This window comes from Pleurodeles waltl, chromosome 11 (genome assembly GCF_031143425.1).
Source record: "Pleurodeles waltl isolate 20211129_DDA chromosome 11, aPleWal1.hap1.20221129, whole genome shotgun sequence".
Taxonomy (NCBI): domain Eukaryota; kingdom Metazoa; phylum Chordata; class Amphibia; order Caudata; family Salamandridae; genus Pleurodeles; species Pleurodeles waltl.
This window is the reverse complement of record NC_090450.1, coordinates 49,982,020-50,054,108: the sequence shown is the minus strand read 5'-3', so window position 1 is coordinate 50,054,108 and position 72,089 is coordinate 49,982,020. Positions and strand designations below refer to the sequence as shown.

Genomic DNA, 72,089 nt, shown 5'->3' with positions numbered 1-72,089 from the left:
CAGTGGGCAACCCACCCACTGTAGAGACTTGAGAGACTGTGGCTTTGCACTCCCCAGGATTGAACAGTGGGCAGCCCACCCACTGTAGAGACTTGAGAGACTGTGGCTTTGCACTCCCCAGGATGGAACAGTGGGTAACCCACCCACTGTAGTGACTTGAGAGACTGTGGCTTTGCACTCCCCAGGATTGAACAGTGGGCAACCCACCCACTGTAGAGACTTGAGAGACTGTGGCTTTGCACTCCCCAGGATTGAACAGTGGGCATGTGGCCCTCTCGTGGATTTGGCGTCGTGCACTCAACCGGCTGAGGTGCCCCCCCTTTCCCTCCCCGTGAGGTGCCTGTTTTCTTGCTCTCTGATGCCCCTGCAGTGTTCTCTCCGTCATGGTCGGGGATCTTGTGTGGGCCTCGCCCATACCGTGTGGGCCCAGTGTTCCACTGACTTAATTGGAGCACTACCTGGACTACTATGCTTGGTGTATATTTTGTTTATGGTGTATATATATATTTTTTTGCCTACTTGATTTTAATATATTACAATGGTTACACTCATTTCCTTTTGTCTTTGCATTCTTCCGGGCGGGTTGGGGGGTGTAACTATCATGTATAAATATGTATTAGTGTGTGTGTTGTAGTGGGTGAGGGTGGGGGTGTTGCGTGTGTGTCCCCCTGTTTTTTCCCCTCCCCCCTCCCCTGTAGGTGCAGTACTCACCGTGGTCTTTGCCACCGGCGTTCGTGGTCCTGGTAGAGGAGCAGGAAGATTAACGCAGGGAGAATTTGGAGTTCCCGCTCCATGGTGTCCTAGTTCCTCGTGGGGTGCGTGGAGGTGAGCGTTTTCCCTTCGGAATCCTGTTTCCGCCGTGTTTTTTATCCGCAGTGAATCCGCCCCGGAAAAGGTGGCGGATTGGCCTGTTGTGATACTGTGGGCGGTACTTTGTCCTCCGCCTGTCTGTTGGCGTTGTCCGCCACACTGTTTGTTTGTACCACCGTGGCGGTCGGAGTGTTAAAGTGGCTATCTTTGTTGGCGGTTTCCGCCACGGTCGTAATTGCAAATTTTTTACCGCCGGCCTGTTGACAGTCTTACCGCCGCTTTAACACCGACCGCCATGGTTGTAATGAGGGCCTTTGTGTTTTTATCAAATTTTGATGAAATAATTTTGTGATAAACCCAATTGTTTTACATTATTTTGTTTAATGTAAGCGATCATTTTAATGTAAATTATATATCCTGTATATCACAGATAAGACCAAGGGGGATACTTTTCATTACCTTTACATCATGGCATTTTACATCACAGTTAAGTAATGTTTTAAATGTTAAGTGTGAGTGTTTATATCTAATGTTATCACACTCGAAAAAGGGCTATAATGTATTTTCAGAGATTGGTAATGCTAAGGCTTAGTGAGGATTTTTAGGGTTCAGGATGGGTAGTGTATAGAAGTAGTAATGGATGCTTAGGGCTTAAATGAGACTAGTGTAGAGGGCTATTAAGAGGATTTTAAGGACTTGGTTGGGTAGTGTATGGGATAATAAGGTGTTTTTAGAGTTCAGGGTAGGTAGGGTAAGAGGTAATAGGGGGTTTTATGGTTCAGGAAAGGGTAGTGTATAGAGGTAGGAATGGTTTTTAGGGTGCTGGGCTGTGAATGTATTGGAGTAGTAAGAGTTTTAAGGGCTTAGAGAGGAGTATGCATATGATTAGTAAGAGTTTTCTAGTTTTCAGGGTTGGGTTTAGACTGTTGTAATAAAATTTAAATAAAATGTTAACATATATATATTTTGTTATATTAAAAAGATGGTATAGCGGTTTACCTCCCACATAAATGTGTATATTCAGATACACATTATAGGGGGTTGGACTCATATATATATATATATATATATATACATATATATATATATATAAGTCTAACTCCCTATAAGCACCCAACCTTGCACTGTGCACGGTCTTTGCTCATGCACAGCGGGGTTGCCGGCAAGACCTGGCCAGAAGCCAGACCCTGCAGCCAACTTACATAGCCACCCAACCCCACGCTGTGCACAGCCCTTTTTGGCTATGTACAGCGGGAGTTGGCCGCTGCATTTCTGGATGTTGGAATAGGCGTGAGAGGGTGTATCTGAGTGAGAGAGTGGCTGTAAGTGTGTCTGTCTAGGTGTGAGAGTGCAAACATCTGTTGGTACCTGAGTGTGTGCGAGGGTCTGTCAGTGGGTGCATGAGGGTGTCAGTGGGTCTCTAAGTGGGTGCATAAGTATCTGAGTGGCTGTGTGAGTGTGAGAAATTGACTGAAAGGGAGACAGACACAGAGAGAGAAAGAAAGTGAGGAGGACAGAGATAGAGAGTATATTAGGCTTTGATTTATGATATTCTTAGAATTAGATATTTCTGTACATGTTTCAATAAAATGTATCTGTCATTTTTTAAATTAAATTAATTTGTACTTTAAAAAAAACAAAAGAGAGAAGCAAGTCCGGCTGGACTCGAATCTTGAGTGTTCAGAGTGAAGGTCTGTGACCACACTGAACTTAAGCATCTTTAACAGATTTTTTTTTTTTTTTAGTCCTTTATGGGCTATCTGCAGCCGCGAGGGAGCCTTCAAGGGCTCTCCCTTGGTCCCTCGATATTTATTTATTTAAATATTTTTTTATTATACAAAAATGCCCTTACTGGCTATCCAACACCACGTAGAAAGCCTTATGGCTTCCCTCACGGTGCCATTGCTTCAACAAGCATGGAGCTGCTTTAAAAGCAGCTCCATGCTTGCTGAAGGTTTACATCCCTGCCCCCTGCATGCATGCCGGGAACAGAGATGAAAGCTCGGTTTTTGACAGCCGGACCTCTTTGACAGGTCCCGCTGTCAAAAACCAAAGAGTTTGCTGTGGCTTGGCTAAAGCTGAAAAGCTGCAGCTAAGCCGCAACAAACAGCTATGTGGGCACCATGGGCATAGCAGTAGCCAACCCTGGGGGGTGGGGGGCCCCAGGGTCATCTGTTGCTTCACGAAGGAGGCCACGGAGCCACCTTCCAACAATCATAGCCCCGGGTAGGTGGTGATCCCCAGGGCTAAAAGGGGTCTGAAATGGACCCCCTTCACTTTTTGTTTATATGTGTCCCAGGAGTTGGTGATCCCCGGGCCAGCGGGGGGAACTAGGCCCCCTTGAACTAAATTCTAATGAATCCCCCGGATGTGGTGGTCCCCTGGGCTGGGTGCCCCCCTTATTTATTTTACATGGACCCGAAGATGTGGTGATCCCACGGGGCAGTTGGGGGTGCCAGATGGCCCCCTCTTCTTTACTAATAGAAACCCCGGGGAGGTGGTGATCCCCGGGGTGCAAGAGCCATGCACATAATTTTCATTTCACCCCAGGGAGGTGGTGGTCCCTCAGGGACCCCAACACCAGAGCTAAGGGGTCAGGGTGTCTCTACTTTTCTTTTCTTTTTACATTTTGTTCTGGGACCTCCTGGTTGAAGTGTTGACAGCCAATCAGATCTCTGCACAAGATCTTGAGTGGTCTCAAATCCATTGTGTCCCTATATATACAAATGTGTTTCCCCCTTAATTTCTCAAAAACTACTGAAAAGAATTACACCTAAACAAAAAAGGTAGATTTCTGGGGCAGGACCTACCTTCCTGCCAAATTTGGTGTAAATCGGTCAAGTAGTTTTGGCGCTATCGCTGTTCAAAGTTCCTATGCAAAAATGAATAGGGAAAATGTGTTTTGGGACCCTCCTTTTTGGATAGATCACCCTGAAACTTTCCAGATAGCGGCTGACATGACAGGCAGATGTTTTTGGAAAGTTTTGTGAAGATTTGTCAAGCATCTAGATGGTGAAGTTAAAACATTTTATTTAAAGGTATTCTGGCATGTCCAAATTGGTCTATCTCAAGAAAGGAAATATACAAGCACACAATCTTTCCTCCATGTTTGTACATATTGATGTCACATGACACATATACCCCGTTGTAAAGAAAACCATATCATCGTACTTGGTTTATATTATTGTATTATCCTGAAAAAACAATTAATAGTATTGTTCTTTGATCCATGGCTAGCTTTCACCATATTCATAAGGATACAGCCACTGTGCTAACAATGCTAGTGGTGACTTCATCATCAAATGTGCCACTCATATGGAACTCTTTGCTGTTGTACATTACTATGTCATGGTTTCGTGAAAACTCATTATGAACAAGTGGGCTAATTTTCTATACTGCTCACCCCCAACGTTGGGCCTAATTTAGAGTTAGGTGGATATGTTACCCCGTCCGGTGTATTACAAGTGCCATTGTATACAGTGTACTTGTAACACAGCAGACAAGATATCTGTCATGTTTGTGGTGGAGTAATCCATCCACGAAAATCTAAATAAGGCCCATTGTTTCAAACCATAAAATATCCTTCTCCACTGGGATAGGACCTCAATGGTAATCTAGGGAATCAGTCTAATGAAACAGCTCTTATGGTTGCATATCCATCCAATAGTAACAATTTTGCCTGTTTTGCCTAGGTGGGCACTAATGTTGCGCAGGCACACTGTACATAATCAGTAATGTCTTCGGTGTCATCACATATCGCTCAGGAAGACGTTTGTGTCATTCCTTAATTCCATATATTTCACCATGCCTTGTCCTGCAACAAACACAGAAAAAAAAAGGTGCAAGGTTAAACTTACATTGAATATAATACACAATATTTACAGTTTATAGTATGGAAAGCAAACTCATTTCAGTTTGTGTTTCTATAATGGATCAACATGGACTTCTTCGTGGGTATTCAATACATATGGCTGCTGGCTATCAAGGATTAGGATACAGTATCAGGTTTTCTCAGTTTCATCTTTCTATCCACCTCTCTCCTGCTTTTCATCCATGTCAACACCAAAGTTCATGAGCTTGTTACAATCACTATTGTGATGTTTACTTAAAGTGCATGGCACTCCGAAAGGTACAATTGAGTTCACAAGTGAGAGAAATTATTAAATTGAATTATGAACCTCGTCTACTCTCTTTTATTAGCAAATTGCGACTCTGGAATAAACCCCCGATTAGCATTATGAAGGTTCTCCCCAAATTCTTCTACTTTGGGCTTTTCCTCTTCGGGTCCCTAATTTATTTTTTAAGCATTTGGAAAGCGCTATTGGTAGTTTTATTTGGGGATACAGGCAAGCCAGACGTGCTATTATGTGTTTCAAGCTTTCTTATGGACAGGGTGGGCTGCAATCACCAGATTTTAAACTCTATTTCTGGGCAGCATTTGCAGGTCATCTGTGCATCTGTGCAAGTTGTTAACCCTAGCCAAGCCAGAATCTTCAGGATTGGGTTGCCAACTGGCACTGGGCTTGGGTATAGATTATTTTTACATAGATTTAGGAACCCCAATAATTTTTTAAGTGTGTCAGGTTTAAGGTCAAGTATTGAGGGATTTGAATCATATTCCTCCCTCTGATTCACCCACATACTCCATTATGGGATTAACCGGCGTTTCCACCAATTTTCCATGACGCTGTGGGTAAAGCCATGCGATGACTTGGACTGGCGATGGTAGGAAATCTCTATGACATCAATGGGTTGCGTACTTTCGCAGGGCTTCAGGATGCTTTTGATCTGTCTCATGTTTTCTTTAAATATTGACAGATAAGGGACTTTTTTATCTCTCAATGTCAGCTCACTAAATTAGGCACTTCAGCGTTACTTAATGCTTTTTAAAGGCCACCTAGGAAGTCATCAATTAGTAGGATTTATAAGGGATACTGTCAGCATGAGGCTGATGACAGCTCAGAGCTGGAAGTCAAATGGAGCCGGGTTCTGGCTGAGGATATTACTGCAGCGGAGAATACTCAGGCCCTAGAGATTATTGATGACTCATCCCATTCTGGTAATCTCAAACTACAATCTTCATGATGTATCACACCCTGGGAAGGATCGCTGAGTGCGGTGGGAATTCAGCTGGCGATAAGACGAAGAGCCCTAAATGTGGGATTTATAAAGCAGATTTAACAGATATATTTGCCATTTTCCCAAGGCTGTGCGACTTTCGGGTAGGAGTGACACAACGACTTACATATTTCTTGGGAAGTCATATGCAACTGTCAGTTAAGGAGATTATGCTTGGCTTTAAGAAGGAATTTAATATTGGGCTGCACCGGCTGTTGGCAATTAGCATTGTCGCAGGTTGATTGTGTATTGCGAGAACATGGATTTTCCTTACGCCCCGTAGGGATGTGGAGTGACTGGCCGCCATTAGGCACATTTTTAAGTTAGAGCTCGCCCTGACTAAGGCTAGAGGGCTCACTCTATTATTAGATTAGAACGAAAATGGGCGCGCTTTAAGTGGGACTAATTGGGTCCAGTAAATTTTATAAGATGTTAATGTATATGAGAGGGTCTCAGATAAAAGTTTTCACCTAAATCTAGGCCAACCAACGGGCTGGGGAATTTGGGACGTTTCATCTTTTCAAAATGATGGTGGATTCGTTATGTTTCTGATGGACTATCCCATTGTTCGTATGTTGATCGATTGAGTGCCTTAGTATCTTTGCAGCTATGCTTATTATGTATGCTCGTTTCCTCTTTTAGTGAGTTTATTTTTTGGTGATCTATTGACCACAAAAACAAAAAAAAGTGCATGGCAATTGGGTACCTAGTGTCCTCCATTGCAATAGCTCTTCTATGCTCAAAGATTATTTTATTTTCTTTGTGAGGAAGATGGCACTCCCTATGTACAATTTTGGACATGGACTCGCAATAAAACACTGTGTAAGATATGTTGCCACTGATATTTTTTTGATTGTAAAACCTTCTGTATAACTTGATCTCAAAAGACATTACTCTTGCTCTATAGTTCAGACATCGAAAATATCCTAGTTGTATCTTGCCCAGCCATGTGTTTAGGCGTGATTGCATAAAGACTGTTTTCCAATATGTGTTTCAGGATCTTGCTTTCTTTTTGTAAACAAGGGGTTTCCTCCAATTTTCTAAGTTAGAGTTTCTTCACATTTTAAGGTGTTCCAATTTATTTCCAGCATATTATGGACCTGTGTTGACCTTGAGTTCTTACTCACGATTATAAATAGAACTATCTTAAGTGCATTGCTTCAGTATCCTTATTCCCCTTGTTACAGGCATTGTGCACTGCAAAGTTATACATCCTGGTTCAAACAGCTGTAAACTGTAGTTATCCATTTCCTGAGGAATGACTACCTTGCAACATAACGTGTCAAACTAAATTACGTACCTTACTGGAAAGGAAAGTCGTTTTTGGTGCTGGAAACCTTTGCATTCCCGGAAGGGGTCATCACATGAATAGGGATAACTCCCTTTCCCAACAAACTTGGCAGGGCCAAGGAGGACTTGGTCAAAATTGGAAACAAGTGTACTTCCCTTTATATACATCTCTGAGTTGTTAATGGCATGTATGTGACAAAAAGCCACAAAAACAACTGAATCGCATCATAGAGAACATTATTGTTTACTTTAGGACCTGTTAGATATATATCATATTCCTGGCAGTAATATGGTCATAGGGGTTCATTTGCCTGTGGAATAGTCCTGTGAATTGCCACTAGAACACGTATGAATTGCACCATGATTTTCCAGCATCAACCCCGTACATATATAAGGCAGTCACTCATGTTTTTGCTCATTCCTGCTCTTCTTGCATCTCAATAGAAAATCGGAAACAAGCATTGTCAACGCCGATGAGCCTGCATCTATGCAGACATGCAGAGTAAAACATTTAAAGGTGTCATAACCATACTTAAATCAAACTACCTACAGAAATATAGCAGAGAGATCAACAAATATACATGCACCCAGTCACTCTGAACTGGAGCATTCCTTCTAGTTTGGAGTTGCACAAACCTGCAACTTCATTTAGGACAAAGAACCAGGGCTAAGATTTACAAAGATTTTGTGTTAAGTTTATGTCACTCTTTTATGCAGACCTGACTCAAAATCCATGTGGCATTTACAAACTGATCAAATTACTGTTTACATTTGGCTTGTAACAAAAAGTAATGCAGCGCAGAGCAATGCACTGCTGTGCCAGAAGTTCCATCAAGATTTGTTGCACGGGTAGTGCATAGGCATTCCCTGGAACCCACCCCTTGGATTCAATGAAAATCCATCACTGCAATCAATTGTAAAAATGGATTTGTGCCAAAATGCTGCACCTTCCTAAAGCTGGTGCAATGGGGAAAGCTATTTATATTTCCCATTACTTTTTTTCCTCCTTGTATGTGTGCTGCATTCTGAAATTGCATAAAAGCATAGTTTTTACAAACTGCACAAAAACTATGCTGACCACAACTCAGACCCCCTTGGAATATGACGCAAGGGTGCCTGAGTGGCACACAGCTGTGAAAGATAGCCAGTGCAGGGAGAGAGCACAACTGCCCCACTACTTGTAGATGTGGCGCAGTTCTGATTTCGTCAGTTCATACAACAGAGTACAGATTTTGTAGTGTGTTTATTAGGAATTCAATGGTACTACCAGAGTATTAACACAATGCTATTTACAAACCTCTTCTGTCTTTTCTGTGGGAATGTCCTTACACATGTAATTTTACTACTTCATACTTATTTACTTCAATACCAATACTAGCTACTTATTCTGCTTGTCTTTCGGGTGCCCAGTTAAATGATGGTTTATTTTTCCTAATCTTTTAAAACTTACTGTTATAAGGTGTTTAAGTTACATTATAAATGTTTGGCAGCCTGCAAGCAGTGATTTATTCTTGTCTACTTCTGAGATAATAATAATAATAATAATATTAATAATAAATGACACAATAGAAAAACTTAGTATTTAAAAAAAACATTATTAAAGGGTCAAGAAAGTGTTTTTTTTTTTATTCTAAACATTTGGCACCCATGTTTTGCTGGCTGCATGTTTTCATTTTCTTTCTATTTATTTCTGTGGCATATGCTTACAAAAAATGCTGTTGGAAAATGGCCCTTTCTGAAGGGTCACCCCCAACCGTTTTGCCTTCCTTCTCTTCTTTTTCCAACCATCTTTTTGTTAGCCTTATGACTCTGATACTTTACCTGACCAGTGCCAAAGTGCATGTGCTTCTCCTGCAAATACTGTAACATTGGTGTATATGCAATTAGACTATTTAATGTACTTGTAAGTCCCTTGTAAAGTGGTATACCATATACCCAGGGCCTGTAAATTAAATGCTAGTACTGAGCCTGCAGCACTGATTGTGCCACCTACACCAGTAGTAGCCCTTCAAACATGTCTCAGGCCTGCCATTGCAGTGCTTGTGTGTGTTATTAACTGCTGCTTCAACCTGGTATTTTAAACTATTTGCCATGCCTTAAACTCCCTTCTTATTACACAAAAGCCATTCCTTGTGTAGCCCCCAATCCCCCTAAGTGCAGGTTGCTCTGTTAAAGGTAGGCCATGTATTTTTAACTTTTACATGTCTTGGTAGTGAAAAATTCCCAATGTTATTTTTCACTACTGTGAGGACTACTCCTCTCATTGGCTAGCATTGGGAATTTCTTAATACACTTTTATGTTATAATTCCTGATTAGAAAGGAGTGGCTGCATTATGGGCCAGATGTAGCAAGGTCCAAATCGCAAATTCGGATGCAGAACGGTGTCTCAAACACCGTCTGAGACTCGCTATGGGGTCGCAAAGACCCACCTCATAAATATTAACCCCTTAGCTGCTGGGCCTTTTCCCCCCAGTGCTGAGCCCTTTTTTGGCTATTTGGGGTAGCTCGCGCTTAGGGCTTCATAACGTTTTGTCTACATAAGCTAACCACGCCAAATTTGCGTCCTTTTTTTCCAACATCCTAGGGATTCTAATGGTACCCAGAGTTGGTGGTTTCCCCTGGAGGAGACCAAGAAAATAGCCAAAATACAGTGAAAATTTTGTTTTTTCCAAAAAAATGGGAAAAAAGGGCTGCCGAAGAAGGCTTGTGTTTTTTCCCCTGAAAATGCCATCAACAAAGGGTTTCTGGTGCTGAAATCACTATCTTCCCACCTTTCAGGAACGGGCAGACTTGAATCAGAAAACCAAATTTTTCAACACAAATTTGGCATTTTACTGGGACATACCCCATTTCTACTATATGTGGTGCTTTCAGCCTCCTTCCAGTTAGTGACAGGAATGGGTGTGAAACCAATGCTGGATCCCGGAATGCTAAACATTTCTGAAAACTAGACAAAATTCTGAATTCAGCAAGGGGTCATTTGTGTAGATCCTACAAGGTTTTCCTACAGAAAATAACAGCTGAAATAAAAAAATATTGAAATTGAGCTGAAAACAACAGCCATTTTTCTTTATGTTTTACTCTGTAACTTTTTCCTGCGATGTCAGATTTCTGGAAGCAATATACCGTTTTGTCTGCTGGACTCTTCTGGTTGCAGGGATATAAAGGGCTTGTAGGTTCATCAAGAACCCTAGGTACCCAGAGCCAATAAATGAGCTGCACCCTGCAGTTGGTTTTCATTCTATACTGGGTATACAGCAATTCATTTTCTGAAATATGAAGAGTGAAAAAGAGGTATCAAGAAAACATTTGCATTTCCAAAATGAGCACAAGATAAGGTTTTGAGGAGCAGTGGTTATTTGCACATCGCTGAATTCCGAGGTGCCCATACTAGCATGTGAATTGCAGGGCATTTCTCAAATAGACGTCTTTTTTACACACTCTCTTATATTTGGAAGGAAAAAATGTAGAGAAAGATAAGGGGCAATAACACTTGTTTTGCTATTCTATGTTCCCCCAAGTCTCCCGATAAAAATGATACCTCACTTGTGTGGGTAGGCCTAGTGCCCGCGACAGGAAATGCCCCAAAACACAACATGGACACATCCTATTTTTTTTATAGAAAACACAGCTGTTTTTTCCAAAGTGCCTACCTGTAGATTTTGGCCTCTAGCTCAGCCGGCACCTAGGGAAACCTACCAAACCTGTGCATTTCTGAAAACTAGAGACCTAGGGGAATCCAAGGAGGGGTGACTTGCGGGGCTCGGACCAGGTTATGTTACCCAGAATCCTTTGCAAACCTCAAAAAGTGGCTAAAAAAACAAGTTTTCCTAACATTTCGGTGACAGAAAGTTCTGGAATCTGAGAGGATCCTCAAATTTCCTTCCACCCAGCGGTCCCCCAAGTCTCACGATAAAAATGATACCTCACTTGTGTGGGTAGGCCTAGCGCCCGCGACAGGAAACGCCCCAAAGCGCAACGTTGACACATCCAAATTTTTTGAAGAAAACAGAGGTGTTTTTTGCGAAGTGCCTACCTGTAGATTTTGGCCTCTAGCTCAGCCTGCACCTAGGGAATCCTACCAAAACTGTGCATTTCTGAAAACTAGAGACCTAGGGGAATCCAAGGAGGGGTGACTTGTGGGGCTCGGACCAGGTTCTGTTACCCAGAATCCTTTGCAAACCTCAAAAAGTGGCTAAAAAAACAAGTTTTCCTCACATTTCGGTGACAGAAAGTTCTGGAATCTGAGAGGAGCCACAAATTTCCTTCCACCCGGCGTTCCCCCAAGTCTCCCGATAAAAATGATACCTCACTTGTGTGGGTAGGCCTAGCGCCCGCGACAGGAAACGCCCCAAAGCGCAACGTTGACACATCCAAATTTTGGGAAGAAAACAGAGGTGTTTTTTGCGAAGTGCCTACCTGTAGATTTTGGCCTCTAGCTCAGCCGGCACCTAGGGAAACCTACCAAAACTGTGCATTTCTGAAAACTAGAGACCTAGGGGAATCCAAGGAGGGGTGACTTGCGGGGCTCGGACCAGGTTCTGTTACCCAGAATCCTTTGCAAACCTCAAAAAGTGGCTAAAAAAACAAGTTTTCCTCACATTTCGGTGACAGAAAGTTCTGGAATCTGAGAGGAGCCACAAATTTCCTTCCACCAGGCGTTCCCCCAAGTCTCCCGATAAAAATGATACCTCACTTGTGTGGGTAGGCCTAGCGCCCGCGACAGGAAACGCCCCAAAGCGCAACGTGGACACATCCAAATTTTTGGAAGAAAACAGAGGTGTTTTTTGAGAAGTGCCTACCTGTAGATTTTGGCCTCTAGCTCAGCCGGCACCTAGGGAAACCTACCAAACCTGTGCATTTCTGAAAACTAGAGACCTAGGGGAATCCAAGGAGGGGTGACTTGCGGGGCTCGGACCAGGTTCTGTTACCCAGAATCCTTTGCAAACCTCAAAAAGTGGCTAAAAAAACAAGTTTTCCTCACATTTTGGTGACAGAAAGTTCTGGAATCTGAGAGGAGCCACAAATTTCCTTCCACCCGGCGTTCCCCCAAGTCTCCCGATAAAAATGATACCTCACTTGTGTGGGTTGGCCTAGCGCCTGCGACAGGAAACGCCCCAAAGCGCAACGTGGACACATCCAAATTTTTGGAAGAAAACAGAGGTGTTTTTTGAGAAGTGCCTACCTGTAGATTTTGGCCTCTAGCTCAGCCGGCACCTAGGGCAACCTACCAAAACTGTGCATTTCTGAAAACTAGAGACCTAGGGGAATCCAAGGAGGGGTGACTTGCGGGGCTCGGACCAGGTTCTGTTACCCAGAATCCTTTGCAAACCTCAAAAAGTGGCTAAAAAAACAAGTTTTCCTCACATTTCGGTGACAGAAAGTTCTGGAATCTGAGAGGAGCCACAAATTTCCTTCCACCCGGCGTTCCCCCAAGTCTCCCGATAAAAATGATACCTCACTTGTGTGGGTAGGCCTAGCGCCCGCGACAGGAAACGCCCCAAAGCGCAACGTGGACACATCCAAATGTTTGGAAGAAAACAGAGGTGTTTTTTGAGAAGTGCCTACCTGTAGATTTTGGCCTCTAGCTCAGCCGGCACCTAGGGAAACCTACCAAACCTGTGCATTTCTGAAAACTAGAGACCTAGGGGAATCCAAGGAGGGGTGACTTGCGGGGCTCGGACCAGGTTCTGTTACCCAGAATCCTTTGCAAACCTCAAAAAGTGGCTAAAAAAACAAGTTTTCCTCACATTTCGGTGACAGTAAGTTCTGGAATCTGAGAGGAGCCACAAATTTCCTTCCACCCGGCGTTCCCCCAAGTCTCCTGATAAAAATGATACCTCACTTGTGTGGGTAGGCCTAGCGCCTGCGACAGGAAACGCCCCAAAGCGCAACGTGGACACATCCAAATTTTTGGAAGAAAACAGAGGTGTTTTTTGAGAAGTGCCTACCTGTAGATTTTGGCCTCTAGCTCAGCCGGCACCTAGGGAAACCTACCAATACTGTGCATTTCTGAAAACTAGAGACCTAGGGGAATCCAAGGAGGGGTGACTTGCGGGGCTCGGACCAGGTTCTGTTACCCAGAATCCTTTGCAAACCTCAAAAAGTGGCTAAAAAAACAAGTTTTCCTCACATTTCGGTGACAGTAAGTTCTGGAATCTGAGAGGAGCCACAAATTTCCTTCCACCCGGCGTTCCCCCAAGTCTCCTGATAAAAATGATACCTCACTTGTGTGGGTAGGCCTAGCGCCTGCGACAGGAAACGCCCCAAAGCGCAACGTGGACACATCCACATTTTTGGAAGAAAACAGAGGTGTTTTTTGAGAAGTGCCTACCTGTAGATTTTGGCCTCTAGCTCAGCCGGCACCTAGGGCAACCTACCAAAACTGTGCATTTCTGAAAACTAGAGACCTAGGGGAATCCAAGGAGGGGTGACTTGCGGGGCTCGGACCAGGTTCTGTTACCCAGAATCCTTTGCAAACCTCAAAAAGTGGCTAAAAAAACAAGTTTTCCTCACATTTCGGTGACAGAAAGTTCTGGAATCTGAGAGGAGCCACAAATTTCCTTCCACCCGGCGTTCCCCCAAGTCTCCCGATAAAAATGATACCTCACTTGTGTGGGTAGGCCTAGCGCCCGCGACAGGAAACGCCCCAAAGCGCAACGTGGACACATCCAAATTTTTGGAAGAAAACAGAGGTGTTTTTTGAGAAGTGCCTACCTGTAGATTTTGGCCTCTAGCTCAGCCGGCACCTAGGGAAACCTACCAAACCTGTGCATTTCTGAAAACTAGAGACCTAGGGGAATCCAAGGAGGGGTGACTTGCGGGGCTCGGACCAGGTTCTGTTACCCAGAATCCTTTGCAAACCTCAAAAAGTGGCTAAAAAAACAAGTTTTCCTCACATTTCGGTGACAGTAAGTTCTGGAATCTGAGAGGAGCCACAAATTTCCTTCCACCCGGCGTTCCCCCAAGTCTCCTGATAAAAATGATACCTCACTTGTGTGGGTAGGCCTAGCGCCTGCGACAGGAAACGCCCCAAAGCGCAACGTGGACACATCCACATTTTTGGAAGAAAACAGAGGTGTTTTTTGAGAAGTGCCTACCTGTAGATTTTGGCCTCTAGCTCAGCCGGCACCTAGGGAAACCTACCAATACTGTGCATTTCTGAAAACTAGAGACCTAGGGGAATCCAAGGAGGGGTGACTTGCGGGGCTCGGACCAGGTTCTGTTACCCAGAATCCTTTGCAAACCTCAAAAAGTGGCTAAAAAAACAAGTTTTCCTCACATTTCGGTGACAGAAAGTTCTGGAATCTGAGAGGAGCCACAAATTTCCTTCCACCCGGTGTTCCCCCAAGTCTCCCGATAAAAATGATACCTCACTTGTGTGGGTAGGCCTAGCGCCCGCGACAGGAAATGCCCCAAAAGAGAACGTGGACACATCACATTTTTTCATAGAAAACAGTGCCTACCTGTGGATTTTGGCCTCTAGCTCAGCCGGCACCTGGGGAAACCTAGCAAACCAGCACATTTTTGAAAACTAGAAACCCAGGGGAATCCAAGATGAGGTGACTTGTGGGGCTCGGACCAGGTTCTGTTACCCAGAATCCTTTGCAAACCTCAAAATGTGGCTAAAATAACACGTTTTCCTCACATTTCGGTGACAGAAAGTTCTGGAATCTGAGAGGAGCCACAAATTTCCTTCCACCCAGCGTTCCCCCAAGTCTCCCGATAAATATGATACCTCACTTGTGTGGTTAGGCCTGGTGCCTGCAACAGGAATAGACCACACAACGGTCAATGTTGGTCCTTACGTGAGGCAGCTGTTGACCCTGGGGTGATCCATTCCTGACACAGGCACTAGGTGTAGGCACTCAAGTGGGGTAGTGTTTTTATCAGGACAGGTGAGGAGTCACTGGGTGGTAGGAATGTTGTGGATCCCAGCATATTCCTGTAGTTTGTGTGACAGAAATGCGAGAAAAATAGAGTTTTTTTTCAACATTTCAGCTTTGCAGGGTATTCTGGGTAAGAAAACTTTGGGGAATCCACACAAGTCACACCTCTGTGGACTCCCCCGAATGTCTAGTTTCCAGAAATGTTTGGGTTTAGTGTGTTTCTCTATATGGCCGCCGAATCCAGGACCAAAAACACAGGTGCCTTCCTTACAAAACCAGTTTGTTTTGCCAGAGACAATTTTGATGTCTCCACAATATGATTTGGGTGGTGGAATTTGGGGCTGAACTAAATTGGTGAGCTCCCAAGCGAGCACTCTCTCTCTGCTTGCTGCCGCATTCACCTGCTCTCTGGGTTGGCCTAACCCACTATTACCCAGTTGCACGAACAGCTTGCTAAGGGACAGCAGGACTGTCCTCATCACCTCCCTCATAATGTACTGGAAGAGGAGTTTTCGAATGGGACTCCTCTGACTGAAAAATCACTCCCAGAGTCTGCGCCATTGTCCTATCCCTCAGATGCTGTCTCAGTATCTGATGTCTCAGTCTCTGATCCTATGTCAGAGCGGTCCTCTATAACCCGAGTGCAGGCAGCAGTCATCCATCAAAATGCCATCTCTGCTATTGGCTAAACTGTTGCTCTAAAACACTAGCCTACGTAGACAGTCACAAAATCGTTGGTGTGTGTGAGATACGTGCAACAGTAGAGGCCACCTTACCTGCGCTTCTTCCCTCAATCAGCACGTACTTTCAAGAAACTCAAAAAACACCTTGTCACATACCATTCGTCACAGTCTTTAGCACCTCCTGCGCCCAGTCCAACAATCATTATTGGTGCTCCCACTCCCTCCTCCTCGGATTCCCTCATTACCACCAAGCAAAAGTGCCCTTCATCTCTCCATAGACTTTACTAATGTAGTCAGCTATTTACATAAAATACAGATGTGCTCTTTGCAGTAGGCATATAAACCTTCTGCGCTTCTTTATGGCACTAAAACTGCCACTAGACAAGTCGGACCCTTCTCCCCCCAGGGAAACCACACACACATATTGACAAAAGTGATATATATATGACAGCCAACCACCTGAAACTCAACTCAAGCAAAACCGAAATAATACTCTTTGGCCCACACACAAACACCTGGGACCCCCCATGGTGGCCCACCACGCTAGGCCCTGCACCCACCCCTGCCAACCACGCACGCAACCTCAGCATCATCCTAGACTCCTCCCTCTCGATGACCCAACAAATCAACGCTCTTACCTCCTCATGCTTCAACAAACTCCGTATACTGAAAAACATTCAAATGGATCCCCATAGAGACCAGGAAAACTGTCACTCACGCACTCATCAGCAGCAGGCTTGATTACGGAAACGCCCTCTACGCCGGCACCACTCTAAAACTCAAGCGCAAACTACACGCATCCAGAACTCAGCAGCACGACTCATCCTCGACCTCCGCCGACACGAACACATCTCTCCACACCTCAAATCCCTCCACTGGCTCCCCATTGACAAAGGGATCACCTTCAAGATCCTCATCCTCGCACACAAATCACTCCACAACACAGGCCCTGCCTACCTCAACGAGAGTCACCTTCCACACCCCCACACGAAACGTCCGCTCAGCTGACCTCTCTCTCGCCTCTGTCCCCCGCATCAAACACACCACCACCGGGGGCAGATCCTTCTCCTAGCTTGCACCCAAAACCTGGAACGCACTCACAACCCACCTTCGCAAGACCCAAAACCTACTTCTTTTCAGGAAGGGCCTCAAAACCTGGCTTTTTGAACAGTGAACCTCCCAGCCCCTTTCCCTCCCCCCGTCGCCCCCCCCCAGCGCCTTGAGACCCTCACAGGTGAGTAGCGCGCTTTATAAATCTCTTTGATACAGATCTACCTATATATATATATATATATATATCTACATAGATATATCTATAGATATATCCATGTACCTAGATATATCTATCTACATAGATATATATAGATATATACATATATTTTTTTTTAGTTGTTGTATGGTTTCCTTGGGGGCCAAAATGGCCCCCTGGGAAACCCTACAACATCTAAAAAAAACATTGCCCCCACAGGGGGTCACCCTGCCCACGGGCGACCCCCTGTCATTTCATTTTTTATTGTATTTTTTCATTTTTTTTTTTTTTTTTTTTTTTAAATCCCCTGGGGGGGCATCTACCTTTTTTTTCACCAAAAAATTATGCCGGGGGGGGGCGGCCCGTTTTCCGGGGGGGCCGCCCCCCAAAAGTGAAATCCCTGGTGTCTAGTGGGGTTTCCTGGCCCCCGATCGCAGCTGTGCTGCGATCGGGGGCCAGGAAACCGTTTCAGAAGGCCTCGTAAGAAAGGGGAGAGTCTCCCCTTTCTTACGAGGCCTTTTCAAAGTGTTTCCTGGCCCCCCCGATCGCAGCTGTGCTGCGATCGGGGGGGCTAGGAAACCTGAAAGTGTTTCCTGGCCCCCGATCGCAGCACAGCTGCGACCGGGGGCCCGGAAACACTTTCAGGAAGACCTCGTAAGAAAGGGGAGACTCTCCCCTTTCTTACGAGGCCTTCCCGAACGTGGAAAAGGCCGTTTTCCCCATCAAAGCAGGAAGCGGCCGCAAGGCTGCTTCCTGCTTTGATGGGGAAAACACCTTTGCAACGTCAGCGCGCCTCGCGGCGCGCTGACGTCACAAAGGGGCGGGTGGGGGTTGGGGGGAGACACAGTAGCTTCCGTGTCTCCCCAGGGAAGTAAAAAAAAAAAAAAAAATCCTCGGGTGCGACGCACCCGAGGATTTATTAATGCCCTTCCTGGTGTCGGCCACTGGTCGTGACCCGCACCAGGGAGGGTGTGTGGGCGTCGGCCAGTGCCTGACGCCCGCACCTAAGCGGTTAATGACGTGGGTCGCATTTTGCAACCCCATAGCGAGTCCCTGCACTCACAGGGATGGTGGCCTGCTGAAGTCAGCAGACCTCCATGTCGGTGACTGCTTTTTCAATAAAGCAGTTTTTTTTATTTATTTGGCAGCCCGTTTTCCTTAAAGGAAAACGAGTTGCAAAATAAAAAAAATAACGAAACCATTTGGTTTCGTTTTTTCAGTGTAGGCAGTGGTCCATTGGACCACTGCCTGCTCTGAAAAACCCTTTTTGCCCACATTCACAAAAGGGAAGGGGTCCCATCGGTACCCCTTCCCTTTTGCGAATGAGTTACCACCAGTGTGACACTGGTGGTAACTGCGAATTGCTTTGCGACCGCATTCGCTGTCACAAAGCAATTCTGCATTGCGATGCGAGGCGCAAATAGGAAGGGAACACCCCTTCCTATTTGCGAGTTGCATTCACAATTTGCGAGTCAGTACCGACTCGCAAATTGTGAATGTGCATCGCAGAAGGCTGTTTGCATGGCGCAAACTGCGATTTTCGCAGTTTGCACCATGCAAACGGCTTCCTACATCTGGCCCTATGTTTCCTATCTTTGGAATTGTAATAATAAATCCTCTTTAATGGTGAAGTTGGATTTAACATGACTATTTTAGCAATGCCGCTTTTAGAAAATGAGCATTTCTCTGCTCTTACTGCTCTGTCTGCCTTTCATCCTGCCTCCCTCTAATACACATATGGGGTAGGTGACAACTACACTTTGTGCATTCCCTCTGGACAGTCACTAACACAGCAAGGCTGGTTGTGACAGGGAACTCATCTGCCTTCATCTGCATTCTGATATTTCTTTCCTGGCAGGAACGGGGGAGGTGACACTTACACCTGAATAGAGGGTGCCTGTCGGCACACAGAGGGCTGATTACCCTCTACTGACAGTCTGGAGCCAGGGCTAGAAAGTAAGGATCTCTGTGTACTTCAAACCCCCTTTTTTTAAGTCACCTCCAACTTCAAAGGCACTTTTGGGTATACGTATTGGGCTTCTGACCCTATCAAGAAAGTGCACTATTGGACATGTGAAGGACTCTGCTAGGAGCAAGGACTGCTGTATTACAAATAGTAAATTAACACACTTAGGGGCAACCCAGTATTCCCCTATGAACTGGGTAAAGACAATGTATCACTTGAAAATGCTCCTTGGATTTGTTATACATTTTGTGAACTTCCTGAGTCCTATTGAGTAATATATTGAATTTTAACAGTACAGAGTTGTCTTATTCATAAATTGAAGACTTGATCAAATGTACACAAACTATATCTAAACAATTCCTCCAGGAGCATTTTTAAGTGAGACAGTGCAACAAATAGTGGCACTCTGCTGGACTGCTTTCCAAGAAGGACAGCTCTCTGCTTCGATGAGTTACCCTGTTGCCTGATCTTTGCTCAGCTGAGGAAGGAATGGACCACTCCCAACTGAACCCAGAGTGGCTCCAAGGGCTTGTTGGCTTGTCCCCTGTTCTCCTGCAGTCTTAGGAACATCAAAGTCTGCCTTTAACCAGCACCCAGAGCCTGTCTGCTGTGAGTCCTGCTCTGCCAAGTAGTACCAACCCAGTCCTGGGCTCTTGAAAGTAGTATCTGTGCTGCAACTCAAGAAAACCAATGCATCTATGACAACATTGCACTAATCAGCACCATCACATTTCCACTCAACACTGACGAGTTGCTGCTGTTGCTTGAGCCACGGACACTGCATCGCTGACTTCACAACACATCGTCGGCGGACTCCGACTCATCATTGACTCTGCACGGCTTGGCACCAATGCATTCCTCCAATGCAGCGGTTCAACGATGGCACATTGCCTTGGTGCCCAGCACTACCTGATCTTTAATGCGTCCTTAATGCTGCAAAGCTTGGAACTGACACATCATCTACATCCCCTCGATCGACAGCCACGTATCTCCTCCTCTGCTGCACGCATCCAGTCCTTGACGTCAGTGCTTCTTCCACCCAAAGTATTTCCTCAGCGGACCCTCCGTGGCTTCTATAGCCAGTCCACCCTCCATCGTAGTTGGCCTGAGCTTTGGATTTACCACAGTCTAGCATGACCTTATGTAACATTTTAGCTCTATTGTCTTATAAGTCTTATTTGTGGTTCTTTAAAACTTCATAACTCGACTTTTAATGATTGGATTTTTGTCATTTTGGTCTTGTTTTAGTCATAAACATATAATCCATTTTTCTAACCCTGTTCAGGGTACTTTTTGTGGTGTTTTCGTTGTGTTACTGTGTGTGTGTTGCACAAATACTTTACACAATGTCTCTTTAGATCAGCCTGAGTAGTCTGTGCCCATTTACCGGAGGGTAAGCATAGGTTATCTCTAAGTGTGCATCTAGCTTACCCTGACTAGAGTTGTTGTTTCTCCTTGTACAAGGTGCATACTCTGACAACCAGAAATCCCAGTTCCCAGAAGTAGTGTTCTTTACTTCTGTGATGCCACTTGGAGAAGCGCTCTTTTGATGCATCTTCTGCGGCTCGGCTGGGTCTTGATAATTTCTGGTGAATCAACAGAATGAAGGCTCATAGTCAAACATGTCCTGTGGTCTCCACTGATTCTACTGGGTCACCCAGTAATAAAAGAGGTGGGGAAATAAGGATGGCGATGTGTTTCATCAGCGCAAACTCATGGTTGACAGGGAAGTACTCTCCCCATGCCGAGGGGATCCAAGTGACATTATAGGCAAATGAAAGGAAAGTTATAAATAAAGCACTGCATATTTAAACGGGAGAATGGTAGAACTGAATTACTTCATATCATCTGCACAAGCAAGTGAGAAGGTATTCCTATCCAAAACTACATAACAATATGTTAAGCTATCAATTATGCTAAAAATTGAAAATTTGGCTAGCAAGTGGAAAATATGTATATAAATTGAGAAAACAAAGACTAAAAATGTTAAGTAGATGAGAACATATCATGCACTTCAGTTCCTATTGTATTGTGCTTAATTAGCATGGCAGCACTTTCAGAGATCTGTCATAAATTAACACACTAAAATATGTTTATATATATTTCCAACAAATCCCCCCAAATTACATTAAAATTGTCAATTTCATTTCACATTTTGTACATTAATGACTTTATCACTAAAAGCTGAAACATGGTGATAAGCCACCATTTTACTTTTCAATATGATGTTGATTTCCAGAGTACAAGTGATCATTTTCTACGATCATTAGGCATGGTATTCCACATTTTTGCTGTTTTCCACCATCCATTCCTTGCATGGTTTTGTTAATTCGTTGGATTAACGATGTCTATCGTAATTTCTCAGATATAGCATCCCACCATGACGAATAATCTATACATTCAACAGTGTGCCTTCACACTTTCGGTTACCAGCCTTCCAGACTCTTAGGAATGAATAAAGTTTCCTTTATGAACCTCCTAAATCATGCAACAAAGCTTTTCTTCTTTATTGCAGATAAAGAGGCCTTGCCAACATGGAAGCACCCTTTGACTGTAATTAACTCCTTTGATAAACTTGAGGTCCATTCCGTTAATTTGCGGACCGATTAAGTTTTTGACCAGGGTCGACAGTATTTTGACATATGTATCCTAATGGTTTATCAATTTTACAATGCATCTGTTTCTTTTGTCATTTTTTTTTAATCTGAATTATTAATATGCAGAGGTTTAATGGATATCCTCTTATGGAAGCAACAGTTTCCATACTCGTTTTGCACTAGGTATTGGAATTAAGTTAAAACTCTAACTGAATTTGTTTAATGAATTCTATCATTTTATAATGCATGGGTACTCGCAAAGATTTTCCAAAGGGCCAACATTTTGGTCTGTAATGTGACCAAGGGCCATACTGATGCCAACAGAGTGGTGGTCATGGTTGTGGGGGTTAGTTAGGGGGTGTTGTAGGTGAATTGGGTTTAGGGGAAGTGAAGCATATACATCTATTGGATGAATTGCACAATGTGAAACTAGAAAACATGGGATTCCCGGGTTCCCCACTTTACCAAATTGTTACAAAATGAAACACTTTTTTTTAAAAACAACCGCTTCTCAATGCACTGATGTAATCTGATTTACTAAGGCAAAATGGCTCTACATGCTAATTAAATACACTTTTTTAATTCTGAAGAGACGTTATCATATTTTTCCACTTTTGCTAAAAGATGTCTTTACAAATGAAAGTGTTTCTGAAGTTAAATGGTGCAAGACAACCTTGTTACATCCTTTCTTAACTCAATTAACTTGAAAGGCTGATGAAGGGCAGGAGGGCATCTGATACACTAATGAATGAACCACTGCTTAGGTGTTGGGTGCATGGTCTACTGTATAGCTTTATAATACAAATTAAGAAAGTCCAAAATATGTAAGTCTTTTATTGGGTGAAACATTATGGAATTTGAACTCCACCTCTTCTTCTGCATAAGGTTGAGGATGTGTAAAGGACCCTAGCTGACCACGGTTCCGTGGCCCTGTCCGTTGATGTCCACATTCTCTTTTTCAGTAATTCATATGGAAGATTACCTCATAATTCAACTGGTAATTTTTCAGCTGGCTCTACTTTCATGAGTGATAAATTGAAATCTAACCTCCCATATGTATGGCTAGTGTTTGTTCCATCTGTATACCTCTTCTAACTGACATTGCTTCCATCACACTTATCCTCTCTCCACCCCCAAATGCAGATTCAAAGACGGAACCAACAGCAACATCATTCATTTTGGAGCAGCTAGGGTGGAGAGGTTTCTCCTTCTATTCTATGTTGTATTTTTACTGGTGGGGGATGTATCATAAGAGGCAACTAACGGCCATTATATATACTGGCTCACCTTTACTTTCTCTACAAAAATGCAGACCATTGCCTCGATTCTTCAACTGCAAACTGAGGCAATCGCTCATAAGGTTCTTTTTTTTTTTTACCTGAAGAAGCTCGTGAAGCTCAGTCATCTGTCAAGCCCTGTGTTCTGTTTCTTATATTTCCTCTAGCTTCATGTGTAAGGGTGCAGTGTAGGGTGACTGATGGGATGTGTGTGGTGCGTGGTGAGGTATGAACGCTTGTGGTGTGTGTGTGTGTGTGTGTGTGTCTGGTCGTTATGTGTGTTTTGTATTGGTAGCGCAGTTGTGTTGTGTGCAGAGTAAGATGTGTATATGTGCCTATGGTGTAATGGTGCTATATGAGTGTATTTACCTGCTCTCTGTGTTTGTGTAAATCGATTTTGTAGCAAAGGATTGGGGGTCGTGTGGGGGTGTGTTAGATAGTGCAGTGAGTAGGTGTGTCTTGGGTGTGTATGTGTGTAAGGTATGGGTTATTCAAACTGCCCAATGTGGTGTTGTGTTCTGACAATAGTGGGTTCTAAGTCCGGCGGTTCGCACGCCAATGGTTTTCCACCGTGAAAGAACCGCTGTGGTGATTTGTGTCTCATAATTTGGTGGGTGGAACCGTGTTGGACTGGAGGTGCTGGTGGTGCAACCGCCTCTTTTCTGCCCTCCTGTTGGTGACGGATTTGTAGCTTTTTTTTGGCAGTCTTCACAGTGTGAGTTGTAATAGAGGGGTCGGACTACTGCCAACTTGGTGGTCTTTTGGCAGCCGCGGCAGTCTTCCAAAAAGATCGCCAAAGTCGTAATGAAGGGCTATGTTTTGTACATGAGCACACTGATACACAAGCAGCCCTGCCTCATCAACTGCATTTCCAAAAGTTACATTGTGGACTAGGACTCCATATTACTTAGCAATGAGGAAGGGTGACCATTCCGTTTGGAGCTGAGAGAAAGTCTTATCTGGTAGGTATGGCTATGGCCTGACTTGAGTTCCATGATGGGAAGGGAAGATGGGTGAGTGAGAGTGTTTAGTCTGAGGGAAAGTGAAGGATATGGGATCTGATGGGTTCCTTTTAATGTCAGAATTCAATAAGAATTATTTTACTCAAAACTTAAAAAGTAATTGACAGATAAACTGTACAGCCAATGAACAACCATAGTATAAAAAGGAGAAGTGAAAACATGAGTATATTTCGGGTTGGTAATGACAATTAGTAAATATGCAGAGAATGTTATGTTTCTGAAGTTATCAAAGAGCTGCACAACACCGGGGAAGCAAGAAAAGGGCTTGCCAGTCCATCTATAGGTGATCTCAGCTTATCTAATAAAAAATGCTTTATAATTTATCTCCTATAGTTTAAACTGTACCCCTGTAGTCTATTGGTTCCCTATATAGAAGTCTTTGTAACACCATACTTGCCCTCTACCTCAATCTTTTAGAAACAGCTTTCCTATTGCACTGTGTTTTTCTTACACTCTGCTTCTCATTTTTATTAGCCCTCCATTCTTTCTAAATCACATATTTCCTCAATCTAGTCCCTGTCTTTTTGCTAAAAAACATATATTTGCAATCCTTTCTATTCATTGCTGCCGGACGACTACACCTTTTTCACTCTGTTATTCATTTCTCCTCTTAATTTTTATTCTTTGAACTATAAGTCCTCCTGTATGCTACCTTTCTTGAAACGGAACTGTTAACAACCTAAGGCCCTGGTTTATACTTTTTGGTGCAAAACTGCATCAAAAAGTTAAGCACCAGCTTGCACCATTTCTGTGCACCAGCTGAGCAACATATTTATGGAATGGTGCAAGCCGGTGCAAAGGGTAGGCTAGAGTAAAAAAAAAAATGATGTTAGTCGGGTGGGGCTAGCGGGATGGAAGAAGGGGATTTTGCACCAAAAAATGATGTTAGGCAGGTTAGAGTGAAAATAAATGACTCTAACCTGCCTAGAGTCATTTTCTAACCCAAAACCATCCATACCACTTGACTCCTGACTTAGAAGAGACAGGAGTCATGCCCACGACTCCACTGGCCGGCACAGGGGACAAGGGTCCCCTGGGCATGGCCATTGCACCCTGTGCCATGTATGGGGGCCCATTTCAGGGTCCCCAGTGGCACTTTAAAAAATAAAATTAAATACCTACCTGTACTTACCTGTACTTACCTGGGTTGGGGTCCCCCATCCTCCATGGTCCCTCTGGTATGGGTGGGGGTGTCCCTGGGAGGGCACCTGTGGGCTTATTCCATGGTGTTCCACCATGGAACTAGGCCCACAGGTCCCCTAACACCAGCCCTGACCCAGGCGTTAGAAAATGGGGCAAAGCAAGCTTTGCCCCATTTTTTTACCCCTTCTCCCTCCTGTGCACCATTTTTGCATGGGAGTATAAATATGGCATTAAGGCCATAGAGTCGTTTTTTGCATGGGAACGCCTACCTAAGGCAAGGTAGCTTTCCATGTCCAAAAAATGATTTTAACTCTATAAATTTGGCACTAGACGGGTCTAGCACCAAAGTATAAATATGGAGTTAGTTTTGCACCGAATTAGAGTTAAGAAAAATTAAACTAATTTGGTGCAAACAGAGTATAAATATGCCCCAAAGTTTCTAAAAAACCTGGACAAATGGTTTACTGCTTTCTATAGAAGTGTTTGTCTTATGAGTTCACATTTGTGTTTAGTGTGGATTAGGTGGTCTCCAACCTTTTCTGTAATAAGTGCCCCCATGTTCACTCAAAATCTTATCAAGCTACTTCTATTATTATTGTGTGATAGTCATCAGACATGATTACATTAGAGGCCACCCATGGCAGATTGCCAGCAGAGATTATGTCAGTGCATCATTCAGGGTTACCAGCAATAATGTGAACATGTTTTAATAATTTGGACTGCCTCAACAGTTCAATACATGACAGCTATATCTTCAATGCCCCGGGCCCCATGGTTATACATTTAGGAATACATCTACTTAATGCTCTATGATTTATCACACAAATGTTAGCTTTAAATATATTTTGGAGATGAAGCCATTTGTCTCCAAACATCAGCTAAGCTTAAGAGTCCTGGAAATACACATATTTGTGCCTTTAATACGTGCTTTTCTATTTTGGGATACAGATCTTAGTTCAACCGATCAAAAGCTTCTACTTTAGTAGGCTGGGATGCACACAGGTGAGATACTTACAGGTAGCTGAAGCTCACAAACTACTGGTTGGAGAAGCCTGTTGTAGAGCATGCTGACAGTATCCGTCAGATGGTACTTTACAAAAAGAGCAAGTAATTTAAATAAAGACACATCATAGTTGCATAATTCCATATGTCATGAATGGCAGTTACAATTTGAGCAAAGACTGATTAAAGTGAAGAATGACAATTACAGAAACCAATTGATGGCAAGTGGTGAGCTCAGTGCACTTCTTTTTATAGACAGTCTGAGTTTATTAGATGGTTAAAGCTTTCTTTTACATGCCTAAGACATTCCAAATTATAAATCTGTTAGTACTCACAAAAACAAGATCAGCAGACTGCTAGTCTTAGAAAGGGACACTATCAGAACTGGCTCCTACTTATGATATGCATGCATGCAAGTGGTATTTGGTTAGCCCTGACTTAGGGCCTCATTCTGACCTTGGCAGGCGGCGGAGGCTGCCCGCCAAAGTACCGCCGTCAGAATACCACTGCGCGGTCAAAAGACCGCCGCGGTAATTCTGAGTTTCCCGCTGGGCTGGCGGGCGACCGCCAGAAGGCCGCCCGCCAGCCCAGCGGGAAACCCCCTTCCAAGAGGATGCCGGCTCCGAATGGAGCCGGCGGAGTGGAAAGGGTGCGACGGGTGCAGTTGCACCCGTCGCGATTTTCAGTGTCTGCTATGCAGACACTGAAAATCTTGGTGGGGCCCTGTTAGGGGGCCCCTGCAGTGCCCATGCCATTGTCATGGGCACTGCAGGGGCCCCCAGGGGCCCCACGACACCTGTTACCGCCAACCAGGTTCTGGTGGTCAAAGCCGCCAGAACCAGGCTGGCGGTAAGGGGGTCGTAATCCTCATGGCGGCGCTGCCTGCAGCGCCGCCATGGAGGATTCCTCAGGCCAGGGGAAAACCGGCGGGAAACCGCCGGTTTCCTTTTTCTGACCGCGGCTTTACCGCCGCGGTCAGAATTGGCCTGGATGCACCGCCAGCCTGTTGGCGGTGCATCCGCGGTCCCCGGCCCTGGCGGTCCATGACCGCCAGGGTCGTAATGACCCCCTTAGTGAGAAGGCAGTGGATTGTTGTAGAGGCTAAAGATAAATTCAACAAGTGATGGGAGGACGATGTGAGCTATGGGGGTGAATGTAGACAATCTCTTCTATGTGGTGCAGTGTTTTTTTTTTAATGGTTGTCTAGAGTGATTTTCTAAATTGAAATAGGGCTTGGGTGCTGCTGGTGGATACTGATATCCTGGTTGCATAAACAGATAAGACCTTTTGCATTGCTTTTCTTTTTTTGCACTTCTTTGTCTCTGGTCTGGTGAAGTCCTTGTTGAACACATGCTGAGTGCTGCAGGATGTGAAGAGCTTGGTTTGCTCATTCTGATGGTTTTGTGGATGATACATTTGGGTTTGATAATGGTGCCAGGTGGCAAGGGAAGCTAGTGGAATTTATCAGAGTGGGGGGTTTTATGTTGATATCTGTTCAAACCCTTAATGTGGCATGCTTTGGTATGTAGGTTGCCCTTAAGGATGGCCAGAGTGGTCTGGGAAGCCATGGAGCAGTGTATTACCAACATCCTGATGCAAAAGTAAGAGGGGCCAGTTCAACAAGGTGCTATCTTTGAGGAATGGTTTTACATTCTTAGCAGAGAGAGCTGATCCCCAGCTTTCTTAGTTTTCATGGCAGTCGGTTCCTTGAGACTGAGGTCACTGCCCAGGGGGAATCCATGCGACTCAGCACTGAAAATTGGGATTCAGATTCATCCATGTCCCTGTTGTTCAGCCAGGTTTGGATTAATTGTTGCTTATTGGTCATGGCGAATAGTAGGAATTCTGTCTTGATGCAGATGAACTTAAAGTAGCTTTGAATATTCAGATCTGAATGAGATACAGGGAGTGTTTGAGAGTTTCGTTGTTTCCAGCAGAAGAAATGTCCAACTGAAGTTGTGTATCTTTGGCATATTGGTGAGCTCTTTTGCTCGAAGTAGAGGGTGAAGATGTTATTGTGCAAGATTGAACCCTGTAGGACTCTGCACATGATATGGATCTTCTGGGACATGGAAGTGCTCATTTGAACGAATAGTGCTATATAGGAGCAGAACCACTGAAAGATGCTTCCAGTGAATCCCATTCAGGAGGTGTTGACAATGGTAAGTAGGGGTGAGAAAGATTCTCCAAAAAGGGCTTGAAACCGAGTTGAGACATAATCTTCCTAGATGCTGGCTTTCAGGGAAATGACAATGTTGGAGAGGTGAACGGAAGACAGGTTTTAAAGATAACTACAATGGGATGCAGCACAGAGGGATGGGTTTCCAAATGGAAGCATGCTTGTTGTTGCCACAATGTCGTCAGATCTGTAGTTTTTTCACTGAAGAAAAGATGGATGGCATTGCAGTCATCTATGGAGTGTGGAATTAGAGGGGCAAGCTGGGCACTAATGCAGTGTTTCATTGTCTTCTATAGTATTCTGCTTCTAATGGCGTTCATTGGTGGTGTTTGCGTAGTACCTGACCTTAGTTGATGTAATAAGATATTTGCATGTTCCACGCAAACAGTGCAGTAGCATGAGTTTGTTTCCTCTCTATCTATTGAGTGGTTGTTGTCTTCAAGGGCTTGCACTAGCATGCTCTAGTCGGAATGTGGGTTTTCACATAGTTATCCAGAAATCCGAAGAAATCATTTCTATGCGAGTTGATATCGGATTTAGAAATGACAGGGAAAAAGATTAGACAAGGTTTAAGTTGTTGACATAGGAGTTTTTTTAAGGACTTCAAGTTTGGCTTTTTCTTTTGGGTTGACATTATTGCGTTGGTTGAACACTGAGCAGAATTGTGAGGATGTAGAGGTGATTGTTCCAGTGATATTTGGGCTAGATGGGGTCACCAAAGACTTAACATTTTTAAGTTCACTAATAATACATTATTGGTTTGCACATCAGGTGTCCTTTTGCCACGATTTACATGTAATGGCTGGATGCATGTTTTCATTTTTCATTTCTACTGCTGGTGTATTTGTATGCGGATACTAAAAATGATCCCAGTAATGGATATTGATACATTCTACTAAGGGAAATACAATACAGACAAGAAGACACAATCTATACATAAAATGTCTTAGTTATGATGCTGCCCTATTGCCCAGTCATCCATGTTTTAAACAGTTTTGCTCCTGGCAAGTTCCTGTAATCTGGATGTTGAATCAAGCATTATTTTATGCGTATTATAGTTGCATAGAATATCAACAAATATTTAGAAAATGCTTTAAAATTTTATGAAGAAAAGCATGTTCATTTGCGGTCCTCTCAAAAGTAAATTTATAAATTTGAAAGGGGGAAAGTGAAACTTTAAAATCAGTAGAAATCCCCAAAAAGATTATTATATATGAGATAAAGTACTATTATATATGAGATAAAGTGCCCAGTGCCACACATTATAAAGATGTTGCAAGTCACCGAGGCATCCCACGATAAAGTCATGGAACTTTGAGGTGACTTTTGATACCCTTTTAATGTATGAGAGGGGTTTCGTATAATACATGGTCGCACCATCACCTTTCCCACAAATTACATAAAGCCTTTTTGTGTTGCTCTTCCATATGAAAAGTGAGGATTTTTGCAGACATGTAAAATAAAAGAATAATCTGTAGTACATGACTGAGCACACCAGAAAGCAGTTAGATATGTGTTACAAAATATGTTACAATCAACTTTAACAAAAGTCAGTTTTCTTTTAACAAATTTTCTGAGCTCAGGATGTGTGGAAGCATACAGAGAGATTCTGTCTACGGAAGTTAGAAAAGCCAAGTTTAGTTTTCATTGTTTAAACTGCAGCTTTTGTTGTGCTCTGTTACCTAACTATCACCTTGACTGCTGGTGTTGGCAGCAGGCATGAGGAGGTCAGAACTTGACTTTAATAAGTTATTACAATTGAGTAGCTACATAATTTCTTTATTACAAGCTACTAGAGACTTATCAAGTTGCCCATAAAAAAATTATTAGAGACAGGCTTTTATACAGGGATTGCAGTCTTTAACGCATTATATAGCAAATTGTGCTTAAATGCAAAAAAACTTGAACGCTTCACAAATAAAAAAACATCACAAAGCAATAAAGCAAATCACCACATTCTCACTTACCATGCACTACCCATGCCCCGTCAATCACCCTACACTGCACCCTTACATACACAACACCCCCCTCCCCCTCAACACAACCACCACTATGTCCCCACACGAGTTGAGGGTCATGGTGGATGAAATCATCAGGGTAGACCGACAACTGTTTGGAGCACAAACCTCAATAGCCATAAAAATTGATCTGTGTCAGAGAATAGTTGACAGGGTCAACTCAGAAGGCAACCATCCACGCACAAGGGAGGACATCAGGAAGAGGTGGAATGACCCTAGGGGGAAGGTGCGTTCCATGGCATCACAACACCAGATCGCCTAGCACAAGACTGGTGGTGGGCCCCCACCTGCTCCCCCACACTACACATCATGGGAGGAGAAGGTCTTGGACATTTTGCATCCCGAGGGGCTGACTGGAATACCTGGGGAACTGGACTCTGGTAAGTACCCACAACTTCCATGTCACACAATTGTCGAGTCAAGCATTCCTCCTCACCACCCAAATACTCCCCAATTCACTGTATGTCTCATTACACCTCCCACCTACCCACCTAATGCCCCTCTCCTGCATGCCACACCTCTACCAAGCCCAAATGTCCACACAGCCCTTGACAAAAGCATGGATGGCGTTGGCTAATACTATCGTTATGACTCCCACAATGCACTAGCCCACCTACGTGAATACCTGGAATGTGCACATCACATCACATCCCTTGCATGTATGACTATTGTACTAGCTATACCAACTAGACGTTACGACTGAGGACCACTACATGGCAATGACAGCAATGCAATAGCACAACACAATGCCAAACAAGGCTAAACACAGCTACAGCACTGTGACTGATCCAATTGGCCACTAATCAGGATCCACAACCCTGAAATTGACCCTCCATGGTATGGAATGCAATATGCCAGACTCCATGCACATACACAACATGCACAGACATGACAATTTATCTGGCATACACTCATACCCTCCTCCCACTGGACACCATGCTGCAATGTATAGCCATTACCTCTCACAATTAGCAAGCCTGCATAGTCACTAGCTAACAGTGCAGAACGGTCATGTGAACTATCAGACAGTAGCAGAACCCATCCACAGAGCCAAAGTTACTAAACCTAAATGACTCGAACCAAAATGGAGTATGGTACACATATCACAGATCACTAACTACCACCAATGGTTTGCTGTGCAGCATCAGTCATTGTCATTGATGGGAATCATGTCAAGCCACTGTATGCATATGTTAAAGAGAGAACCAAACACAGGTTCAATATTCAATACCCTCTCTCACTCCATCCACAGGTACCCCTGCCAGTGCCACCATGGAGATGATACCAGAGACTGCCAGCCGTCCTCAGGATGAAGGCCTCAGTGAGGACAACATGTCTGGATGTCAGGACACTGACCACCTACCTGGCCCACCTGGGACACCTGGTCAGTCTACGACTCCCTGCCTCTCCCTGCCCACATCAATCCCCCCATTCCTGTGGCTTCTACATCACAGCCAACCCTTCGTCCCCAAACCCATGTCCCAAGGACTGTTCAAACTATTGTGGGCCCCACAGTACAGGGACCTGAGTCGAACCCTCGCTCCCCAGACAATGAAGGTCCTGAAAACACTGAGAGTGGGCACACCGTGCCAGGGGCACGGGCACATGGGGGCAGGAGGCATGGGAGGGAAGCTGTGGGCCAGAGGATGGCGCCCCCAAGTGCCACTACTGACCAGGAAACCAAGTTCTGGGAGCATGTCAACAAACCCAGGACAGGATGGGCCAGATCATCACTGTGTTGGGGGAAAACCAAAGGCTGCAGAGGGAGTACCACCAGGAGGTCATGCAGCAGTGGCAGGCACACAATGCCACCATGGCCTCCATCACAGGGGTGCTGAGGGATAGCAACACCACCCTGTGTGCTTCCACCACCCCCCAGCAGGCCCCTTCCGCTAGCAACATAGCAGAGCAATCCAAATCAGGGACAGTTAGTGGAATGGAGGCCCTGCCAGGGGAACCACTGCCCTCAGACACCCCTCCCTCTGTATCAGAAGACCCCCCCCCCACATAAATGTGGTTGTGCATCCAGACATCCAACTGGAGCAGATGCCAAGACCAAACCGACTGGCAGGAGGTGAACCTCACCTGATTTGTCTCCCTTGTGTGACACTGAGACACCATGTTGCCCATTCAATGACATAACTCCATCTTCCCATTGGCACATGGACACTGGACCTGTGCAGCCTACTGCTGTACCACGTACTCGGGTGATTACATCTACCATAACCTCACTCATCATCTGTTGGACAATGTATGCACCATAAATTTGTTGTCACATTTACATTATATGCACAATAAACACCAATGGAACACAGCTACTCTGCATGTGTACTCATTAAAACATCAACAATTGTAATTATTGAAAAATGTGATCTGGTCATGCCCCACTACATCCAACAGGCAGTGTAATGGACAGCAGAGAGAGCCATCCTCAGCAGGATACACCGTACAACAGATATGTTCCAGGACAGATGTCAGGGAGTAAAAAATCCAGGGCCACACAAGAGTATAGGCAGAATTCCAACCTTCAAAAAGACAATGACAGATAGTACCATCAGGATGGAAGGCATGGGTCCACAAGAAGCACATATGCAGCTCATAGATGTTGTGCCCAGTGTAGAATAATTCCTAAGCAGGGCCTCCCAGAGATTACCTATATATCACCAGTTACAGAATATTCTTCACAAATCACATTAGCTGCTGTCTGTCATGTACAACCCTCAATTCTATAACCATTTAGCAATGGCTAATGACTACGATGCCTCAAGCCATGGTTAGCAGAGACACATATTTCAATACCACAGTCAGTGGGTGGAATGAAATGAGAACATGAGAATGCAGCAACCATTACTCAATAGTGGTCTGTACAGTGGAGATGTGAATGTAGGAAACTGCAGTGAGTACATTTGTAAGAGTAGAGACACTTGTATTGTGCACCTTACATTCAATCAGTCACTCCCCCAATACACAGATAGGGATAGGACCACATTACACCCTCACTGATCTGTCAACTCAGGAGGACTATTGTCAGAAATTTATGTGGATATACAACACTTGCAAACCCACACTCACTATACCTGTATGTTACTGGAAGTAGATTGATCAGCTCAGTCCTAGAGTCATCTGCACCTTCCTCCTCTGCCTCCTCGTCACTTGCCATTTCAGCATTACCAGCCACTGGTCCAGCTGCCTCACCCTCATTCACTAGCAATGGTATCTGACATCTCAGGGCTAGACTGTGGAGCATGCAGTAGGCTACTTATCTGGCATACCTTTTGGGGCGAGTACAGGAGGGCACCTCCAGATAACTCTACGCTTCATTTTCCAGTGGGCTTCACCGAAACGGAGTTCCCCATCTGTGTCAGGGTACCTCACTGGTGTCAACAACCAGGGAAGGTTAGGATAGCCAGAGTCACCTGTGTCAAAAAAAAATGTAGGATCAGTGAAAATAGAGGGGAAGAATGTGAAGACAGGTGCCATAACAGTGAAACACCTTCATATGCATACATACCAAGGAGCCAGGCCCTCTCTGTGTGTAGTCATGCCATCATGGTTGGGACATTGCTGTTCTTCAAAATGTAGGAGTCATGCACAGATCCAGAAAACTAGGCTGTTACCTCTGAGATGTACTGGTATGCCAGACACACCACCTGAACATTTATGGAGTGGTAGTTCTTCCTGTTCCTATACACCTGTTAATTGGCACTGGGAGGGACCAGGGCTATATGGGTGCCATCAATGGCCCTTATCACATGAGGTATGTGTCCCATATCATAAAAGTCTGCCTTCACATAGGCCAAATCGGTACACTGGTGGTTGTCTCAGTCTCTTCATGGCAGATATCTAGGTAGAGAGGAGTGAATGTACATTGACAAATGGACTTGACACATGTAAGCAGAATACAGGGAGTGCAGAATTATTAGGCAAATGAGTATTTTGACCACATCATCCTCTTTATGCATGTTGTCTTACTCCAAGCTGTATAGGCTCGAAAGCCTACTACCAATTAAGCATATTAGGTGATGTACATCTCTGTAATGAGAAGGGGTGTGGTCTAATGACATTAACACCCTATATCAGGTGTGCATAATTATTAGGCAACTTCCTTTCCTTTGGCAAAATGGGTCAAAAGAAGGACTTGACAGGCTCAGAAAAGTCAAAAATAGTGAGATATCTTGCAGAGGGATGCAGCACTCTTAAAATTGCAAAGCTTCTGAAGCGTGATCATCGAACAATCAAGCGTTTCATTCAAAATAGTCAACAGGGTCGCAAGAAGCGTGTGGAAAAACCAAGGCGCAAAATAACTGCCCATGAACTGAGACAAGTCAAGCGTGCAGCTGCCACGATGCCACTTGCCACCAGTTTGGCCATATTTCAGAGCTGCAACATCACTGGAGTGCCCAAAAGCACAAGGTGTGCAATACTCAGAGACATGGCCAAGGTAAGAAAGGCTGAAAGACGACCACCACTGAACAAGACACACAAGCTGAAACGTCAAGACTGGGCCAAGAAATATCTCAAGACTGATTTTTCTAAGGTTTTATGGACTGATGAAATGAGAGTGAGTCTTGATGGGCGAGATGGATGGGCCCGTGGCTAGATTGGTAAAGGGCAGAGAGCTCCAGTCCGACTCAGACGCCAGCAAGGTGGAGGTGGAGTACTGGTTTGGGCTGGTATCATCAAAGATGAGCTTGTGGGGCCTTTTCGGGTTGAGGATGGAGTCAAGCTCAACTCCCAGTCCTACTGCCAGTTCCTGGAAGACACCTTCTTCAAGCAGTGGTACAGGAAGAAGTCTGCATCCTTCAAGAAAAACATGATTTTCATGCAGGACAATGCTCCATCACACGCGTCCAAGTACTCCACAGCGTGGCTGGCAAGAAAGGGTATAAAAGAAGGAAATCTAATGACCTGGCCTCCTTGTTCACCTGATCTGAACCCCATTGAGAACCTGTGGTCCATCATCAAATGTGAGATTTACAAGGAGGGAAAACAGTACACCTCTCTGAACAGTGTCTGGGAGGCTGTGGTTGCTGCTGCACGCAATGTTGATGGTGAACAGATCAAAACACTGACAGAATCCATGGATGGCAGGCTTTTGAGTGTCCTTGCAAAGAAAGGTGGCTATATTGGTCACTGATTTGTTTTTGTTTTGTTTTTGAATGTCAGAAATGTATATTTGTGAATGTTGAGATGTTATATTGGTTTCACTGGTAATGATAAATAATTGAAATGGGTATATATTTTTTTTTGTTAAGTTGCCTAATAATTATGCACAGTGATAGTCACCTGCACACACAGATATCCCCCTAACATAGCTAAAACTAAAAACAAACTAAAAACTACTTCCAAAAATATTCAGTTTTGATATTAATGAGTTTTTTGGGTTCATTGAGAACATGGTTGTTGTTCAATAATAAAATTAATCCTCAAAAATACAACTTGCCTAATAATTCTGCACTCCCTGTATGTAAAAATCGCACACACATAACACTGTAGGACATGCGAAGCACTGCTGACAGATACTATTATGGGCATGCTGAAGCCCCTTGGACACCATCCTTGCATCACACTGCTGAACCTGTAAGTCGTACCGGACACATATCATGTGTGTAAAGTACCATATGTGGCACACTGAGCTGTCCTGCTCTGATCAATTGAATAGTAATGGGATATACCTAGATAGTTCCACCGCCTCTGTGCCTCCGAGTATCTAAACATGCCCATCATCCCATATACTGCCACATAATGTCACTGTGTCATGCATGTTACATGTCATTGCACTACCATGATGGGACAACATAGGATTACTCCACCATTTGAGCGAATATGTGTATGGCACACTTACTTAGACACATGAAAGCAGGGTATGTGCACAAAATGGCAGCCATATGTCCTGCTGCACTGAACAGTTGGAAGTGACCTTAATCAACCGGCGTGTGTTGTCATGGCAGTAGGTGGTCCCAACCGCCCTGCAACTTGTCACTGGATAACATTGCTGCCTATGCTGGACTGGGGCCAATGGTGATGACCGCCGGTGGTGACAATCCTGTATGTGGCGGCTGTGACTGCCATTTTCTGCAGCCTTGCTCACTTGACTCCTGATACTGTTGTTAGCAAGACCACCACAACCTGAGCTGCTGGGTAGTCTCTGGGAGCCAGCTTGCCACGTCCTGCAGGTGATAGCGCCCCAGCCTACACCCCAGAAGAGCTGGAGAAGCTTGTGGAAGGGGTCCTACCCCTGTATGGACCGCTATATGGTCACCAGAGGAGCAGGTGAGCCCAATGCCATAGTTATGTGTGAAAGGGGTGCATGTGACGGTGAATGGAGTAAGTGTACCGGTGAGGGTGTACATGCATTGGAGGAGGGCTCCAAGGATGTCGGATCAAGATCCAGGTTTACCCCGGTCGAAGGATCTTCACCTTGAAAAAACGACTACGTCCGAAGGTAAAAATCTCCACGAGGGCTCCCGCGACGCGTATCCGGAGAAGAGTTCCAGGAGGTCGGATTGGACTGGCAGGTTCGTCCCGCTGAAGAAAATCTTCAGAAAAACGACTAAGTGTGAAGGTAAACTTTTGACCGAGGCCTCCAGCGGCCTGTAGCCGAGCCGGGCTCCATCGCGGTCGGCCTTAAACTTTGACTTTGCCCCGGTCGGGGTGCAACCAGATAACCCGACTGGCGCTTTTTGTTTCTAGGCGCTAAAAAAAAAAAATTCTTTAAAAATGTTATCTCTGGTTCCCCTTATCCGATTTTATTTGTTTTTGTGTCATTTTAAAGATAAAAATATAATCTATTTTTATAAATTGGTTTTGGATTTTTAAACTGTTTCCTGTGTTTTATTTAATTACTGTTTTGTGATATTTGAATGCTTTACACTCTCTCTCCTAAGTTAAGCTTTGTCGCTCGTTGCCAAGCTACCAAGGGTTGGGCTGGGTTTAATTTACTGAGACCTAACTGGACCTAAGTGGAGGTTAGTGGCCTATTGCTAAGTGTAGGTACTTACCTGCCCTTACCAATAACCCATTTTCCAACATCTACAATTGCATTTCTAGACACAAACCTGAGTACATGATTTTAAGTTAAAAACGGATCAGGATCCCAAAAGCTGTAAAAGATTGGTAGGTCGAGTCAGAGTACATAGTGTGACATGTGTCTGTCTGCACGTCCAACCTTTCACGGACACTAGCCTATCCTGTCATGTCCAGATCCACCAACAGACCAGCTGGACTCCTAACTCCCCTCGCCCTCCACAAGACTCAATCTCAGCTTGTCCAGCTGGCTAGGGCTTTTATCCTTTCAGCCAAGCAGGGTGCGATCCCATAAATTCTAAGGTTTTCCCACCTTTGATGCTGCACCCAGCTGTTGTAATCTATTCCAGGTGAATTTGCACTTAGTTATGGAAATGAGGGGGGACCACCTGTATACCATATACAGCTGCTATTATTGAGCTTGATCTGGGCTATGGGTTAGTCCCAGTGTAATGTGCCGATTGTGTTCAGTGGAATTGGCCTACTCTGAAACACATGCTGAGGCGCCTCACTTTGTGTACTTAGAATTCAGAGCAGCGTCCTAAAGCGATAAAGGTGGTCTCTTATTTTCACTTCCAGACAGGCCCAACTTAAATGCCTCACTTACAGAGCCATGGCCTTCTTTTTGTTTCAATATCATGCTGACTGAGAACTACCTAGAGCTCAATACGTTGATATCAATGACTTAGAGAAATACTCAACTTGTCACTTCCTAAGTGCTTAAGTGATAAATTTTCATTTGGTGGCAGGTTTTCTTTTAGTTTTGCAAATTCTGTACGTAAAAAATGTGCATGCACTATTAGAATATCATAAGTATTTGTCTGTGAATATTTGCACCAATAACCATTTATATAGCACATATAAGTTTAGCAACCCTAGAATAACAAAATATTGAAAAAACAGCAAGGTTCTAAGCGTATGCTTTGCACTGTGTACAGCTCTTAGATGAAGGTGCATAATTCAGTGAGATACAAGGACTGTAAATTGTGGCCCACTGGTAACACAAGGACCTGTGCAAAACAAGCAACATTCTGCTAAACTATCTATTTAAAATGCAAATGTGACTTACATGTTACACGTTGTACATCTCAGCATGTGCATCAAAGCTCCAAGCCATTTTATGAGGAGCCAAACTAATGACTATAATGCATACAAATCTCTTGTGCAAGTGCATCAGTTATCCTACCACTATTATGCCTAGAAACCTGCTGGACAGAACAAAGCTCTCAGCAGTGAGTGCCTCAACAACGTAAGATATTTTAAAACGCAATTTGTAACCAGATAAGTAAGCCAGGGAAGATGTACTATCACGTTGCTCCTGGTTACCAAATTATGTGTGCCAGTGTTTTCTTTTAATAAACAAATGTCATATGTTGACCTTCAGACTCCTGTCCTAGTGACTCCGCCCGTTTCGGGGCTAGCTCTCTTTCTCTTACCTCCAATTTACAGGATCGCTACTTACCACTGATACAGAAAATAAAAATAATAAAAGTGAAAATGATCAAACTCAGTGAAAAGCAGCTAAGAGCTCTTGAGGCACTCGCTTTAATGAAAACGATCCAGTCTCTGCTGCTAGGAATAACATGTTTATTCACCCAGTTCACTTGCATGCGTTATCGTTTACAAGTAGGTTATCTTAAAAGTGCCACCAAAAGGAAACTGTTGTGTTCAATACAGTCCATGAGGTGTGCACATGCAGTGTTTCCCCGCCATGCTTCTCCGTGTCACAGCAGAGTCTTTGGAGCCACTGACAATCACAGCGCCCGGTCTCACTTCCACACAAGGACTCTTGCGTCAGCAATGACTGGGCAGGATAATGGCGGTACCAGGAGCCAGGTTTTTTCCCCAATCTCAGGCCAGGCCTGGCAGCACTATTATAACTGCTGCCGCTGCAAAAGCAGTGGGACTGATGCGTCTGAAAGCAGCAAGCAGTGGCTGGGGCAGGGAGCCATTCACAGCAGCCAGGGGCGTGACCGCTGCATGCATGCCGCAAGGCGGGGTTGCACTGGGGTGTCAGCCCGCAGACAGGCCCTCCAGAGGAGGCCCGGCAGTGGAAACAGACGAGGGACTCAAAGTAAAACCACCCCACTCTGAATTGTCAAAACGGTCCGCCATGTTGCCGAAGGGTAAACTTTCTTTAGAAATACGCACAGGTTTAAGAGAGAAGAGGCGTTTTGTTTGATAGTAATGCAACTGCCGCTGTTTCGTGCATTCATTACAAACGCTTCAGGCTTCCTTGTATGAACCAAAAAAACAAATGCAATTTTTCTCTTACAACATCAGCTGCTAGCAGTCTTACAAAAGCATTTGGCGGTCACTAAGAAACTTCAGCATTCGCTAAAAATTAAAGCAGAATCCGTTAATAATCCTACGGAGGCGTGAAGAGGGTTCGACTGTGCCACGTTAAGATGGCTGACGTATTTCCAAAGTTGAAGGGCCGGAGACAGTTCTCTTCCGCGGTAGTCTGTCTCCTCTGACGCTGTCATCGAGCCAAGCCAGCCAGCGAGGAGGGGCCGGCCGCGTCACGCTGGGCCTGCGAGCCGGAAGTGGAAGGGCGGCTGGGAGCTCGTCGGCTAGGCCCTCCCCCTCTCGCAGGGCTGCCGCAGTGAAATTGGGCGCGTATGCGCAGTGACGTTCCTTTTTTTGTTGGAAGGTAAGGACTAGGCATGGCGCGTGGGTTCTCCCCTAGCGCCCCCGAGAGCCGGGTCGGCGGACAGGCGAATCGTTTTTAAGCCCTACTAGTTTCGAGAGCGGTAGTCCGGTGGCTGCTAGCGCGACGCTCGGGTGAAGCGGGGAGGGGCGGCTGCCGGGGGCGGGAAGGCCTATTCGGGCAGGGCTGGCTTGTAGGAACTCCTGGGGCAGGGGATAGACGCTTGTTTAGGCGGCGGATGATGGGAGCTGCCTGCCTGGGGGGCGAGGGCGGGTCGCGGTACTCGGGCGGGCTGCACGCCGGTTATTGTGAGGGGTGGGATTCACGCGCGGGCCCAGTAGGTGTCTGCTCACCGGTCCCACAGCTTGAGGAGCTCTGGGCGGAGCTCTGGTTAGGATCCGATAGGTGCCCGAGTCACCTCGGAATGTGAACCCCTTTCTTACGTAACGTCCCTCGTGTGGGGTGTTTCCGTGGGACTGAAAGCGTGCTCCAAAGACCGGGCCTCAAGGCCGCGTTTCTCTTACTTCCACTGCTGGGCACTCCGCTCCTCCCTCTGGGCTCTGTCGCTCGCCCCGTGCTGTTGTACTCCAAGCCACGTGCCGGTCCGAAGGCGGCCGCACGGACCCTCGCGGGGTGGTTCCGGGCAGAGCTGTCAGCAGGTCGCTGGTGGGTAGCGGCTGTCGGTGCTAGGGGGTGAGGCTGCACCTCCAGCAGGCCACTTTTCCTTTCCTGAGTCGTCTTCCGTAGACACGTGGGCAGGGCGCGGGGCACAAAACCGGGGCCTTTCCAAAGGCTACAAATTGGGCAGGGCGTAGTTTGTGACTATACACGGTGTGTTATGCTTTAGGAAACATCCCTTTTTATGCAATATTTCGTTTGTATGACGGAGTAACAAAACTTGGGTCAGACTATCATCTGACTCTTTCTAAGCATGCATACAATGGGCAGAATTGTCGCTTGCATATTAAACCCAGATCCATTTACACTTGGTAATTTACCCTTTCGCGTGTGCGCTGCCCAAAATCGCATAACGCATTTTCGCACTTATAAAATGTGCCAGTTGTCACGCAAACTTTTTATGCATTCTGGCCCTTTACTGTAAGGTATGCACCCGAGCGCTTGTAAATAGGCGACTGTTCTTTGTCCCATTTAGACAGTCCTTTCTTTTAACAAACGTAAGTTGATGCCCTTGTTGTTGCAGTACTGGTACAGACTCCTCGCCATGGCTGATGACATTGACTTCACCACTGGAGATGCTGGGGCTTCCACCACTTTCCCAATGCAGTGCTCTGCACTGCGCAAAAATGGGTTTGTGGTATTAAAGGGACGTCCCTGCAAGATCGTTGAAATGTCAACTTCCAAAACTGGAAAGCACGGACATGCCAAGGTAAATCTATAATCGGTGCTGTAAAATGGTGCTCTTGTAAGTGGTGGCAATGTAAGGTGTGTGTTCTGGCGAAGTGACTATATATTTTACATTTAGGGTCTACTTGGTCGTTTGCTGATACGTATGTGGACCATACTTCTCCTGCAACACTTAATGTGGCTTTTACTTTTTTGTCCTCTTTTGTCGTAAGTTAAGAAACCTGGCACGTAACCACCGGTGTTGTGTTTTGGTTACTGTACTAGGCTTGATAGGGGGCTGGGGGTATTCCATTTTGCATGATGGGCAGGGTGTTTTCGGCGTAGCCAGGTGTAGGAAGGCCTTTCCCATCTTGCTACGTATGGTGCTAGGTTTGTCATTGAAGTACTAGATTTGTCAACTTACAAATGTTTAGGCTCGACAGTATCTTTTTAATTGCATAGTTCATTGTATGTTACTGACATATTGACACATTGCAACCATTTGGTTATGAGCTCTGCAAATGTAGACCTTTCCTGGGGCTTATTTTCCCAACTCAAGAAATGCTTCGTTACTGCTGCTGCTTTACTGGGGGTGACTAACCCACAAGACTTTGGCTGGTTTGTTAGGGTGGGGAACGCTTCCTTCTAGCTATTGACACCAGCCTCTAAAATGTTTTTTTTTTTTTTCATTCTAATAACAATGATGGCCATACTACAGATGCTTAAACATAGAAAGTGGGACCACCCTTCTCGTATTTGATTAGTGTTAATAGTTAAGTATTTCAATTTGAAGTAAATCAAATTTTCAGTAGTCACTATCAAAGACAACGGATTTCATGCTGATCCTCCTTTCATCTCGTAACTTAATGCTCCGTTTAGAGCACAGGACAATTTCAGATTTAAAAGATCTAGAAAAGAGTTGCCTATTGGGCTCTACTCAGTGGAGTGCGGTTTATGCCAAGTAGTGATCATATGTAAACTTTATAGCAACATTATCCTGTATTTAATGGAACACAAACCTAGTTCTAGAGAGACCAATACACAGGGTAAACATGAGTATTTGCTCCAGGGTACTATTGTCAATGTATTTGAGACAAATTAGCCCACTTTTTACATAAGTTTGCGATACCCAGAGTTTGGTTAACATATGGGCCGATGACGTGAAGGAGATCACACTAAGGTTTAATTTATAAGTCTTGATATAACTCGCTAGAATAAGTTTAGCAATTAGGCTGATTCAATAACGCTTGACAAAATTACGTCTGCTGTTGACATGAAATTGCAATTGTATCTGTTTAGCTGTTAAGGCACTCCCGAATAGTGATCTGTTCGCATTGTCGTAAAATAGATGCAAATGTTATTAAAATGCTATTGGTCTGACAAAATAAACCCACTGTTTTGGGTCAGCACTTGCACATTTTCTTGCTCGGATGAGCGCCTTTAGCCGTTCGCATGACACAATCATTCTCATAATCGACTGCCCCAAACTTTTTTTTAGTATGTCACGTTGTCTGTTGGATGTCTACCCTTAAGTTCTAAGAAGTGCTTCCACTCAAATGCACGGGGAGATTTTACATCTGAAAGTACAACTGATAACATCCGGTTTTCACACATCAGACAACTGTCCAAACATTTCAAGCCGTATTGGTTCCCTGTATAGCAAAGCTGTATTTCAGTAAACTACAAAGGGTTGTTCCGCTAATGATTTCCGTCAGAGGAAAAATCCTGCACCCTTGGCAACCATAGATGGTCGCTGGGCAGCTGAGATCAGGCATGCTCTGTTGCTCTCCTGCGCAGCTGTTAAAATAGCAGTTCTGAATACCTAGTGCTTTAGGGAAAGCCCAAGGTTTGCCTTGGAGCTAATAGTGCAGTTCCTCTCATATTTAATTCACTAATGCTTAACATTCAATTGTTTTCTGCTGCAGACTTGGAAACTCTCGCCTGAACTGTCTAATTTGTTTTCCATAGGTTCACCTGGTTGGTATTGATATATTCAGTGGTAAGAAATATGAAGATATCTGCCCTTCCACTCACAACATGGATGTTCCAAATATCAAAAGGCAAGATTACCAAGTGAGTAAACAAACTGTTACATACAGAAAATATACAAACGCAGTATTCAGGCCCGTGCATCAACGCAAAAGGTGTAATTAAGGACACGGTCTTCTGGTTGTAGATAAGCTGGTTTCATACCTAATTCAGATCAGAAGACTAAAATCACTTGCTGGCAGAATCCATGAAAGTGGACATTGTCCCTTCCTTGTCTACAGCAATTCTTCTAGTTTCATTCATTACAATGGAACCCTTTTAAACACTACTTTGCCCAGCGGGCGGTTGACTGTTGGTTTGGGATGCTTATTGGTAGGGGGTCATGGTGATGTTGTTCTGGAACTCCGTCTCGGACACTCCCACCCTCTTCACCCTGCCCTAGGAAATGAAAAACTTTTTACACTACAGTTAAGTTTCATAAACTACGAAGCTTGTCTTTGATTCTTGTTCCAAGTCATAAGCCTAGCTTTAGCAATGCATGGTCGGGCGCTAGCCTTTTTTACAGTTGACTTTAACATTGGTAATGTACTGGTTATACATTAACTGTTGTGAATACTGTGCTTTGTGACTGTTCATGGACAGACACGATCTGTTGGTGACCAGCAATTGCAAAGAGCGAATTTGTGATTTTTACTTGACTACACTTGCCTTTAACAAGCCAGTATCTCGGAATTAATCCTAGTGGGTGCTTTCCATCCTCGATGTGAAGATGTGCTTTTCCATGTTTCTGTAAACCTCGGCATGAATTCCTGGGAATTGTTGGAACTGGCCCAACAAATGGGAGGGGCATTAAGTTTGGATCAGCCAGTGTTAGGCTGTATTTCTTAGTTACCGAGTGTCCTAAGTTTGTAGTTCTAAGCAAATCTATTCCTTACCACTGAGGTATTTAAAGATAAAAATCACATGAGAATTTTTTTTAGAACTGTAATTGTAATGTTTCTTTTATTTCGATTACACTATGATGGATTTGATTAAAGAACAAACCTAGTTCTTGCAAAATTGACATTTTTAACTTCTGCCAATGACTGCATTAACATTTGCAGTGCCGTGCATATCCGAGTTAAACGGCAAAGTGCGCGCTAACGACCATTACAAGTGAACGCTTGTTCAGTGTGACTCAGACATTTGTAAAAGGCAAGTGGGAAATTAACAAATGGGGTATCTTTTAAAAAGATGCATGCCTGGCAACGGAGTATGGGAACATTGGTGATTTCCGTTTCAAATACGGCCATCTTTCACTTGATTCCAAACGTTATATAGGTTGGTGCCACCATTACACGTTTTACGCTGCATTAAGAGCCAACCGGCAGCTCAATATGTTTTTTTCCGATTCAGTGAATTGCTGTCCTTCTGCCCCCACACCAGTAAATAGAAATGCGCGATATAAAGTACTCTAAAATTGGCAGTGTATCAGGCGAGTATGTTTTGAATGTATTTATGTATATATGACCTGTCATTGATCACATTCGTCATTCAGATCCAGACATAGTATGCACAACATAACTATCATAAGATAAAGTTGCCTATTAAAAGTGGAGAGTAAGGAAGTCCTAGACCAAACGAACATAAGACCATTTTTTAAGGCGCTTTCACATGTTAATGCTTGATCTTATGCTGAAAGAAAACTAGTTAGCATCTTCAGTCTTAATCTATGGTAATTTTGCCCGGAAAGTGACCAGAATTGAGTGAAGTTGCATCAGGTTACACTAGATCACCTTCTCTGCATTACTCCTCCATCTGGGTGTTTAGCCTAGGATTGCCCAATCTGTAGTCAACCAGCCCACTTTATGGTGATATTAGGAACACACCCCAGAAATTACTGCACATGACAAATCTTCAGAACCTTCTACCCTTTTTAAAATTATTTTTTGGGTCGGGGTGCAGGACAGAAGAGTACTGAGAATTCACAGCAGATTCGATTTTTCAAAAGAAAAATACAGAACAGGGTTGTAATCTGCTTCCACCAAAATAGACCAGCCGACACAGCACATGGCCAGAGAAAGTATAAAAGTGGGGCCATGAAGGGAAATGGAGAATACCCCTTTTTGCACTTTGATTTTAAGAACCCACCCACAAAGATTCACAAATGTATATTTCCTTTGCTTTCTCAAAGAACACAGCCCCGCGGAGTGCGAGTTCAATCCTAAAATGAAGGTGCACAAAAAGTGACTGTGGGCACGTTAGGCCATCATAGAAAAGAATCCGTCCTCACTGGAAAAGCCTTGGGTTCCAGCAACAAAGTACACAGGAGAAACAGTTGGCTTGAGACACCTTGGGTAGCAGACCATAAGAGGTATAATGTAACAACCTAGCCATATGGTTCAAACTCTAAGTCCAGTAAAGCTACCTCGGTGCTGAAGCAGTTAGCATTTGAAGAATGAAAGACCTACTAAGAGCCACGCTGATTCAACCAAGGGCACAGATGGATGCAAACCTGCAGGGCTCTAATTGGTGCTGGGAAGCAATCTGGAAAGAGACAAGAAGCCAGATGCCTAAAAAGGGACCTATAACGCCGAGCAACAAACGCAATTGGTCAAACTGAAGAAGTTATGTCTCAAAGCTTAACTTGCATCACTACTTCGGAGGAAGGAATTTGATAAAGCCCTGAAAGGGCTTCTGATCCTTGCATGCCATCCAAGTTGGAGTAGATGCCATCAAGCCTCCGTCAACCTCAAAGTCGTACGAAGAGTAACATGAGGGGTTTAGATTGGGGGCACGGGTGCATTACATTTGTGTAGGACAAAGAGACCCAGGAGAAACTTATAAGCGCTCAGTTGACTCCACTGAGGAAGATAACACAGGACCTTCCAGGTCAGAGGACCTGGCAATGTACTGCATGCATGTGAAGTGGTGTGGACACTTGTAGGGAAAGGGGATTTTTTAAAACACGTTGAAGGCAGTAACCCCTCAGCTGAGTCTTCCAGGTTATTTAAAGGAGAATGTTTTCCTCACTCTGATTCAGGAAGAGTGGTGATGCCCCATATCAATGGGACTTCCACCAAATATGGTGAGCAGCCATATGAAGATGGGCAGATGTACTGAGCTGCTTCCACCCAATGGAGAATCATCAGCTTGAAAGCACTACTCAACAGCTATGGTCACCAACATTGGAAGGAAATCAAGTAGATCATGCAGCAGCAGAGTACACACTTGCAAAACAATTGTGCAAAGGGGAAAGCCATTCCCACTTGCCACCCGTCAGCTGTCGATGCAGTAGACCTGGCCAGCAGACAATTGTGCACAAGAACCCTGAGAGGACACCCCTGACTAAGTGTGGGTCAAGCCCAAAGTGCAAGCCTCATTCATCAACATGCCTCTCACAGGTGATGCTCTGTTTAGACCAGCGGTTGACGAGGCCAGGCCCTACCGCTAAGACAATGAAACCACAAAGGCAATTGAAGCTGTTCAATTTAATTAATCTTTCAAAAAGGGATTATACAGATCAAGAGGCCACTAAATAAAGGAGTTTCAACCTCCTGGGACCCCACAACCACCCTTTTCCTTTTATCAGGCCCACAGGGCACACCACTGCAATGGCAATACCCCCGAAACTTGCACTTTTCTGATAGAGGCAAGAGAAGAGGAGCAATCTCCAACTAACTGTAGGCCACTGGCCAAGTGACTCATCAAGCACACCCACATCATATAACGACAGTAGGACTTGGATAGTGGATTCTTCAGCACATGGAGGTTGGTCATCTAATACAAATACTGATTGATTGCATAAAGTTATTAAAAAATGCTTGCATCAACACACAGGGTAAAGACTGTTAGTCTAACAGAAATTAAGAGTTCCTATTAAAGTAGGCAAAAAAGTCTTCTGGATTTTTTTTTTTTTTTAAACAGCAGTCTACACAAGTTACTTGTACCAAAACCATGTCTGTCCCATTTTATACTTAAGGAAACTCAACAATGGCATAAGACATCAACATTTAAGCATTAAAGTGCTTAAGGAGTTAATACCACACCCAAAAACCGGACTACAGTGCCACCATAAATTCAAAGGACGCTTAGTTTTACACAAAGCAATGCCACAAGAACTACTTCTGGTATATTGTAACAAGCCTGGTGGCAGTACTCCTCCCAGGTATTGCTAATATACAGGCTTAGGGCAAGCAGCTGTCTAATGCTGCCCACAAATGGAAGATAAAACCACAAGAACATATATTTTATGGATATTAGAACTAGAAACACTCTTACTTAATACCTACTTGCTTGATCAACCAAATCTGTGCATTGTCCGGGGTTCACCCATGCACCGCTGTAGCATGCACTGGCAGACTCCTTGGAAAAGCACTTTAGTTCACCTCTAAATGAGTAGTGGCTGCAAGGTCTGCACCCTTAACAGCGTGGAAGCTCGCTCTGCTAATAAAAACCATTAATACTGTAAAGCAGCCGCCTTAGTAGCTGCCACATCATTGCAGTATGCAAACTACAAGCAGTTATCGCTCGGGCGCCATACTTTAAAAATACATAAGGGCCAAGCTGTCATGAGGACAAACTCGCGTTTTCTTCCTAATTTCACATTGTAACTACAAAGCTGCCATCTTCAAAGAGCCAAAAGTTGCATACACGCCAGGCACCTCAACAGCTATTCTATAGTAGCTCCAGGAAGCAGGCCATGAAGGTAAGGGAGTTCATTTCTTAGTTTCCTTTACATCAGCGCACCATGGATGCAAGTGTGCATGGTGATCCTTGCATTATCCATCATGCAGTCAGTTCAAACGTGCTACAAGGAGACAGCTGTCACTTTAGAGGGGAAAAGGGATGCCCTCAATGGAGCAACCCTGGCTTTTCTTGCCAATTTCTCAAACGACTACTGTGTTAAATACCTGCTCCTCCGTTAAACCTACTGTATTCATTCATGTAAATGAGGAAGCTCTGGTGAGACCGTGCTAAATCCGTCAAGTTCAAATCTTCCCAGCCCTCTGAGGAGACCGATACTGCTATGAGATTAATGCACAGCATATGAAACCACAAAAGATTAATGCTGCTAGAAAGTTTACGTATAGGTCACAAGGAGGGAAAAACCTGAAGATGGTGTGCAAATGCAGGAACTCCTAGGGCGCAAGCCTCTTAAAGGAGATGGCCTTCAACCAAATGAAGGTTGACATCCATAGCAGACAATTCTGGACCAACTTGCAGCATGTGAATCAGAAAATAGATCCTGCAAACCTACTCCTACAGGTATACCCGTTTTCTTTTGATGGCTTTCCTAAATACTTAATAATTCAACATAGCTGCAGATCTTTTGCCATGGTATTGTAGCCCAGGAGTCTCCAACCTTTTATGTAGTGAGAGCTGCATTTGATCAGTGAATCATTGTGGGCTACTGAAGGCAAAGGCCTTGTGCAGTGTTACTAGACATTCCCCGTCGGCTCACTAAGTCTAATGTCTTACAGCCAGAAACCATGGTTTGAACAAAATACTTTTTGACTAAGGGTGCTATGACAGGGTTGCCATGTGCCAGTGAGAGCGTGGTCTTGTGTGCGAATGAACGGGATATGTGAATAGGTGTAAACAGATACCACACTTAACAGAAACTCATTTATTTGAATGGGAGGAATTTAGAGCAGTGGTTCCAACCTGTGGTCCAGGGACCCCCTAGGGGTCTGCAAAGCCTCCTGGGTTGGGGGAGAAACGGACAGACACGTGGTCCTGTGACTGCTTACATTGAGTAATATTAACTGATAATTTAAAACCTACTGTAAATGTCAAGGTATTTTAAATTGGATGCTAAAAAAAAAATAGTATTCTCGCACTGATTCACGGGAGCAGTGCATGTTCATCAAACAGAATTTAGTATGGACAATGTGTGGGTTCAGTTGAATTTAGAAAAACTCCCAACCTTCCTATTTTTTTTGTTTTTTTTTGTTTGCAAATTAAAATGTTATTGTTTGTTTGATAGCTTGTTGCTGTATGTGTTTTTTTTTTTGGGTCCATTTTTGCATTTCAAATACTGTTTTTAGTCCTGGGCCCTCCAGCAATGACTCAGTTGGTGACTCCAGACTCAGCGGGGGTCCAGAAGGCAAAAGGTTGGAACACTGATTTAGAGTGAAGAAACGTTCTTCACAAAATATTAACATTGTCTTAATGTTTCATAAAAATATTTTTCTTCACTTTAAACTTCTCGTTTTAATACAAACACACTTTTCAGCTATAAATATAGCAAATCTACTGGCCACTGGAAGCAAGAGGCCTGTTTAAAAATGTCCCATTTTGAAGTGGACAAAATTAAAATGAAGTTAACATCATTTTGTTCTCAATAGTAGCTAACATTTAAATGCCTCAGTGCTTCCCCTCTGCCCTCCGATCACCCATTGGCTTTTTCACTGCTTAGTTAGTAAGAGACCTTGCTATCTGCAGCCTGAAGATAATATTGTAAAATAAACACAGCAGTATCTTCACTTTAAAAGGGAAATGTGACCCTATGCTAATTTAAGTGCTGTCAAGGGTGTGAACTCCTCTGAAGGCGTCTTTAGCTACCGTCTGGCAATCACTAGAGACACAAGTTCTAGGCCAAGGTGGGACGCATTCTTATGTATCCACGGTTTAGATGGGCTTCATGAAGAACGTTTACTGGTGCAGTTGTCCAGTTTAGGTGTCGTGTTTTTTTTTTCCTAAATCTTTTATAGATGTAGCAAGGAGGGTTTCCATAGGGTACATACATGGCACCTTTAAATGCAATGTATTGACGATGGGGCAACCAATACAGAGTCTATTACTATAATCAGTTGGGCAGCCTGGTTCTTGACATTTTAAAGTTTTGTGGATAATGCTGAAGAGACGAACGCAGAAATATAAACTAGTACCTAAAAATGATGCAGTATATATATTCCAAGTTGAGTAGTGAGCCTATGATGGGAACAACAAACATGCTGAGATGACTGTAGATACTTGAGTCTTTGCAACTGGGTTTTTTAGTGCCTAGGCTTTTCACATTTTTCAAGCTGTGAAAAGGGCCAAAACTCCAAAGGCCGGTCTTAAGGAATTATAGTGTTGCCCTACTTGCTTGGGTATTGTATGAAGGCTGTCTAGGGGCAAAGTCCTCACTGAATGAGTTTGTGAGCCTTAGAAAGTATCCTGAAAGATGATACTTTATAAGGTTGTATACAAACTACCTTAGCAGTACTTGTCACTCACAGCTACCATACCAAAATTACTTTTAAAAGTGGAATAATTTAATGTTAAACATGCATTCGAGAGGTAGTTTGCATATCAGATCAATTGGGATTTTTAGTTGACAAGGAAAATTGTCGCTATCTAAACTTATTTTTGGGAGGAGAATAAAATCAAAGAATTGAGTTTTTAACAGGAAAAGAAATGTCTGTAGCTCAAGATCAAACTATAGTGGTTCCCTGTATTCATCTTGCGTCAAATGCACAACCACGCATGTGATGGGTACACAATTAGATAAAAACTCGATGGAGTCTGGTTGGTCACAAACTAGTTAGAGAAATAACAGATAATGCTGTTGTGTTGGACGATGAGCATAGTGAAATCTTCTGCTGTGACTTTTTAAAAAACGTTTTTCAAAAGCCAGTCAATGCACAGTACTCGGCATAATGTACTAGTGCCATACGTTGTTGAAAATTGATGTCCTTGAATAGATTGATGCATTACACTTAAGTCAGTGCATCTATGAAGTGTATGACTAAATGTATTTACAGGACAAGTAACTAATTTGGGAATGTGATTGTCTATAAATGCCAGAGGTTCGTCTGATGTGAGCACAATAAGCGAGATAACCTTTACACCTGAGTACATAAGAAATACGGTATTTTTCCCCTCTCTAAGCAAGCAGGACCATCAAGCATGTTTTCAAGACTGACACAAGACATGATGCTGTGCCATTCCAAAGAGTGTCGTGATCCTAGCACGTTTGCCAGGAAAACGTCATGGCACCTTTTTAAGGCAGGAAAGTGCGTGTTTTACAACTCTGTTAAATGGTCAGTTAGGAATGATTTACATAGCTTAAATACTGAGAGGCTGAGTTAGGTCTAACAGTATTGAGTCATTGAGCGTGTCTGATTTTAAAACACTCCTCCACAGTGGAAAATGTGTAACCAGCTTGTGATTCTAAAATCTCTACATCCTACTATGGGGCACGTCATAGTGACTCATTCTAACTCCGCCTCTGATGGACACCAAAAGATAAGTTTATTCTGACAACTTCCAGCCACAACATTGCGTAATGCAATGTCTCATGACTTGATAGTAAAACCAACCTGAAATATCAGCGATATAAGACTGTGTAAACAAAGGGCACTATCTCACCCCTAGCAAAGGTGGGACTAAATTCCAATCGGTATGTGTCATGTGACTTGAAGGTGGCTCTGGCAGCTAGGGTAATTGATCCCTTTGAAATGGCAGACTTGAAAGTGGGCCTTTTTCAAGCGGTAGCAATGCGTTGCAATTTTTGCTTGAGCATCTGGGGTTGGTTGACTGTGCTGGTGTTGAATTACTACAGCAGGTATTCATTGGTTTGCCTGTCTGTAGGGGGCTAGCTTCAGTCAAATACCAAGCAAGAAGTAGTTGGAAAGTCCCTTCAGTCACTGTTCCCTCTCCTCTAAACTGAGGGAGTGGCTGAGGCTGATTCTTCTCACAACCTTGTAAGGATTTTGGAAGGGTGCTTAATTCACCCAGCTGTTGCAGAAGGTGGATTTTAAAATTTAGCTGGCTATTATAGCAACAATACACCCTTTCGGTGTGTTCTAAAGATCAGATGTGTTAATTATGGGGGCCGATTGAGAACTGAAGTTACTCCAGTGGAGTGAATAGTCTTGGGTGGTTTTTTTTGGGGGGGGGCGGCGGCCGGCAATGTTGATGCATGTAGTCTCGTAGTTTAAGTCCACCTCAAAAGTAGCAGGAATATTGCTCTGTGGGTAAGTTGTTGCGCTTAGCCCACATTGAATGTGTCTGACATTGCTAAAACTATGCCTACCTCCAGTAATTTCGGTACGGGTATACATGAATGATAAGCAGGCTCAGGGGCACCACTCCGTCTGCAAAGTCTTCCGTAAACCACCTTGGTAACAATTTCATCCTTTAAGATGACATTTTACTTCAGGCTGATATCGCTTCCATTAGATTTCCTTACGGCTGTGCATATCTGGATGGAACAACTCCCAGGTGTGTGTTTGGGGGGGGGGGGGGGGGGGGGGAAGGCGGGGGTGAGAATCTATTGCTGACTGTTCTATCCACACTTATGCAATGCACCAAAATCCCCAGCGTGCTTAGCGCACCAGAGCGCAAACCTGATTCCATTGCCTATATAAAGCTGCATATGTAGCTGCCTCGTCCTCCTGTGACCAACATATAGCTCAGCAATCCACTCCTACAGCACTTCTGCATTGTAAGACCCTTTTGCACGTAACTGCCATATCATAATGCCAAGCATGGGTCGCAGCGAGCAGTTCCCTAGCATTACATTTTGATCATGATCATCAACATATCAGTTCTAGGAACCTAAACTCAACATTGCCTGTGCACCTTATTCACTGTGTGCAAGCTGCACCTCAAATGTTCCGAGACACACTGCATCGTTCTACCTGGTCTTCATCTTTTAAAGTCCTTATTTGGCCTTTCAGTCTATGCGGTCTTCAAAGAGTGAAACCGAGTTTGTGGCACTTTTGTCCCCATCCCGTGCATCCCACACCCCGGGAAACAATAGATGAGTTTATGGCCCCTGGAATTCTGCTGCAAGGGGGCGGGGGAACCATATTGGGCATAAAGGTTGAATACATTATATTGTAAGAATACTAGTTCAAAGTTTGGAGACCTCTGTAGAACGTGTGGATGTAGATAAACATGGGCTTGCGTACTCATGCCATCTAATGTTGGGCTCTGACTGCTGCAACATTCTTTCCCTCAAAGCCTTTTAAATCGCAGGGTTTTACTCCTCTGGTTGTAAATGGTTGTGGGTACAGGCTATTTTTACGTCGAGCTCACAATGTCCTGAAAATGCCTAGAGGCAAGGCTGTTGCTCCTCCTACTAATCAATCACCCTCCCCACACCTCCTATGACTTCACTCTTGGGGACCAACCGAGTTATACTCTTGACACAGGCAGCCCTGATGCCTAATGTCAAGCAGAGAACTTGGCACCACACTCTACCAGCATCCCCCAGATGACCCTTGAGGTTTAGTGACACTCTTCAAAGGGACACTTGGCAGAAATGTTATCCCAGAGGGTGTTTACTTGGTTGAGGTGCTTACTAAAGAGCTTTGTTTCCTTTACCTATCTACCCACCCTTGAGGGGAGTTTTTAAATCTGCTCCTGACATCTTAAAAGGAGCTGGTCAAATTCTAGAGAGAAACACCAGGATAGGGAACAATAGTTATCCAGCATTTAGACTCCCCAGTTCAGAGGTCACGAGACACTGGACTCTGGCAGAGAAGTGCTGTAGCCCAGGCAACTTTCTTCCTGATAAAGACTAACCTGTCAATTCTGCAGGCAAGAATAGCAGTAGATGCTGCCACCCACTAGAGCATCACCAACTCCTGTCCCAGTATGATAGGGCTCAGAGGAAAGGGACGAAAGTCCTAGAGCAACTCCCTGACCAGTACCACAAGGGAGTGGAAGAAATGATAGAAGGGAAAGCCATCTCCAACGCTACCATCCTGTGTCCTCCAGATTTAATTTACAGCAGCCAAAGGGTTAAACGCCTCGGTTGACCTTCACTGCCAGAGGGGCAGCAGCATTTGAGCAACCTACCCTTGATTAGAGGTCCGAAGCAATGACCGTATGTACCAAGACACTCCCCCTGAGCCAACCCACACTGCTCCTTTAGAGAAGTTCCAAAGGCTGCACCAGAGTCCCTTGAACTGCAGCTCCATATTACCCCCCCATGAAACTTTTTGGGAGCCTTCTGACTACCCACTTAGCCCTAATTACTCTTGAAGATTACGATGCAGACAAACGGGCCAATAGATTTGGGGCTAGTTCCCATTAAACCACCCCACCGTTATTACCATACTGTGATCTAGAGTGGCAGCATACCACAAAGTGGATATGCATGTTACTCCTGAAATGGGTGAGTTTTTTGGTGTGGCGATTTTAACCAAAACGAAAGTGTAGTGTTTACCCATGGTAGTCATTGTAACCGTCCACAAGTTTTCGAGGACCCAATGTAAAACAGAATGCTGAATCCCTACAATAAAGAGAAAGTACAAACCATTGTCAGGTCCACACTATATTAGCCCCAATCCCCCTGCCCGCCAAAATCATTCGTAGTAGCTAATGCGAGGGGGGGGGGGCTGCACTTTAGGCAGCAGGAGATGTGCCTTTGCATGATGAGGATATCAGAGGAATGTTGTGGGGAAGAGGGTGGCAGTAGCAAATGTACTTAATGTTCCTTTTGATGTAGTACTCTCAGGCACTCAAGTGGACAAAATGGATAAGTTACAAAAACCTTGGGGGCACTACAGACCAGTACACCGCACCAGTGCTTTTGTGAACGCAGCAGAAATAACTGTTGAGTGCTATTCATAGTATGGCATGGTTATTGTTTCAAATTCATTTCACCGCCACCAAACAAACCTCCATACAGACACCTAATCAGTCCACAACATGTAACCTTCTGAAAGAAAGTTTCTCCTTACAAAAGGGGGCGGGGGCGGAATTAAACCAGTTAAGCAGTATCAAGGCAAACTGAGCATTCTTAATCCCGGAGAATGGTGGGACTCTACATCCTCAACTAGATCTCAGGCCTCTCATCCAAGATCCCCTCTTAACATTTTCTTTACGGTTACCCTACAGGATATCATCCCACTGTTACAAAAGATTGAGTTCATGACCACCATAGACCCTAAAGATGCTTGCTTTCAGCCTGCTCACAGCACTTACCCAAAGGTTGTAAGTGCACGTCATTGTTTGTACAAAGTCCTACCCTCTGGCATCACAACCGCACCAAGCGTATTAACATTTCTTGGCGGTGGTTTCCTCACACTTCTGAAGTAAGGGCATTAATGTATTTTCCTAGTGAGTGGTTGATAGAATGCAAACAGACAAATGTTGCAAAGATGCTCAGCCCTCTATCAACTTGCTCCACAGATCGGGGTTCTCAATCAATACCATTAATTCACTTTTGGAACCATTCCAGGTAACTCAGTGGGGAGCGATTCTCAAGACTCTGAGCAAAGGCTTACCCCTCATTCTCAGAGGGTTCTCAATTTGCAGAACCAGCTGGCTGTTGTCTCATTGTCACCTCATTGAGTCTCCTAAGCTTGACATGTCGGTCCAAAGAATGTGGACTGATCAAGTTGCATCCATTTCTTAAATTTCCTGTCCTTAACTGGTGCTCAGATATTTCCTCACGTACTTTGATACAGGTAGTCCTCCTTAAAAAAAAAAAGACAGTGTTTCGCTCAGAAACCAGGAGGCACTTATTCTCTGCAGCGATCAGTTAGCACAGAGCATAAGGAAATGACCGATGAAACCTTGCATAAACCTCCCGGCAGCGTATCACCCAGGGGTGGACAGAAAATCGGCTTATCTCTTAAGCAGGATGCAACAAGTCCATCAATGAGACCTCCACTCACACGTCCTTTGCCATATTTTCATGCATGTCGAACACCAGATATAGATCTTTGCCACATTGGAACACAAGATGCTAAAACTTCACCCACAGGGTTCATCACCTAGATTCACACGGCAATGTACTATAGATGAGCTGGTCAAGGATATATTTACTTTTTTTTTTTTTGTTTTTGTTTTTTTGCCTCCTACTTCTGTATGTGGTGAGGAAGCTCAAACCGCTCATTAATTCTACTAGCTCCCACATGGGGAAGGTAACAGTGGTACATCACTTTGCTTGACTTGCCAGTAGTCCCCTGCAGGCTGGACCTTTTCACAAAGAAATAAGGGGCAATCTGGCATCCAGCTCCTAGACAACTCAGTCTTGCAACCTGATACTGAAATGTTAGATTTTGATATTCGAACCTGCTCTCTGAATGTATGGACATTTTTGGAGACCAGATGACCAACCCACAGAGCTTGTTATGCTACAAAGTGGAAAAATATATGTATCCTATTATAATGCACAATACCTTGACCCCCATCAAACTTGTGGTCCGGAACTTAGTATGTTATCTACTACACGTACAAAGGGCTGCTTTAGCTTGCACATCTAAATGCCTGCAGGTATTACTGCTTCGCTACTAAACAGTAGTAATCACTTCGGAATCCCAGTCAGTGTTATGTAAAGTTTGAAATTAATTTCTCCAAAAACACTGCCAGCTCCAGTGTGGACTCACTATGTGGTACTAACTAGTCAAGGGTCCTCCCTTTAAGTATTTACATTAATGTCCACTACAGTGCTTTTCATTGAAATTTGCTTTTCTAGTGGCATGCTAATTATGAAGAATTAGCCATTAATTGATATCCACACAGTTCGCATGTTTATTATGCGCAGTGCTTGTCACTTCACAGGCAGTCTCTTCTTATTCAGCTCTCCTTTATTTTTTTGGAACACTGGTAGCAACCCACAAACGGTGCATTGTGGGGAAAAATTACTGCCTCAGACTTCTGACAGGAAAATTAAATGGCAAACTGTGCACCTCATTGAACCATTAAATCTCCTACAAACTGTGGCTCAGTTTTTCTTTTTAATAGTGTCTTATTGATTATGCTCTAGGTAGAAGTTTAGTATTCTTGACAAGGGGAATCCAGGCAAACTGTAGTAATTAGAAAAACCTCATTACAAACGTTCAGATTCAGACCAATGCTTAAGACTAGCATTTTCTTTGGTTTGTCATTCACTTTTCAGACTACTCTTTGGGCCAATTTTTAGGTTCAGTGTAATTTTCAGTTTCTTCGATCCGACTCTTGCATTCTTTACTAACTATGGGCAAGTAACTAAACAGCCTTGGGACTATTGTACTGATCCCAAGACTTGGTCAAGGGTGGTCTGGCTCACAAAAACCCCAGTAGCCCCACTTGGCTGGCCCACAGATTGCGCCCCTATCTCCAATATTTTTATTAACTTCATGCTTTATGAAATTGTAAGAAATAGAAAAATACCTACCATCTTATTCCAGTGGGACTTAGTATATCAAGATATCTATAAGAATGGAATGCGACTGCTTCCAATTTAACAAAAGAAAGTGGTTTCCAGCTAAATATTTTGCTCTAGAAATCAAATTTGCAACTGAAGTGGTCTATGAAAAGCTTATTTTTTTTTGTGTTCCCAGAGAAATCTTTGCCAAAGTTTGACTGTAGCATGTCGACGAATGGAGTAAGGAATTTGATACGCTAGAGCACCATTACGTATTTTTACAGCTCTTATACTTGGTTGCTCCTCATTTTGAGTGTCTACTTAAGGCTTAATTGTACCACTTGTAATGACCACGTAGAAGTTTTCCATGACACCACTGTCGAGTTGGCAAGCTTAAATTGCATTGCCTTATGAACATTATACTGGCAGTGCGTGGTGCCAGACTGTTCGTTTAATTTTCCTTGCTAATTCTGGCAGAAGTCTCTCCACATGCAATATGTTATATGATCTTAATTGCGTGGAGCAACAGACTTAGGCAACTCCAAATAAGATTCACTGTACAGATCTATTCCATATGCATTTTGGGAGGTGGACTTTCTAGGATCTCTCGAATGGTAGCATTTCATGAAAATATTTGGCTAATAAAGGCTTTTGACCACGTTGACACTAGCTCAAGTTTCACTTGTGAAATAAGTGAGTTTGTCACATGGATACAGTTTAGTTCTATGAGCTATATTGGGGTGCTTGTTTCACTTTAAATCTAAGCATGCAGTGTTAAGGCTGGTTTGTGCTCCAATTTGTCATACAAAGTAGTGGAAAATGTTTTTTTTAAATATACCTGTACTTTGACATTCATAGAACATGCTGTTTGGGGTGTTGGAGTGTGGTGGTATGTACACAAACCATTCTACCCTGGTGTGTTACTGACGGATGTGAATTAGTACAGCCAATCACCATGGCAAGTGAGAGGAAATGGGATTAAGCCTCTTTCCTTCTGCTGGACTATGGTCAAAACGCCACAACGTATTCCAGTTAGTTTCCCTGCACTTAGCGCCTGGATGGTGTATGCTTTCTGGAAGAAAGACTGTTGGGTATCTAGAGGTGAGTGTGTGGCTTGATGAAGAGATCGTTCAGACTTTGTAAGAACCATTCCGGTGTACTAGACCTTCTGCCCTTTAGGCTAAACACCCACGAAATACTGTAGGCCTAGGCTTGTAACACAGTGCGGCTGTCTTGAACCATTTGTTCCCTTTGTAACATCTTCAATATTTATATTGAAAGACCAGGAACAAACGTCTAAAAGTTTTTGTTCTTGGGCTGCGATACTCAGTGTACAGTAGTAAATACAAAAAAATAGGTGGAGAGTTGCATGTAACTTTTCAAACGGTCACCTCCCTTCGTTTCTCCCGTTCCACAACAAAGGTCTTAATTTGAATGTGAGTATCAGTACTTGTTTGTTTGCATGCAGTACTTTCTGTGCAGCGCTAGCTGTGCTGTCTATTGGACTCGTTACACGGCAGGTAAATTGGTTGTCTCCACTTGTGACTTACTAAATCCCCCTCTGCTTTAGAAACTGATTTAACGCAGCCATTTTCTTCCACAGCTTATTGGTATTTGTGACAATTACCTGTCTCTCCTCACTGACACCGGTGAAGTTCGCGACGATTTGAAGGTACCAGAAGGGGACCTTGGAAAGGAGATTGAGACAAGATACGAGGCAGGAGAAGAGATTATGGTAGGAATGCTTAACTGCATACTACAGATGGTTTAGTTGAACAAACGTAAATAGTTCGTGTTTGGTGTGAAGCTTTCTGTTGACTAAAAGCTGCTGCTGCTCCAATACATTGTTTTATTAGGAGTGGACATTCAGGTCCCTGTTGCTTTGTCAATTTTATGCTTGCTTCTGTCAGCTTGACACTTGAACCCTCACATTGACCAAGGCTCAAGTACTTGTGTTACTCCATTACTTATTTGAGTTACTTTAACTTTTGTACACACCAGATTCTTTAAACAGTCCATGCAAGTGCGGTTTTTGTTTAGTCAACTGCGTTTTTTTTTCTCCCCCAGATTGCCTTTCATTAATATAGATTAAATGTACCAACCCCTCCACCCCCCCAAACTTAAGATAGGGTTTATAAAAGGTTCACTTGTGTTGACTTGTATGTTAGCAAGGAAAAAAACGTATTCCTTTAACATTTTTATTTATTTTGCAGGTCTCCGTCCTGTGTGCCATGCAGGAGGAATGTGCTGTTGCTATCAAGGCCATGACCAAATAATTGCCCATTTGGAGTAAACGGCGCAATCCAGAAAAAAGGATCTTAATTTGGTTCAGATTGTCACCAAAGCTATGGCCTTCACAAACAACCTCATTTCCTTTTGGATTGTTTCAAAATAGAGCTGGATCCTTGATTAGTGTTGCAGGTTAACTGGCAGTTTCGTAATCACTGAGGTTTTAATTTATTATGAAATCTTGAAAGTTGTACCTTTACTATTCCTATAGGTGTCAGCTTGTGGGTCCAAGAAACCAGATCAAGTGTCATTCGTGGATGTTTTACAGTATTTTCCGGATTATAATGTACTTGTTCACATGGACAGATGGGAGTATTGGGCTTTTAGTTTAAAAATGGTAAATGGCACCTGAGGCATAAAGGTAACATTAGCTGAACAATGTTTAAATTTGTATTACGTAAACTACTGTACTAAGATGTAAGAAGTCTAATATGTAACAGAAGGATAACATATGGAATATATCGACTACGAAACGGATTTATAATTGAATTTGGATTATATTCAGTGTAATTTGAGGCCTGCAAAGACACTCAAGTGATTTAAAAATGCCAGTTAGTTTGCCCATTCCCAGTTCCCTAGCCCCTCCCCAATAAAATCTGATGGCTGTGTGCAACGAACTGTATTACCTGTTGTACTCTATGCCAAATTTGTTGGCTACATTTTGTAACCTTAATGGTGTTCAAGGCTGCTTTTCATCTAGGAGTCGGATTGCTCAGTGTATGCAGCATAGCAGGTACAGAATGGCACAAATGGGGGGGCAGTTAAATCTACAGATTTTTCACTCGAGGCCTTTGTCATCAGACTGAAAATAAAAATAAAAAATGCAGTTAAGTTGCTTTTTTCTTTTATTGTATTTATCTTGAAATATTAAAAGAGTAAATTACTTCCCAGGAATTTGTTTGCAGTGCTTCCAGTGTTTTTGATGTAATGTTCGGATTGTAGATGGTTCGTTCCAGACTTATTGTTTGAGGGAGGGGCTTAAGATGAAAAGGCAAATGTTTCATATAAGGAAACAATATTTTATTAGGGAGCTTCAGTAGAAGTTGATGTATACTTTAAACAGATCAAACAGATGGAATCGTGGTTTGCATGCAGAATTGTCACTTGTTAAAATGTAACATGATTTGCTTTCTTAAACCATTACTTGTTTCAGTCTGATAGTTTATATGTTTGAGCGATTGGATTTCCACAGGTTAACATAAAACTGTATGTGTGACCTAAGGTTGTTTGAAAAGCTTTGAAGAATTGTCCATGTGCAAGTCCACAATACCCTCAAAGTCTCTGTGCCACACTTTTCACCTAAAAGCAATTTCTTGTATGTATTTGCAAATTGGCAGTTTCATCACGTCTTAATCCCGATTCACCCTTTTGTCCATGTAAATGCTCATCGCATCCCACTTTTCATGTTAGTTTTTTACTTTTGACACGGATGTAAATTTAGATTACCTCTCCTAAATAAAGCTGTATGGCTCAGCAGGCTAATTGAGACGCTTGCTAAAAAACCTAATTTAAATTGGGTTGAGTGGAACCAAATTCCATGGTATCCTCTGAAAGCACGAAGTTAACAAGCGCCTTAGTGATTATATTCTAATTACATGCATCTCATTGGCTATTGAATGTTATTGCTGCGGTGGCTCCATTCTGTTTGTATAAATGTGATTAATATTCAAATGAGCTTAAAATGGTAGCATACATTTAGTGACAAACGTGCGAGGGTGATGGAAAGGAATACATGAACAGCCGTCACTATTTGGGTTAATTTTGTTATAGGGAATGGACGTGTTGGTGTAGCAGATGTGGCCAATGCAAGTAGGTAGTTTGATACTTTTACAAAATCATTAAACCGCAGCTGTCCATAAGTTAAAATGTAGTGCTGTGATTGCTGGTTTACTTATCAATGACCCCTTGTTGCACTACGTACTGTCTTGTAATGCAAAGGCATTACAAATCCTGATAAGTAATTAAGTACCCTAGCAATGTGAAGTTTGGTTGCCTTTGCCAAATTTGAAAATATTAATCTGCACAGATGAACATAAGGATTTAGTAGTTTGCATGCAGATTGTGCATGCTTAATTTTTATTTGGGTCTTAACAAAGCAATCGGTAGTTTTAATCTGGTCCTGTCCATATTTAATGACATCACTTTAAAAGTAGTGGAGATCCTTTCAAATATATTAAAATATGGTATATTTAAGTAGCACATCATAACCTATGAGATGGAGTAACAGATTTCATTTAGAGGGTACTCGAACATGAATCACCCCCTAGGGTTCAATCTGAACTGGTTTTCAAGAGCATTTCTTTGCAAACTATGCAGATTCCTAGCACACCTCAATCACAAATTAACATTGAATTGAGTCATAATTACGAAGTAAATGTATTGAGTTTATTCTTCCTTTGATGCATTTTGTTTCTTTGGGACTGCTTATTGGTTAGGCACTTGCCAACGCTGTTTTACCCTTGGAGACTTTCCAAGACGGAAATTAGATTGGTTGTGTGCCCCTTGTCCTTTGAGTATACAATTTTCTTGTCTTTAGGGCTTTTAGTCTTATTTTTCTCCTTTAAATGGTAATAAATGTTCCTCCGTTACCTTGGCATATATCTAGGCAGTGTTGAGTGGTCATGCATTGAATAAATATCCTACTTAGTGTACCATGGCAGTTTATCAAACTATTTTTTTCTTCCCTACTTGAGCTTTACTTTCTGCTGTGAAAAGTCTTTTGAGAAGAAAACAGATTTGCTGTTCAGAAATGCATCATAGCTTTTCAGTTGTGAATATATTTCATTTGAATATTTGAAACACTTTTGTGATCAAGGTGTGCTAAAATCAGTATAATCCTTTCAAATTAAGGGTGACTAACCAAACCACAAATTGTAAACGGTGATTTCAACAGGTGAAAATAAGTATTCTTGCAGCATTGATGAAGTGTTGAACTAAGATCTTGAACTGCCAGTTTCGAAGACTGTTTGCACTTATTTGCTGCTGTAAAATTTAGTCTTGTGAATGTTACAGCATGAAAATATCTACATAAAATTTGTTTAGATGTTATCTCTTTCGTAATTAAAGTCATACTGATCAAATGGGGCTTTAGTAATCTGTGTTCTGTACAATGACCAAGGGATTAACTGGAGGAATCGAAGGTCTAGAAATGAAGTGATTGTCTTCCTCATTAAGATAAGCCTCTAATGAGCAATATGAAATGGTCCTTCATGTTGTGCTAATTTCGTGTATCGCACCTAAACAACCTGTCTGATACTGCAGCAGCTGCTGTGATCTTTCTAACTGGTTGAATATTTGATATTGTGCTATAGGATTAGCCGTAGCCGAATGCTTTTTGCCTTTGATTTGATCTTGGCTGAGGCAAACTGGGTTGCAGTTGACCGTGGTAGGTGCGTAATCTTGTAACATTAGCAACCCTTTTCTTTGAAATGTCTGTTCCGGATGGTGAATTGGTCTTGGTGTTTTAAAATTAGACCATTGCTGTAGTGATAGCATGAAGACTACCCATCTAAAGTGACTTGCATTTTCTGATTCGAAAATATCTAATGTTAATATGTAGTTAGTAAGGCAAATTTTGGGCTTGATTGCAAACTGTAAGCAACAAACTAGCTTAATTTGAGGGCACTAAGTGCCAATATATGTACTGTACTATGTACTTGCTAAATTGCTTTATCCTTGAACATAAACCATTTAGGTTTTTTCAAAGCGGAACTTGGCTGTAGCATGCTTGATAGTTAATACTCCAGTGTATTATAGGAGTATCTTGTTGAGCCATCTCAAATTTAATTATCAGAGATAGCTTACTTCTGAACTCATGTATTATGTAAATTGTTACTATTAGACTGCATAAAACATTGAGTTCATTTCAGCATCTGAATAACTTTCCTTAGAAGTGGATGAGGTGGTTTTTCACTGTTGAAGCATTTTTTTCATCTGTCAGCACAAAAGTCTTGTATTTGTTAAACGCATGCTGTGAAATCCTGTTTTCTGTTCTGTCTGCTTTTCCTTCATTGGGGGCAAAAGGCGGAGTAGTCCACTTGTGGCATTAGTGATCTACAACGTACATAGTATCAGTTTTCCTTTAAAACAGGCAATTTGAAACTTGACACTTTACAGGATGATTCAATGAAGGAGTTGTCTTGTTTGTCACTGTAATAAAACTAGTGTGGAAAGGTTTTGTATAAGCGTTTACTGGAAAAAGAAAATAATGTATCCAGATGAGCTGCAAAAACTGGTACCAACTCGCAGTCCAATGAGATGTTCACATATCCAGTGATATTCCCAAGGAGATTACTTACTTTTAGGAAGAAAGGTATTTACAGAAGTCCTTGTAATGGTACTAATGCTTTCAGTGAGATTAGTGAAAGTTACTTCAAAATTATATACCAATGCTTAAGGCAGGGTACAATCTTGAGCTATTTTTGTAATGAAGCATGTTTTGAAAAACCTGCAATTGGTGATTTGTCAAAACTGCAATTACGCCCTTATTTATGTTGCGACTGCCAACCCATTCCGCTTTCCTGACAAAAGTACTCAAATGTGTTATTTCTCGATACTGGATCAGGATTTTGCACCAGAAATCCAAAAAACGCAATTGCTGAAGGTTCAGATTTGCAGACTGATTAGGCAGCTGATAAAATTGGTGTCAATTTACCATACCTCAGATAGGTCGGTGTGTAGTCTAAAACAGGTTAATTATGTATTCCAATTTCATAAGTGCATTGTAAATTCTGACTTTTGATGGGAGTGTTTCAATCTGCTTTTTTGACTACTTATTTTTGTCTTAATACAGAAACTGTGTTTCCACCCTCTTCCTCACGAGGGTCGGACTTCCAACAGCCTTGTTTCTGTCTAATTTGTCAGTTCAAATCGGTGTCTATTAAATGGACAATGACTACCTAAGAGTCTATCCTTTGCAAGAGAAATGGTGAGTGCCTCAAATCTCAAAGGTGGCCTATACAAAAACACGCTCACATTTGAGGCATGTTACCAGTTTATAACCAGATACATTATAAAACGTTCTACTTTAAATTGATCAGGCGGTATCTAGGGTTTCCTGGTGGCATCACTGCAACCAATGTTTGGTAACCTGGCATGGTTAGATAAAACTTGCATTCCTGTGTTGTAGGCTGCAGAGCTTAAATATAAATCAAAAGCTAAAACTGCTTCCTGGCCTGTCCTGGTTAGATTATTCATTAATGGGCAGTGGGAGCCTTCCTGGTTCAGCTTCAGAATCAAGGGTCTATTTTGGAAGTGGACTTTGTTCCACCACAGTCTCCTGGAAAGTGGAGAGGTCAGTCTAGCTCCCAAATTTTCTGCCCGATTTCAAAAAAACATTTCCTGGTCAAACTGCATAGCAGTGCTTCCCTGAACAGGTAGGACAAAGGGGCAAGATTAGGAATTCTTTCCACCTGGAAATTGCTGCCAGCAAGGACTAATCTAAATCCATATTTTTAGTTGGAGAATGTCCCCCTCTGGTTGTTACGATGGAATTGAGTGGGTGCTAAACCAGGTGATTACATATTAGACAAATGGTGCTTTCTTCAAAGATTTGCTGTGGCTCAAAATTAGAAAGTGTAGTGTCCATAATCTACAGTTTAGAGAATGGTGTTTTGGTCAATTGGTCAGTCTTTCTGTACAGCTTGCTTGCAGTGTCGAACATGATTTATTTATTTTTTAAATCAAACTGGGCCTTGAAATTTGACACTTTGCTCCCATGAACCCTATGATGTTTCATAGAAATAAGTGTGCACTCACTGCTTTTGATTTATATGGCAAGTGGCCTTTTAGTTTCTTCAACTATCACTGCTTTTTGTCTCGTCTCCAGTGCAATGAAACCTTTATTCACTAGCTGTTGGTCTTTTAAAGATCTAGTAGGATAAACAAAAGACCTTGGAAGTAACAAAACTGAAACCTGTGAGGTCAGTTAAATACTTTAACAAGATAATGTCTTGTGATGGACTCAAGGATTGATGTTCCCAGTGGGGCACTTCTCCCTGTGGGACCTTTAGTCTGTCTGACTTGAATAGAAAAAGTTACATACTTGATTTTTTTTTTCAAATGATCTCTTCAGTTGCATTCCTTTTTGTCCACAGTGGAAGTTCACTTAAAACAGTGATGGAAAATCAAACTTGGCACTGCTGTAATAAGAAAAGGTCCTACCTTAATTGCATGGCCAGATCTCCTCTAGATTAATTTTTCTAGAAAACTGACTATCTCCTCAGGGATATGTCTTGAGCACAAAGGCACAGCTAGTATGGGACATAACCAGGCACACAGGCCACAAAAAATGGTGAGGAGTACAATGCTTAAAGTAAAGCCACTAATTAGTTGGGCCACATTAGAATCTGATCCTCATTGCTGCATTTTAAAGAGGATTGGTGTGCTAACTATTCAAAACGTCTCCATTGAGGCCACAGAAGAAATAGTGATGTATAATCCTAGTTCTCACGGAAGTAAGTCAATTTTCCAACTTCATGCTAAAGCCTGCCTCACCACACTACTTTCTCCCAGACCTAAAGTAATCCTTGTGAAAGTTCTTAATCAGTGGGCAAAGAGGGATCTCGGTCAAAGAGTTGTATGTAATTATATTTTGTGGATGCTCTCAGCTCCTGGTTGGGGATATGTGCTTATGACACCTTTTTGAAGAACTAGCTTTAAAAAGTCTTCGATTGACTATATAATGTGCAAAAGATGCAACAGGAAATGGAGCAAGTTGGTGCCACTAGTGCGAAGTGAGGCCACTGTAAGCCTTTAGAAAACAAAGTTGGTGTGGGCTCCAACGTAAGATGTAATGGAAACTTTTGGCTTGGTTATACGTTCAGGAGTTTATTACACCTGATAAATATAAAACTAGTGTGAAACACCCAGTATGAGAGCCGCCTGTAATTTAACACATTTGATAATTGTCAGATGTCTTAAATAAAAACGAAACTGATTTACTTGTCCCAAGCGTTAAAGGGGTTTATGCATGCCCTACTTGTAATCAGGCCCTTAGGATTCAGTTTTGGAGATTTGATACAAGTACATTTTCCTGTAAATGATTTTTCACATTCCAATATAGCAAAGGAAAATCTGCAATACAAAATGCACGTGGTCTTTTTCCAAAGTGACTTAATACTCCTGAAGAATAGGACCTTTGGAAATTTACTGACAGGACTTGATTTAACCTAGCTCACATCCTTAAGTGATCTTGTAGGATGCCAAATGGAGCTGCTATCCTTTTGGTGAGCTGTTGTGTTGGCCAGTATATAGCTTATTGTCTGGCAATAAGACAGTTGGTGGAAGAAATGGAAGGGTTGACGTCCATCTTTAAATCAATCTTTTGAATGCACAATGTTAAAGAAGGCTTTTCTTGAAGGGGCTTGTAGGAGCTTTGTATTGCTCTTTATTCAGGGCGAGTCCTGCTTTCCTTTCTCTATCTTCCTTAATTTTTTGCAATTTTAGGGAACAGCTCTTCTGTTTAGGAGTGCATAGTGGGCTTATCACTAACTGTAGATAAGTGTATTTTACACGGAGTATCTTTTCTCTGCATAAAGGATTGATTTATTTTATGTGAATTCGGTTATTTCAGTTACGTTACACTGCATAGGATTATTTACCTTTTGATCTTTCCAAGTTGTCCCTGTCATTTAAATACACTAAGGCTTTTTGAAGGTGGTTCTAATTTTTCAGTACTGCAAACCATTGTTAACCCGCAAAGACAGTTTGTCTGCTACATATGGTTTTAGTGTACCATGTTAAATTAAAACTATAATAAAATGAACTACTCAGAATTGGTGTAATCATTTTTTTTAGCTATGTATGATGTAATCCATGTCTTCCCGCATAATGGGATCTAATGCTGAATTGCATATTTCTACCAGATATTTCAGCTATCCTAGTAGGACGTCGCAGGTAAATGCCCTACATGTTGACTGCATTTCTTATTCCATCAAGAGAATGATGCCTTCCGACCACATTGCATGTCAAGATTAATTGCACGATATGAGGTTGTCACACTGAATTTGATCCTGTTTCAGCTGCCGGTGTTCTTACTTTTTGAGTAAGATCTAAATTTGTAGATCATACTTATACCCTATCTGTAAATGTGTTGGTCAGATTACATTTTTGCTAGAGTATAATTGAACAAAAGCTTCCTATGACCTATAATCACATTCATAAAACATTTGGGTTCACAACATGCATTACAAATATCTGTTTGTGTGCAAAGGTGTCCATGCAATTTTTTTTGGGGGGGGTGTGGGTTCAACACAACCACTGTCTGTTACCTTGAGGTAGTGCATATATGAATGCAACAAGTGCATAAATCAATTTGCAGTTTTTTATCATCTATTAAAACATTTATTCAGTGTTCACAGTGAATTGATGTGAACTGGAAGGGGGGGGGGGGCATTTTTTCATCGTTTGTCTTTTTTTGGGGGTTTTGTCCTTCTCTCTGCAAAGGATGACATTTAGGAAGACTGAGTTCAAGCGGTGCTGTGCCTGCCACTGAACCATGTCTGATGGCCCCACAATTATGGTATCTCTGGTGTTCATAGGTCCAGATTGCTGGGCCGTGGCTCTGAAAGCTTTGAAGGAGTGGTCCCTGAAACTCTTGGTAGCATGTCAGTCTGTCTGCTGGTGCAGCTCCTCAGTCAATCCTGGTTGAGGTCACAGGACAGCTCCAGGAGCTCCAAGTCCTCTTCATCCTACTCGAGGTCCCCTGGACACTGGGAAGAGGCCCTTAGACTTCATATTGCCAGTCAAGAACATTGGCATTCTAGGCCTGGGACTGCAGTCATTGCCAGGGCCAACTCAATTGGCGTATGCCCCCCCCGGTTCCCATTAGCTAGTGACCTGCGCTCAACTCGGTTTTACAAGCTTATGCGCCCTTGTATTTGAGCATGCTTACCCTGCCAGAGTGCCTGGGGGGGGGGGGGGAAGGAGGAGGAGGAGGAGGAGGGAGAGAGAGAGAGAGAGACCCCCCCACTGCCACTCACTGGTGGTGCAAGCCTCATTCTAATATCCAATGATAGGCATGGGGCAGGCTCTTGCCAAAAGCATTATGCGGATAACCGGGCTTTGTTTTCGGTGGGGTGGGGGGGAGAGGGAGGATGTGTGGTACTAAATGGCTCTGGTGGGCCATTACTAACATCTTTTGTCCTTTACATCCTAGCAGGAGTGTCGAATGGGAAGGTACTCAATCTTCAAAACCCCCACTTAAAACAATCTGTGCATACCATTACATCTTAGTAATGCCTCCCTCACCAGAACAGTATGCTTATCTAACATGTATCTGATTTCGTTTTTAAAAAGATGACTGGACTGAACTGCAATGTTTAAACATGCCTAGACATATTTAAACATTTTCAACTTAATAGAATAATTGTGAAATTCTCAGAGGGGTTGAGTTCCTACCCGCCAACCCCACTGGGGGGTGTGGCATAAAGTTTGAAGACCGCTGCTCTAGAGTCTTAGTTGGAGCAAATGGACTGGTATGAGGTGTCAGGCGAGGGCAGTGGACTGGACACCTCCAGATACATGCGTAGCTATGGAGGAGGGTGCATTGTATGCTATGGTGGTGTGTAGGGCAGCTGAGGTCCTGGACCACTGCTGGTCAGGACTAATCTGAGGTGCTTCAGCTTGGGGGTTTCCACATTGGAACATATGTTACCCTTTAATGGAGCTCTTGCCGGTGTCCTGCTGGGGATGTGGTGCAAGCCCTGCACATTGCACCTATAAATAGGACAGTTGTCTGCCATCGCCCAGCTCAGTGATCTTAGCTTCCTCACACCCCCCACCCACAAACTCTGGGTAACTGGGTGGTCCAAGCCTCCACTTCCCATGGTGTCTTGCCTTCCTATTCCCTGGATAGAGAATAAGAGCCTAGACCAGCTTGGGAAGAAGTTTTCTTCCAGCTCTAACGTCAGTTAACACCTCATGCCCATTGATGTTGTTTTTCCCCCCATACCTAATGGGATACAGTGGTGCAGGTGCTGTCTCAGGTCCTGGAGGGTGTGAGGGACACTCTCGCAAGCAGTCAAAGATGGGTGGGATGCAGACAAGTTTACACTCAGATGTTGTATGGAGACGACTGACTCACTGGGTAGTGCAATTCTTACATGCCTGGCTTTGTACATGTCTTTTTGGGGGATGTCCAGGAAAACCTTATGGACATGCCCTTCAATGGGTCCTGCCTATTTGATGAAAAGGGGCACTGCACTTCAGTGGTTCAAGGACTCCCTGGCAAAGTCCTGGGCCTTCCCAGTGACCACTTGCCACCAGTCTGTCTTCTGTCCCTTTCCAGGCTTTGGAAGGGGTGGGGGTACCACACCAGCCACTGTCTGGCCCGCATACTGTGTGGGGATGAGGTCATGGTACCTTCAGACCCAGAAGGTCTGGCTAGAAGTCATCAACCACCCAGCCACTCTCCTCCACAGCACCAGTCCTAGTGTGATTCTGCAAGACCATATGCCTCCAGTTGGCGGGAGGATTCAATTTCATCTCCCTCACTGTTGGCTAATAACATTAGACAAATGGGTCTTGCAGATCATATAGAAGTACTAATCCATCCCCTTCCAGGCTTTCCCTCTTAAAAGAACAGCTGATGGAGGATCACAGTCCTGCTCTGTGAGGTTGAGCTTCTTGGCCAAGGGAGCCATGGAAAGGGTCCTGATGTCAGAAGTATGTAGTGGTTGTCATTCCCACTACTTTCTGGTACCTAAAAAGAACGAGTCTTTGACCTATTCTAGTCTTGCAGGTGCCGCTTCCTCATAAAGGAGAAATTCAGGATGCTCATTCTTGCTCAGGTCTCTTCTGCCCTAGACCAAAGAGACTGGTTGTATTGGACATGCAGAATGTAAATTTTCACATCCCCATCCAGCCTGCCCACAGGTGTTACTTGCGGTTCACGGTGGGCCACATGCACTTTCAATTTACTGTGATCTCCTTTGGTCTCACCAGTGTTCCCTCGGGTGTTCAAAGTGATAGCAGTGGTAGCAGCTCATCTGTACAGGTTAGGGGGTTTGTCGCCTCCCCCCTCCCCTTAACTATGACTGGCTGTTACCTACCTTCAAACTACTGTGAACCTCATGAATTCGCTGTGGTTCACTGTAAATGTGCCAGTCACACCTGTCTCCCTCTCAAGGGGCTCCCCTTCATCTGAGCTGTTCTGGACACAGTGCAGTTTCGGGCTTATCCTTTTGAGCAGAGTCTGGGATATTCAGGTTATGATTCCAATGTTTCTGCCTCTATCCTGAATTTTGGTGAGATGCGGAGGCTGTTGGGCCTCATGCAGTGGGACCTGAAGTTCCAGTGGGCACAGCATAGGGGAATCTCACCAACACAATTTAGATCTGAGGGAACTGCAAACGATCTGCAGTGGTGGTTAGTGAACTGTGATTGGGTAAGATGCAGACTCCTCTCCCTTCCCCAGCCAGATTTCACAATAGTAAGAGATGTGTCACTTGTGGGATTGGGTGGCCATCTGGGAGAGGTTCAGATTAGAGCCTCTGGTGGAATCTGGACTCTTATCAACTTACTGGAGCCCTGGGCGATCTGACTGGCATTGAAAGCATTTCTTCCTGTTGTAAAAGGGAAAATGGTGCATGTGTTCACGGCCAACACAACTGCAATATGGTACTGCAACAAGCAGGGTGGTGTGAGGTCGTGGACCCTTTGTCAAGAAGCCCTGCATCTCTGGACATAGCTAGAACAGCAGGACATAACCCTAGCAGGATCTCTGAAAGCAAGGGCAGACAAACTCAGCTGTTTATTCCTAGTGGCTTGCACCTGGACGTGGCACAAGGACTCTTTCAACAGTTGGGAGAGCCCTGGTTAGATCTGTGAGCCTCTGCAGAAAACGTGCAGTTTTAGCGGTATTGTGCGTTTGAGTTTCTAGGGTGACACTTTGCTGCAAGTGGATCTCAGGCCTCCTGTATGCCTTTCCACTCATCAAGAATGACAAGACCCAAGTAATCGTGGTGGCTCCAGTCTGGGCACAGAGTCTGGTATCCTGAGCTTCTGAAAATGAGCATCGATCCTCTTATCAGGCTGCCCTTTCGGGAAGATCTTCTTTTGCAGCAGGGGAAGGTTCTCCACCTGAACCTGTTAACTCTGTGGTTTCATGTGTGGTGATTGAGCGGTGACAGCCTTTGACCTTCCTCCTGAAGTCTGTAAAGTTATTCTGGCAGCCAAAGGTCCCTCCACTAAGACAATATATGCCTGCTGTTGGAAATGCTTCGTAAATTATTGGACAGAAAGATAAGACTGTTCCTTTTTCTGCTTCTCTCTCAATACATTCTTCTCTTTATCGTATCCCTTAACCAGCAGGGTTCTGCCTTGGGCTCTCTCAAATGCTATCTTTCTGCCTCATCTGCGTTCCTTCTGCTGCCTGATCAGCCTTTATTATTCAAATCACCTTTTGTACATGAATCTCTCAAAGGGCTTGTACATCTGTTCCCCCTACGCCCTTTATGCTTCAGTGGGAATTAAAATCTAGTTCTCACTTC

The 72,089-nt window shown here is 43.5% G+C and overlaps 1 protein-coding gene across 2 annotated transcripts; it reads left to right on the top strand.

Moving 5' to 3' along the window:
* Nucleotides 1-39,785: 39,785 nt before the first annotated feature.
* EIF5A2 (eukaryotic translation initiation factor 5A2) lies at nt 39,786-60,492 on the top strand. Of its 2 annotated transcripts, none has more exons than XM_069213025.1 (5): nt 39,786-39,923; nt 41,122-41,307; nt 43,233-43,337; nt 58,913-59,044; nt 59,523-60,492. In XM_069213025.1, exons 2-5 carry the CDS (start codon nt 41,143-41,145, stop codon nt 59,583-59,585), a joined length of 465 nt encoding a protein of 154 aa, XP_069069126.1. In that variant the 5' UTR covers nt 39,786-39,923; nt 41,122-41,142; the 3' UTR covers nt 59,586-60,492. The 2 variants fall into 2 exon arrangements, with proteins under 2 accessions (XP_069069126.1, XP_069069127.1); XM_069213026.1 differs by having other exon boundaries at nt 39,916-40,054.
* Nucleotides 60,493-72,089: the final 11,597 nt, after the last annotated feature.

Excerpts from the sequence above, each read along its gene's own strand:
- EIF5A2 (XM_069213025.1), top strand. The coding sequence starts at position 41,143 with ATGGCTGATGACATTGACTTCACCACTGGAGATGCTGGGGCTTCCACC. Across the intron at positions 41,308-43,232 it reads GAAAGCACGGACATGCCAAG|GTTCACCTGGTTGGTATTGA; the intron begins GTAAATCTATAA and ends TGTTTTCCATAG. Across the intron at positions 43,338-58,912 it reads TCAAAAGGCAAGATTACCAA|CTTATTGGTATTTGTGACAA; the intron begins GTGAGTAAACAA and ends TTTCTTCCACAG.